Raw genomic sequence first — 72089 nt, forward strand, 5'->3', positions numbered from 1 at the left:
AGCTGCAAAGCAAGCCAACGTTTTGAAACATGTAAGAGCCACAAACTTATTACCACAAGATGCTGACAGGGGGCTAAGGGAGGAGCCGTTGTCAAGTAAAAGCGCAATAACACATTCATAGAAAAGCCTTTATGGAATTCTAAAAATATGAGAGCTATTAGTTTGGACAACTTCTTTCATGCTTACAATCAGATGGTGCTATCAGTATTAACTTATACATTGGGAACTTGGAGTATTACTGAAGCCCTAGAAAATAAGCTAGTTACATGTTAAAAGAGCTAAGGAGAGAATAATGATGGGAATAACACAGACCGAAAAGACCTACATGGAAACAAGACCTAACTAAACGTGAGATAGTAGGTTGGCCAGGGCAGCAGCCACCAGTTGAGATACTACCGCTAGAGTGCTATGGGGTCCTTCTAGCTGGTTATGGTTAATTTTCCCTTTGCCTACACATACACCGAATAGTCTGGCCTATTCTTTACAGATTCTCCTCTGTCCTTATACACCTTACAACACAGAGTACCAAAAAATTCTTCCTCACTCGGGGTTAACTACTGCACTGTAATTGTTCAGTGGATATTTTCCTCTTGGTAAGGGTAGAAGAGAGACTTTAGCTATGGTAAGCAGCTCTTCTAGGACACTAAAATCAAACCATTGTCCTCTGGTCTTGGATAGTGTCACAGCCTCTGTAACATGGTCTTTCACTGTCTTGGGGTAGTTCTCTCTTGCTTGAGGGTACACTAAGGCACACTATTCTATCTCATTTCTCCTCCTCTTGTTTTTTTAAAGTTTTTACAGTTTATATATGAAAGATTTATTTTAATGTTACTGTTTTTAAAGAATTCATATTTAATTGCTAGTTACCTCTCTTGTAGTTTCCTTATTTCCTTTCCTCGCTGGGCTATTTTCCCTGTTGGAGCTTTAGGGGTTATAGTATCCTGCTTTTCCAACTGGGGATTGTAGCTTAACAAGTAATAATAATAATACTCCTACATGAATAATGTAAAATTGAGAGTAATATCTGTATGAAGTCCACACACAGCGCTAATCCCTAAGGTGTTTACCTACAGTTCATCCAGCGAGGTGAAATGACAAAGTTACTGCCTTACTGGGAAAGAAGTTACATAGGAGAAATTTTCTTAATTATATCTTATTAAAACTCAATGCATCCAACCCTTGGTTTAACCATATTTGGACTAGCGGGGAACAATTTCACATTACATATTCCTTTGCTCTACAATTTGCTACCCTTGACAGTGCATTGAGCCACTTCAAAGAACTTCAAAAAGTCTTAGAGAAAGTTTAACTGCCAGACTAACTCCTTAGCATTCTTTATTCTCTTTAGCTAAGACAGTTTTTTAAAGAGCCTCAGTAACTATGGCTCATCCCTTTTTTATTTACTGTATAATATGGCAGTTTCTTTTCAAGCGTCTACTCTGATGCTGGTTTTTCTCTAACCCATCCTTGGGTGATTCTATTGTAGATGACTTTCATTACTCAACCTCTTGGTTTCTTCTTATGTAATTCCATAGTTTCTGGTATCTTTCAAATGAAGTCTATGAGATAAGTGGTTTCACTCCTTGGTCTCCTAAGGATTTTGCACAACTTTTACATAGAATAGTACTAAATATGTTGTACATTCTAAACCTTCCAACCTTTAGTCTCAATTGCTTTTACTTCTTAATAAGTAGGGTTGTGGTGGTCGATGTGTTAACGTCCCTGACTGGTGACCGCCAGACTTGGGTTTGAGTCCCACTCAAACTCGTTAGTCTTTGGTCGCTGAAACCTCACCATTCTTGTGAGCTATGGATGAGGGGTTTGGGGGAGCCTACAGTTCTACCTGCCGAGTCATCAGCAGCCATTGCCTGGCCCTGCTTGGTTCTAGCTCGGGTGGAGAGGGGGCTTTGGCGCTGATCACATGTATATAGGGTCAGTCTCTAGGGCACTGTCCTGTTTGATAGAGCAATGTCACTGTCCCTTGCCTCTGCCATTCATGAGTGGCCGTTAAACCTTTAAACTTGACTCGGTATTAATCGCTCATTTTCTTAAAGCACCAAAAATCTCAGCATATCCTCTGATCATCTGAATTTCTAAATCAAGATGATAATAGTAATAGTCTATGCTACCTCACTCATATCTCTTATTTATTCTCTGCAAAATTTCATGATCTTAATATTTGTAGTGCTGTTCATGACTTAATTTCGCCATATACTCATTTAGTTTCCAATGAAAGAATTCCAATTCTACTGTAGCCGATTGTGCTACATCTCCCTTCCCTCCTGTAATAATAATAATAATAATAATGGTGCTGCTTATAGACCAGTTTCTTCCCTTATGTCCCCTTCTCACTCAACTCCTTCAGATTATTCTATTGGCACAAAGAAAAAAAACATTCATCTTGTGCATGAGCTTATAAAAATTGGTTTGTTTCATTACTATCAGGACTTATTTTCTTATTTCTCAATGAGAATTTTAACAATGAATACTGTTAAAATATGTCTTCAGCATAGAAAAAAAAAAATATTTTAAAGAAAAATAACTCAAAAATGTCAAAACCAATGCCCATAAAAATATTTGAGTAGCACCATCAGATATATGTAGAAATTATTCTTATCTCTGTTTCATATGAGAGAAGGATTTCATAAATGTTACATTATTACTTTTAAGAATATTTCTCAGGAACTTCCTGACTGCATAATTCATCTGCTCTGTTGTCAAGTGTACAAAACAGGTTTCACATTCCCATAAATAATGTACTGAAGTCAAACTCCTGGGTCAAATGTTTTTTATAAGTTTTTCACACATTGAAGAATGTGGCCTTCTTTAACTTCAGGAATTCAGGAATCCTTCAGCCTAATTATTTCCAAAGGTGTGATCTGTCATCAATGACAGGATGAATTCCTCTTCCAATTGTTTGGTGGAAACATGACTGATTTGGACACCTTACCTTTCGTAGTCTGTGAACTGTTAATACATGAAGACGTCAAATTACAAACTTGGTAGGTTCCATGAAGCTGTTTACAAGTCGAATTTTCTTAAATTTTGGCCTAGGCTGGGCCTAACCTCCTATGCCTACTATTTCCAGCTATAAAAGTCGGCAAATACTCCCGTCTCATATGAAATAAATATCAGGTTGTTGCAAATATTGTTTTTTTTTATTGTATTAAATGATATAAAATTGTTTTATTGTATTTCTTTATCTTATTATAGTATACTAAGTTTTGCTAAAATATCTGAAATGTATGATTTCATTTGTTTATGTATCTCCAAATGTTATCGAGTCAAATGTTTGTATGTTGAATGTTTGTAAGCCAAATGTTTGCAAGTTGAATGTTTGCAAGTCAAATGGTTGCAAGTCAAATGGTTGCAAGTCAAATGTTTGCAAATTGAATGTTTACAAGTTGAATGTTTGCAAGTCAAATGTTTGTAAGTTGAATGTTTACAAGTTGAATGTTTGTAAGCCAAATATTTGTAAGTCGAATGTTTGCGAGCCAAATGTTTGTAAGTTGAATGTTTACAAGTTGAATGTTTGCAAGTCAAATGTTTGTAAGTTGAATGTTTACAAGTCGAATGTTTGCAAGTCAAATGTTTGTAAGTTGAATGTTTACAAGTTGAATGTTTGTAAGCCAAATATTTGTAAGTCGAATGTTTGCGAGCCAAATGTTTGTAAGTTGGGACCTACTGTAACCACCGTCTAAACAATAACATAAAAATGATATTTTGATTATAAAATAAATTTTTTAATATACTTACCCGGTGAATATATAATAGCTGACGTCTCGGACGGCTCGACAGAAAAACACAAAAACTCGCGAGCGATCGCCATGAAGGTTGCGGGTGTGCCCACCAGCGCCAACTATCGGCCAGATACCGCATATACATGTAAACAGCTCCAGTTCTTCTCATCCCGCTGGGTCTCTATCGGGGAGGAAGGGGGAGGCCTTTAATTTATATATTCACCGGGTAATATTCAAAAATTTATTTTATAATCAAAATATCATTTTTAAATATTAAACTTAGCCGGTGAATATATAATAGCTGATTCACACCCATGGTGGTGGGTAGAGACCAGTATTAATACAGTTTACGGCGTATATGCTTAGAGTTTTTGACAGTTATATCATAACAAAACCAAAATAAATATAGGTACCTGGTAAGGAAGCTGACTTTGACGATTACTCTGCCTTGTTAGTCTGCTTTCCTCACGAAGCCCAGCCATCCTCTTAGGATGCTGAAAGACTCCCAGGAGCTGAAGTATCAAGGGCGGCAACCCATACAACAGGACCTCATCAAACCCCTAATCTGGGCGCTCTCAAGAAATGACATTTGACCACCCGCCAAATCAACCAGGATGCGAAAGGCTTCTAGTCTTCCGTACAACCCAAAAACAAGATTAAAAACATTTCAAGAGACAGATTAAAAAAGATATTGGAATTAAGGGAATGTAGTGGTAGAACCCTCACCCACTACTGCACTCGCTGCAACGAATGGACCCAGTGTGTAGCAGTCCTCATAAAGAGTCTGGACATCTTTTAAGTAAAATGACGCGAATACCGACTTGCTTCTCCAAAAGGTCGCGTCCATAATACTTCGCAGAGATCTATTTTGCTTAAAGGCCACAGAAGTTGTTATAGCTCTTACTTCGTGTGTCTTAACCTTAAGCAAGCAACGGTCTTTTTCACTCAAGTGAGAATGAGCCTCTCGGATTAAAAATCTGATAAAATATGACAAAGCATTCTTTGACATAGGTAATGATGGCTTCTTAACTGAGCACCATAAGGCCTCAGATCCACCTCGTAAGGACTTAGTACGAGCTAAGTAGAACTTAAGAGCTCTAACTGGACACAGTACTCTTTCAAGTTCGTTGCCTACGATCTCTGACAGGCAAGGTATATCAAACGACTTAGGCCAAGGACGAGAAGGCAGTTCATTTTTGGCCAGGAAACCAAGCTGAAGTGAACATGTGGCTTTATCTGTGGAAAAGCCGATGTTCTTACTGAAGGCATGAATCTCACTGACCCTTTTAGCCGAAGCCAAGCACACTAAGAAAAGTGTCTTGAGGGTGAGATCCTTCAGGGAGGCTGAATGTAATGGCTCAAACCTGTCTGACATCAGGAACCTTAGGACCACGTCTAAGTTCCATCCAGGAGTTGCCATACGACGTTCCTTAGAGGTCTCGAAAGACTTAAGGAGATCTTGGAGATCTTTATTATTGTAAAGATCTAAGCCTCTATGTCGAAAGACCGAAGCCAACATGCTCCTGTAGCCCTTAATAGTGGGTGCTGAGAGGGAGCGAACATTTCTCAGATGTAAGAGAAAATCTGCGATTTAGGCTACAGAGGTACTGGAAGAGGACACAGATGCTGACTTGCAACAGTCGAAAGACTTCCCACTTCGACTGGTATACTTTGATGGTAGAAGCTCTCCTAGCTCTCGCAATCGCTCTGGCTGCCTCCTTCGAAAAGCCTCGAGCTCTTGAGAGTCTTTCGATAGTCTGAAGGCAGTCAGACGAAGCGCGGGGAGGCTTTGATGAAGATCCTTTACGTGGTGCTGTCGTAAGAGATCTACCCTTAGAGGAAGACTCCTTGGAATGTCTACCAGCCATTGAAGTACCTCTGTGAACCACTCTCTCGCGGGCCAGAGGGGAGCAACCAACGTCAACCTTGTCCCTTCGGGAGAGGCGAACTTCTACAGTACCTTGTTGACTATCTTGAATGGTGGGAATGCATACAAGTCCAGGTGAGACCAGTCCAGTAGAAACGCGTCTATGTGGATCGCCTCTGGATCTGGGACTGGCGAGCAATAGATTGGGAGCTTTTTGGTCAACGAGGTGGCAAAGAGGTCTATGGTGGGTTGACCCCAAGTCGCCCAAAGACTCTTGCACACGTCCTTGTGGAAGGTCCATTCCGTGGGGATCACCTGACCTCTCCGACTGAGACAGTCTGCCAAGACGTTCAAGTCCCCCTGGATGAATCTTGTCAACAGGGAGATGCCTCGATTTTTTTACCATATGAGGAGGTCCCTTGCGATCACGTACAGCGTGTGGGAGTGAGTGCCTCCTTGCTTGGAGATGTACGCCAAAGCTGTGGTGTTGTCTGAATTGACCTCTACCACTTTGTTTCGAAGAATGCTCTCGAAATTCATCAAGGCCAAGTGGACTGCTAATAGCTCCTTGCCGTTGATGTGCATGCTCTTCTGAACTGAGGTCCAAAGACCCGAGCATTCCCGACCGTCCAGAGTCGCACCCCAACCCAAATCCGACACGTCTGAGAACAACACGTGGTTTGGGTTCTTGACTGCTAGGGACAGACCCTCTCTCAGACTGATGCTGCTGTCCCACCAGTTCAGGCATGCTTTTACTGGTTCGGAGACCGGGATTGATACAGCCTCTAAAGTCTTGCTCTTGTTCCAGTGAGAGTCTAGATGGAACTGGAGAGGGCGAAGGTGAAGTCTCCCTAGCGAGACAAACTGCTCCAGGGATGACAGAGTCCCTACGAGACTCATCCAACTTCTTACTGAACAACGTTCTCTTTTCAGCATGAGTCGGACTTTGAGCAGGGCTTGTTCTATTCGGGTGGCAGACGGAAAAGCCCGAAAAACTAGACTGCAAATCTCCATCCCCAAATATAGAATCGTCTGGGATGGAATCAGTTAGGACTTTTCTAAGTTGACCAAAAGTCCCAACTCCTTTGCCAGACCCAACGTCCAGCGTAGATCCTGCAGACAGCGATGACTGGACGATGCTCTGAGAAGCCAGTCGTCCAAGTACAGGGAGGCTCGAATTCCCGATAAATGAAGGAATTTTGCCACATTCCTCATGAGCCTCGTAAACACGAGAGGAGCAGGACTGAGGCCGAAGCACAGTGCTCGAAACTGGTACACCACATTCCTGTAAACAAACCTCAGAAACGGTTGGGAATCCGGGTGTATAGGAATGTGGAAGTACGCATCTCGCAGGTCGAGAGAGACCATCCAGTCTCCCTCTCTGACCGCTGCTAAGACAGACTTCGTGGTCTCCATCGTAAATTTTGTTTTCGTAACAAAAACGTTGAGCGCACTGACGTCTAGCACTGGCCTCCAACCTCCTGTATGCTTTGGGACTAGGAAGAGACGGTTGTAAAACCCCAGTGATTGAAGGTCCGAGACTTTCACCACCGCTCCCTTCTCTAGCAACAGAGACACTTCGTGATGTAGAGCTTGTCTCTTTGACTCCTCTCGATACCTGGGAGAGAGGTCTATGGGAACTGTTACTAGAGGAGGTCTGCGTACAAAAGGTATTTTGTACCCCTCCTTGAGCAACAGAACAGACTCTTGGTCTGCACCCCTCTTCTCCCAGGCCTGCCAGAAGTTGTTCAGTCTGGCCCCGTCAGACTCTGCCACGGGAGGACTTGGCTCCTCTCCTCTTACCTCTCTTTCCCTCGGCACGAGAGCTTACCCTGCTGGGAGCTCTGCCACGAAAGGGCGGGATAAACCTAGACGCAGGAGTCTCGATTCTGGGTCTCACAACAAAGGATGAAGAAGGAGCTCCCTTGCGAGACGAAGAAGCCATCAGGTCATGTGTGTCCTTCTGCACAAGCGAAGCAGCAATGTCCTTAATCAGCTGTTGTGGAAACAAGGCAGCCGATAAGGGAGCAAAGAGCAGTTCCGATCTTTGACAGGGAGTAACTCCTGCTGAAAGGAAAGAGCAAAGGGTTTCTCTCTTCTTCAGGACTCCCGACGTAAAGGTGGAGGCGAGCTCATTGGAGCCATCGCGGATGGCTTTGTCCATACAAGACATAATAAGTAAGGATACATCTTGGTCAGCAGACGAGATCTTCCTACTTAATGCTCCTAGAGACCAATCTAGAAAGTTAAAAACTTCAAAGGCCCTGTATACGCCTTTAAGGAGATGGTCAAGGTCCGAGGAGGACCAACAAATTTTCGAGCGTCTCATGGCCAGGCGACGGGGAGAGTCTACGAGGCTTGAGAAGTCACCCTGGGCAGAGGCAGGGACTCCCAAGCCGAGAACTTCTCCCGTGTCATACCAGACGCTCGATCTAGAAGCTAGCTTAAAAGGTGGGAAGGCAAAGGCCGTCTTCCCCAAACTCCTCCTGGTAACCAACCAGTCGCCTAGAAGACGTAAAGCCCTCTTAAAAGAGCGAGAAAGCACTAGCTTAGTAAAGGCAGGCTTGGTAGCAGCTAAGCCTAGCGCAAACTCAGACGGAGGCGAACGAGAAGCAACAGTAATAAAATGATCTGGGAAAAGATCCTTGAAAATCATCATGATTTTCTTAAAATCCATCGAAGGTTGTACAGCCTTAGGTTCTTCTACATCAGATAAAACGTCCGAAGGATTATCATTAGGAGGAGGATCAGCAACGTCCTCATCTGAAGGAACCTCGTCCGACAACTGATGAGTCTCAAGCAAGGGAGAGACCTGCCTTGGTGGCAATGCTTGACAAGCAGAGTCCACACGCAAAGGAGCATCAGTAGCAGTCCAGGACGCTACGTTATGTAACTGCTTAACGGACTGACTAGCAACAACAACAGGAGCGGGAGGACGCTCGACGTCAAGTCGAGACTGCCTTGACTGCCTAGATTGAGCAGTTAAAACAACTCTTAACTGCGGTGCTTGACGCTCAACGTCAAAACAAGTCAACTTAGCTGGTTGGCGAACGTCCTGAACGTCAACACGAGCATGCGGCAGCGGCTGAACGTCCACAAGCGGCTGAAAGTCAACACGGGACTGCATCGAGTGAGGCTCCAAGTCACGTGACTGACGTGACTTTGTAACGTCAACGTCAACAGGACGAGCAAAGGCTCGTTTGGGCGGCTGACGGCCAGGATCTCGATCAGCGTAACGGCGAGGATCATCGTGAACCTGCTCAGCAGTATACTCCTCCCTAAGGGAGGCAAGCTTATTCTGCTTATCCTGCAGGACAACCCATTTAGGATCAACGGGAGTGGGTACGGGTCGAGACGATGGTAACGTCTGTGACTGCAAAACATTGCCTAAACTAAGACTCTCGGAGCCCGTGTTACGCTTCTGTTTAGGCGGCGAGCAGTCTTCCGATGACTGCACAGGGTCAGAGCTGTCCCAATGGCTACAACCAGGACGCTGGACCTGTCCTGAAGGGACTGACTTCCGCTTTAAGGGTCTCGAAACCTTCCTCCACGGTTTCTTACGCGAGAAGCCTTCGGATGACGAGGAGAAAACCGCCTTGCTCGTCTTATGGTAGGGGCGGTCTTGACGAGACACGCCCGAAACCATAGAGGGAACGTCTGTTCGTTGGTTAAAGCCTCTCGTCCCCATAAGTCCTACGACATTACTTCTCCCTGGTGCATGGGAGCTTGCAAGAGGTCTCGGACTAGGCGAACGACAAGCACGAACAGACGAACCCTCGGTCGCAACACTGATAACACTTTGCGCACTAATCACTTTATCCCCACGATCTTCTAATGTGGCACTCTGACACTTTAACACTTTTACATCCGCCATGAGTTGATTACGGTCCGTAGCCAAAGATTCAACTCTCTCGCCCAACGCTTGAATGGCACGCAACATATCCCGCATTGATGGTTCATGAGTGCTAGTAGAAGGTTCAGGCACAACTACTACTGGGGAAGGATTAGGTTCAGGGGCATGGGAGGAGGAAAATTCTAATGATCTAGAGGAACTTCTCCTCACCCTATCTCTCTCTAGCTTACGAGAATACTTATCAAACTCTAGCCAGTCGAATTCCGAAAGTACCACGCACTCATCACACCGATCTCCTAATTGACAGGTCTTACCCCGGCAATTAGAACACACGGTATGTGGGTCGAGAGAGGCCTTTGGAAGACGTTTGTTACAATCCCTAGCATTACATTTACGAAATTTAGGAATTGGAGAAGGGTCAGCCATTTTGAAAAGTCAAAGAAAATCCAAAAACAATCCAAAGTCATCAACAATAAAATCTATCCAAAAAAGAGTTCAAGAGTTTAAATTGAAGATAAAAACACCTGCACTGCGAAAGCTCAAAACCAAAAAGAAGTACTTCACCAAGAATGACGAAAAACTCCAGGTCAACAGCGAGTAATGGAATCAACTTGTCGACAAGACCGACAGAGAAGAACTGGAGCTGTTTACATGTATATGCGGTATCTGGCCGATAGTTGGCGCTGGTGGGCACACCCGCAACCTTCATGGCGATCGCTCGCGAGTTTTTGTGTTTTTCTGTCGAGCCGTCCGAGACGTCAGCTATTATATATTCACCGGCTAAGTTTAATATTTAAAAATATCTAAATACAACGTACTTTAATCATAAGTGTTAGCGTAAAGTAGCTCACCTGGCTCAAAGGACAGGCCTGATGAATTTTCTCTTACTTGGGATCTAAAATTGGAGTAGGAACAAAAACAGTCAATTTTCTAAACTATAATTTCTTAACTACAGTGATGCACAAAGAAGCCTCTGTACTATAAAGTACACACAATGGTTAAATCCTCAAATAAAATTTACCATAATATACCATAAGACATTTATTCAATACCTTACATACTTCTGAATCACAAAATATATTAATCCTAAACACAACATGTTTGATAAAGATTTTAAGTTTAACTGGTGCTTTGCCAAAGGTACAATGGCACAGTGTAATACAGTACAGATATATCTTCAACTTTTATTATTTGAAGTTATCATCCTTCCAAAATGTTATTTCAAGTAGTTACTTTTTGGTAAATATTTCACAATAATTTCTTCCATCTTATTATCAGGGGCAAAGTTTTATATGACAATAAATAGTCACCATCACAATATAATTACTGTACTATGATTACATTTCGATCTAGTTGAACGACACAATGCTGCTTTAAAACATGCACTAAAAAGCTGATTTTCTTTCAATAAAATAAGTTTGTAAAATTTGAGAAACAACTGTACGAATAACACTTTCACCAAAAAACTTTTCACAAGTAATAATTCCTAATCTACATCAATCACAGCTATCGTTTACTTCGAGAGAGGAACCTGTCTTATACCACGTTACTTGACTATACCCAGGCTCACTGGCATTAAACAAAAGCTGCCAGGTGTCTCAGCCCTTCAAAAATTACCCTTAATTTATTTGGTTTTCATTTCAAAAATTTTTTTAGTTGCTTCGCAAACTAGGTTGACAGATAATTGGCAGTTATTTTAGATGTAATGCATAACAAATTACATTTCTGAAGAACACTTTCACATTTTATCAAATGGCCAATAATACTTGTCGGATCATTTACCAATCTGCCTTTCATGAATCTCAATACACTTCACAAATGCTAAGACTTAAATCCACACAAAATAAACAAAACTTTGAATACCTAAGATATATGATATACAAAGAAATGTCAACATTCTTAATACAGTAACATACAATTCAAAGATAGGACTTGAACTAATCAAGAATTCTCTATTCTATAAAATATATAAAGAAAGCCTTAAGTATATAATTCTTCTTAAAATACATGAAACTCTTCTCTTTTAATTAGGGTACTGTATTTAACTTGGGAATGTTAATACGTGGCAAATTTATTTTCTTTTGTCAATGTTGAAATACTGACTAAAAATAATTTGAAAAATCAATAAAATATTAAATCTGTATATGCCTATGACAATCTATTATCTTCTAAATAATTATAGAAATAACAACTCGCAAATATGACAAATTCGTAGATAATTTGTATTTTTCCTAACTATACAAACCTTAGCTATTTAATAGGGGCTACGCCGAAAGTAATAACCCCTATTTAATAGCGTGGTTTGTATGTCAGTTACGGAACAAATACTTATTCTCAATCAGACTACGAAAATAGTCGGGTTCGAACCATACACTACAGCATTTCCTCACGTGTATTTTCACTTAGCTACCTTAACTTATTACTCAATATACTTGGAAAAAAAATGTAAAGGATTAGCTAATAAGGAATCCAAGCATAAGAAATTTCAAATAAATGGCTACAGTATTACACTACTAGTGGCTTTAATAACTGATTGAAGTTCGGTCCCATTCAAGTTTGCTTATATACTTTCTTCTTCCTCCTCAGTGCCTACATTTGTATTTCTTTACTGCTACAGAAAAGAATTAAAGTTTATGGTAATGTTAACTTAGAAATGCAATGCCTTATCACATGAGACAAAATCCACCCGATTATTAATATATAGCTATCTACAATTTCCCTTTTTCCTTTAATATGTGTGGTTATATATACAAGTGAATAAAATAATTACGTAAAATAAAACTGTAAAACAGCATCAGGATATGAAAGCATGCTGATTTCTTACATAGTGAAGAATATCTATATATCTCCCTTTACAGATGTAAGCTATACAGGCTGTTCAACTGATTTCATTATCATGAAACTCCTCACAAACACATCAACAACCAATTAGTTTCAACTCTAATTTCACAACCATTTGGTACTTATCTTTATGCTAGTAACTATCACATAAGCTGTTAATTCACTTAGTAAAGGCCCCAGATACTACATTGGATACCTTTACGATTAAAATGAACAGCACCAAATAATTATCCCACGGTAACTTTATTTCTGGTAATGAAATCGAATCAAACGTGAAAGAGAATAACAAAAATGATTACACATGGCCAAATGAAAAAAAAATCAGGTAATTTATGTGAGAAATGAATCACTGACTACACATGGCTAACAAATGTGATGGTGACGAAAACTGTTCCACAGACGAGAAAGGCTTCACTGGGACTTTTTGGTGGCAACGTCGTATGATGGTGGTGATTCGCTCTGTAAAGAACAATGATTTCCCTATATGATATGAAATGTAATAAAACAAGACCTAACACACACTTTACTACTTATGTATAAACTCATAACTGCTTGCAACAACCTTCCACCCATTCCACATAACCTCATCACATTCCACATTGCTTCCATGTCAACTCTATCATAAGCTTTTCTAGATCCATAAATGCAACATATCACTCCTTACCGTTTTTGCTAAATTTTTGTAGCATATCTGCCTAACTATATAAATCTGATCCATACATCCCACACCTCTTCTAAAGCCTCCCTGCACTTCTAAGATTGCATCCTCTGTTTTATCCTTAATCCTATTAATTAACACTCCACCATACACTTTTACAACAACACAACTAATATCCATAGAATTACACCACTCGTGCACATCTCTCTTATCTTTGCATAGCGGAACAATACACACAACTCCCTTACCTTTGTATAGCGGACCAATACACATACACCCCATCCAATGGCGCAATTGACAACCTAAAAACATACATTAAACATTCTCACCAACCATTCCAGTACAGTCAAACTTTTCTATAACATCTTAGCCCTCACACTATCTATATTAGGTGCGTTTCCTGCTCTCGTTTCATCTAGAGCTCTCTTCACTTCCTCTCTATGATCTCTCTCATTCTCCTCTCCCATCATTGACACCTCAACACCTGCAACTGCAATCATATCTACCTTTCTATTATCCTCAACATTCAGTAACCTTTCAAAATATTCAGCCCACATTCCCCTTTTACTTTTTTCTTTTTTTTTTCAACTCTTCCACCTTCACTCCCTCCCTTTTACATCCCATCATTCTATTTCCCCACTCTTTTGTTACAACTAACTTTGCTTCAACCAAAAAATTATCAGATTCTGTTAGCCATACTCCTAAACATGTGTACACAGATCTTTCAATCTTCCAAATATCCTTATTGTTATCAACATATTATCCATCAATGCCCTTTCTACCACTTCCATTTGCTACTCTTACCCATGTATACTTATTAATAGCCCTCTTCCTGAAAACGCTACTACTTGACACTAGCTCTTGATCAACACTTATCTAACAGTCTCCAAACACACTTATATCCACATGGTATGCCATACTTCCCAATGACACCTTCTACCTCTCCAGAACTAATTCTGGCATTTAAGTCCCCCACCACAACCCCATAATTCCTTCTACTCAGTCCTTCTATCCACCTAGTTAATTCATTCCAGATTTCATTCTGCTCTTCTTACCTTTTCTCACAACCTGGCCCATACACACTAACAAGAGCCCAACATTCCGTACCCAACGTAACACTTACCCACATTAACTTATGTGACAGCTTGTTCCATTCCACAATTTTACCCAGCATCCATTCACTCAGCAATACAGCCACACCATTCTTGCTCTTCCCCTTTCAATCCCAGACAATCCTGGTCACTTCACCCTTCTCTTTTATCCTTGCTTCACGCAAGGCCATTCATCCATTCTTCTATTCCAAAACAAACTTCCAATCTTACATACTGTATTTTACTTTCTATCATACAACATCCACGCACATTCAGACAACTCAAAACTAGAGTGCAGGAGCAGTCACTCTCCCACCCAACATAGTGTATATGTTGTATATCACCATCCTTGCTTTTAATAGTCTTTTCCCAAATAATATTCTTGTAATAGGGCAGACATAAGTTTAGTACATGCATGAGGAGATGGGCCGTATAGCATACAAGTGCCCCACTACAGTTACATGCATGACACTACTCCTTCACCTGAATATAGCTCACTCCCACCCCTGAGGTCTGCACTCAAATATATTTCCTTTTTTAAGAGATTAACGCTACTGACTAATATCTACTGCTACAACAGAAAAATATACCGAGAAAAAACTTACATAAGCTGGAGGAGCAACGTAAGCGAAATTAGGGGCACTTGGATCAAAATAACCGCTCTGAGCTGCTTCTTGGGCTTTGGCATCTGTAAAGAGAAAGCATAAATGGGTTCAATATGACATTGAGAGAGACAAGTAGATTTAAAAATAAATTATTAAAACGAAAATTTTTTGTTACAACTTTTGAAGGCTATTGTCCCTTTCTCAGAGGGAACGTAAGCAGTTTAAATATTATATAATTGACATATGCTGTACTCGTCTATCTTCTCTCCAAGCATCCATTATTGCAGCTTGGGATTTGGATTATCATGTGAATGATGCTGGTCCACCTCAAAGAGCTTGTCTATAATGTACAGTATTAGCTTCCCTAACCAAAAGTCCAGGGTTAGTTTTCAATAAACTTAATCCAAACTATTCTATCCAATCACTTTGTTCATAACCACCATTAGTGGTGAGAGAACAGCTCCTAGTTTTACCCAATCGCAAGTTTTTAGGTGATCCTACAATCCTTGCTTGGGCAATTATCTGTACCAATTGCCACTGGATGTGCCTGAAAAAAGTTTTCGCTTGAGGAAGAGACATTCCATTTCCCCAAGTCTTTTTCCCTGGTTGGACGGAGCAATTTTGTCTCGGAGGTCTTTGCCATTCTAAATTTGCCCATTTTCATGGAGGTTGCTGGGAGGAATTCTAGCAGTTTTATCTTGAGATGAGGTATTATTTAGTGTTAGACCAACATCTCGGCCAAGTCTGCTAAAATTTACCCACCAATCCAAGGGACGAGGAGGGATGGACTACATTGGCATTGACCCTGGTTGCAAGTAAAGTCAACATTCTTATGAACACTTGAGGGATTGAGCATAGACGGGACTCTACGTATATCCTTGGAGGATAATCTTTAATGATAACCAGTGGTCAGTCACTGATGTTGAGTCAAAGGAAGGGGTTGATTTCCCTCGCCTGCTGGAGCATGATCCAGCAAGCTCTAGCTCATATCCTGACTCAAGGAAAAAGGGAGACAGGTTGTACAAGCAACCATTCCAGGTAAACCCTGAGTTTTCCCTTATGATTCCTCGTAGGTTGAGACAGATTCTGAGCTACCTGGTCAGCTAACTACACCATAGGGAAGCCAACATCCAGCAAGGATTGTGTCTATTGATAAATCCCGAATGGTAAGATGGTTCAATTAAGAGGAACCTGAATCATTTGACTTCCAAAAGAAAGATCAATACTAAGCCGAATGAATGAGGGCGCAGAGTGTTTGCCTAACAGGTAAATATTTCATGTCGATTGCCGACGTGTCATATGATTGGTTTCAACCCACTGTCTCTGCACAGGGATACTGAATCTTGTCCACCAACTGCCTTTGCTGGAATGGGAGTTGGTCGTGTATGTCTGCTTACATTATTTTGGGAATTAGTAGAGTATGTCCACTTACAGACTGCTAAATAACAGACTAGTCCAGTTGTCTTTAGCACATAACGCCATTCCAGTGAACCTCCCTAGTTGCTCGCTAAACTAAGTTTCCATGTTGCGCACCCGAGGTAGCCCCTAGCTTTGCTTCCGGGAACACTGTATACGCCAAAATGCAACATCACTGCTCAAAAGGAAATGTTTGTTAACTAGCTATAGTACTGTAAACGTGAAAATGTTCGTAAGCATATAGCTAGCAAAGCAATCATATCTCATTATCAGTAGTAGGAACTTGTACGCTCTTGGGTGGGACAAGTGTAATCTTAAGCGACTAAATGTTCACCATAGTTTGTAAACGTAAGCATGAGCCAATTCCATCCCTAGAAAATAAACGCTTAAAAGAATAACCACCACAACGGGTTATGTCACACGAGACCATTGTGCTTTGAGGACATGCTGGAGTAAGGAGATCGCAAGGGATCTGATACCGATACTGTGTGAGTTATGATGAGTTCTTTAGCCCGTAAACAGGAGAAGTCCAAGGTAATAAGCCAGAAGAATTATGTTTCACGAGACTCATTTTCAAACCATGGTGGGATGCAGCGGTTAAAAAGCATTCTATATGCGGCAATAACTGGGTAGGACTATGTCTAACAAGACTCTTTATGGCCTGGGGGCACAATGGTGGCATGCAGCGGCCATATTTCTACCTTCCTGGTGAGATCTGGCAGCATATGGGCAAGCGCGTGCGCAACCGAAGTAGCTCATATCATCCATTTATCATTCATTATAAGGGTGTTAGCTTGTAGGGTAATTATATACCAAATCAAGTGACAATTGTTAGACATGGAAAGGAGGCAACTGATCCCCAACGTCCAAGATACGGTACTTAGTTAGTAGTAGTAGTAGTAGTTAGGCGAATGTTAGCAAGCACTTTAGCTGCGGGCTCTGACAAGACAGTTACGCAGGTATGGAAGCTTGCACATCGATCCGCATGCTCAGGCAACTTAAAAGTCTGTGCATGATCTCTCCCTTTTGTATAGCTATATAGCGAGCTGAAGTTCACAGAGTTACTGGTTACTCATATTGAGAAGACGTTATAATAAGATATGTTGCATAGAAAGATCTGTGCTGTTCTCACTGTACTTGTGTGCTATACAATATGTCACGAGTGAGGTATTAAGCGCGTAGGATGGAGAGAGCGCTGAACACCCTCTACAGTTGGTAAGTGTTTGGTTAGGTGCATAGGTATGAGCGTGTACTGAATTCCCTCAACTGTATGCTGTGGTGAGAGGGGGATTTAGTGAGTAGCTGTGGTTGGGGGCTGAACTCCCTCAACTGTTTGTTGCGACTTCAAGATGGTTCTAGCATGTAGCTGCGTGCGAGTGTTAAGCTCCCTGTGAGGACGAGTGAGTATGTGAGCTCGTAGATGGCAGTGCTCTCAGCTCCTCATTCCCTAACCTCACTGGGTTAGGGGTTTGTGCTTCGGTGAGGTACAATGTAGGTAATAACAGCAGAGATATGGCCTAGAAGAGGTTTCTCCCTTATAAGATATTACAACATAAGTGGTACAGATTCCGAAGGGTGGGGGCCCGAAGGGTGGGGCCTCATAAAGCTCCAAGAATTTGTTTTGCCCAAAAGCACAAGACTCATCGATGTAAGACGGCAACCACAGGCGATCAGGCAGCTGCTAACGAGACTCGTTTTGCACCCTGAGGGTACACACGGAAGGAAGTCTCTCCCGTGGACAGGAAAGAGGACCAACCCTTATTGCCCCCGTCGGCAATTCTCCCCACAAGAGGGAAGGTTGCTAGACAGTGGCTGGTGGAGGGTAACTTTCCCTTGGAAGAGAAGTTGTCCAGCTCCTGGAGGCAGACCTCCGGCCAGAGGTCTCTACTTCCCGTCAATGAGCTGAAGTCAAGTTGAAGATTGGACTTTGAAAGCTGCCCTCGACGTTGAAAATGCGTTTGATAAAGCATTTTCTGGGTTACCCTTGTTCTCCACCATAGGAGGAATGAGGCCTGTCACTAAGGGCATGAGAAAACTGTTGGTGCATTACCTCCAGATTCTCGGAACGGAAAACTGAAGTTAATCCTTAACTGTAGACTTTCGACGAACCATTCCTTAGCAGAAAATCCGAAAGCCCCAAAGGAAGGCAGGAGTTGTCTCCCCAGGTGGTGGATGACCCCGAACGCTTGGCAACGATGTCCGCACCTACGGGTTGTCCAGGAGTCGCAAGCTCTATTGGTGGATTACCTGTAGAGCGCCCATCCCTTACTCGACCGTCCTCCAAAGGAGAACATGCGACCAGAGTCAGAGAGGAGGGGTCACACTCGAGGAAGATCCCGAAGGAGAAGAATAACTCAAGACTTCCTCTTCACCGCTTACCAATCTCACCACTGGAAGAATGGTCACTCCTGACACTTGATACCAGGAGAGTCCTACAAGCAGAGAGACTAAATGCAGGACGAAGGGAAAGGGAAACCGTCTCGGAAACCGAAAATAGGTGCCGCATTGGCGGCCTTCAAGGCTGAGCATGCCCGTAAGACGGGGATCATAAGAACTCCAGAATTAGATAGGTCATAAGGCCATTTTGTTAACAGTCGAAAGAAAATGGAACAACCTCACTCCTCCAAGCCAAAAGCAAGTGACGATAGCATACAGGTGTGTGTGTGTGTGTGAGCAGAGTAGCCATTACTACCCCATACCCACCCACCGCTAACTAGTGGTAGGTAGTTATACCTCACTATGTCTAGTCTTCAAGCTTTGCCGAAAGTATGTTCCCTATAAAGAGCGAAAGGGTTTGTATTTAATGACGGAACAAATGAGAGATTACTTAACAATCTCCCATGGCTAAACTAGCCTGAAAAAGTCATACCTACATAAAGATGGGTTACATTCTAGTAAGAACAGCAAAGATTTCCTTTTTAAATTGTCCCCTCCAACTAGATAACAATTCAATACATACCAGCAGCAGACATTCCAGTTGCACCAGCAAAGCCATATCCATTTTGGCCACTTATTCCGGGGTAAGGAGGTGGGGCGTTATACATGAATACACCATCGGCTAGAGAGGAAAATGAGAAATTGTGATAAAACCTTTTTGGTCAAGCACTCGACAAAATAAAGAACCTTCGTTACATTTAAAATACTATAAACATGTGCTGAGCAAATAAAGTAAAATCTCTCTTCAATAGTGCCTAGTCAATTTTTTTCAATAACATTTAGTGCTCAACACTAGTGACCTTGAGTATACAGTACACTGTATATGTATATATGCAAGGAGAGGAAGTAAATTGTAAATTGGTACTGCTTGGGTGGCACAGCCCACCCTCCCCCATTATCCATCACAAATGAAGCTTCATATGCTGATTTCCCTTCTGCCGCTACCTCGGCAGTCACCAAGGTAACTCAAGGTAGCAGCAGGGGTTATCGGAACTGCATCACAATTGCTTGCCATTCATTCTTATTTCTAGCAGACAATTTTGCCTCTCTCACAGCTATACTATGAAATAACTTCCAATCTACTTTAAATACAGCAAACGGGAGGCAAAAGAAAAGTCTAGAAAAATTGGAACCTTCCACAAACATCAATAAAATGACGTACTCACCTGGGGGCCTGTCGGGGAATGTATTTGTTGGAGGTACCCAGCCATAATAACCACCATCAGGTGGAGCATAGGCAGGTGGTGGAGCTTGTGACCAACCAGCCGCTGGTGGAGTGTATGGTGGAGGAGCATCTTGATAACTGGGGTTCACGTAGCGAGAAGCTGTGAATTTATTTGTACATTAATATTTTGAATGCACGTAAGTTTTTTTTATAAGTACTATTACTATACAGTAATACCTCAGGATACGTAAGTTTTGGTATACAAAAAACTCGCTTTACAAAAGAGACTAATGATGAGTATTTTGCCTTACATTACAAAAAAAAAAAAAAAACTCATAAAACAAAACAAAATTTGCACTGTTAGCTTAGGTATATTGAATGATTTAAATGTATTTAGTTCTATTTGATCATACCAAAAAATCATGTTACGAAAGTCACTCCAGAATTAATTAAATTTTAATCCTGAGGTATTACTTTAATGTAAACAATACTCATCATCAATATTATTAAAGTATAATTATCAAACATTACTGCAAGTAAACCATCAATAATCTGGTACCTTCTTTAATACAATAATAAGGATAATCAACAGAAATTACATAATTACAATTAAATTTATGACATATCATTAACTATCAAAGACTTCTGGCTTCTTGTTATTGCATATGTATTTTACTTTTGCTTCAGTATTTCCCTATAATGAAACATTAGAAAAGACATAAATACCCCCTCAATATCATTAGTCATTTGCAAATAAAGACGAACTGAATATCTAAAACTTCTTTTGAGTTCATTCAAAATTCTGCCTAAAAATACATTTATAGACATTACGTACAAGTCTCGATGTAATAGTGGCTGATGCTATACTGTATTGTACTGCATAATACTATATCAAGACGAAAATAGCAACAAGCTAACAAATTATATAAAATCGACAAAATAGGAAATATTTCCAAAGGCTAATTCATTTAGAGCTGTTGAAAAATATTATCAACACTATTACACTAAAAAGAACTAGATTGCAAAACAAGATTGGAAGGTAGTACATGTATCTCTATACCGACAATGGAAAAGAAATTGAAGCCTCCCCCACTCTCATTAGTATATATTTTCAGATATTTTTTTCATATTCTTACAGGACTTCACCTCTCCAGTAAAAGTTACTCATCATAAATGCCATTTATTTATTTAGTCTATATTTCTTTTGATTCCGTGCAGTGTAAAATGTTTACAGAAGGTGCTGCCCAACTTACAAGAATTTGACATACAAACATTCAGATACAAACATAAATCCCATTAAAAATAAATATAAAATATTATAACAAAATATATTTAATACAATAACCAAAATGACATTTTGCAATAACCAGACATTAATTTTACATGAAACCTACGGATACGGATAAGGATAGGGAAGTGGGGAGTATGGGGAAAGGATAAGTACCCCTGGATACAATCCAGTTTATAGCCAGAAGGCAGGTACTCGGGATGGGAAGGAATAAGGAAAAAGGGAGAAAGAGAAGTACAGGAGAAGAATAAAAGAGAGGGTCAGACCCTCATGCAATATTAGATAGTAATTAGAATCAGTTTGAGAAAAGAAAAGACAGGCAGGGAAAGCAAAGGTTTTTTTTGGTTCTATGTCTAGCCCTTGCTACAGGAGTCTGTTCGTCTGACACCTACTTTGATGGTTAAAAAAGATATGATGGTTGAAAAATTATGATGTTTTAACATGAAACCTAACTATTTATTGCTTTTGTAGCTGGTAATCAAGTAGGATTTAGATTAGGCTTAAGTTAGGCCAAAATTTAACAAAATACGACTTACAAAAGTTTCTTTGAACCTATTAAGTTTGTAAGTTGAGCACCTTCTGTATATGTTTAAACAGAATTCTAAAGAACACTTACATAGAGAAGCAACCTTTAGCATAGCCTGACCAAATTCAATAGCTCCACCATGCTTGAATGTCAGCTTAAACTTTGCCTCCCCTGTCCATCCCCCTCCATGCTGTGCCGTCACAACTCCCTTGATATAATTTGCCCCGAAGACGGGTTGCTCAAGCTCCACCTGATGTAAAAGAAAATAAAAGTGGAATGAAATAAACCTACGTTCACAAAGCCACATAGAAGACAACTCAATTGTGTAACTTTATGAAATGGTAATCAATTATAGTCACTAAGCAGGTCAAAATCAACGAAACATACGTATGGGAAAGTGTAGATTACTATTGTAGAATGATTTTCAGCCAAGAAGTAATAAAACCAAATAAAATTATAAGATGTATCAATGAATACACAAGCCACAAAGTCTCAACAAAGCACTTTGGAGTTTTTACATTTAAGGGTAGGTAGAATGCATCAATACAAGCAAATTCCTTCAGCACTATACAGAATATAAATGCGACAAGAAACTTAACCCTTTTACCCCAACGCCATTTGGAACTTTCCAACCCTTAACCCCAAGGTGTTTTTTTTTTTTTTTTTCAAGCACATTTTGCAATATATTTTTTTTAAATTGCTCTAACAGCCTTAATTTTCATCAAAGAGAGGTCAGGTTGGTCTCATTATTTTGGAAAATGCCTAAAAATTCTCATTAGGTTATCAAAAATATGCAAAAAAAACCAGTTTTTTGCAAGGACGTACCGGTACGTCCATGGGGGTAAAGGGATGAGTTTTGTGAAACGTACCAGTACGTCCATTGGGGGTAAAAAGGTTAATTTAGCTTTGGTATCAGATACTGTAGTTCATAAAGAACAAATACAGTAAAAATTACAAAATCAATAAAGCTAATGAAATTATAAATGCTTAAAAAATCTTTCAATGATGCAATCAAAATATGAGTAATAAATTATTTCTATATCAAGATTACTTCATCATAAAGAGGACAGAATTTCCTTTTGGTTAAATACTGCACTTAAGTAAAATTCTTAGTATTAACTTAAGCTGGAATAGCAGCAATGTAATATGATTTTCTTTCTTAATTCTGTAATTCCTACACATCTGAAAAAACTAAAGCTCTATCTTGAAATCATTTTCATGTATGTAGTCACCACTTTTACATATGGTTTTGGGTATTGATCCATCCAAAACTGAAAATTCCTTGAAATAATAGCAGTGAGTGCTTGTGTATGGGAGAGCCAATCTACAACAGTAACCTAATGGTTACGTTCATATCTAACTAGCAATTTTTGTTTTAAAAAATTACCTAAATTGGAAAATCAACAGTAATGGTAGAGAAAGGTAAAAAAAATGTTTGTTAGTTAAGAAAATATGACAGACTTTCAAGATTTTCTTACAAAATGGCGAAAAAGGATAAGAAGTCTGGTCAATTTAGTAATTTGTATGCCAACCCTTGAGTGCTTGTGGCAAGACAACGTATTACTATACAGAATGTGATACTGCGTACAAGCAAGAGTTGTGAATTTTAACTTAGCACTCAAAAGTATCATCACCCTTCTGTCTCAGACATGGATAAATAGCTTTTAAACCCGCAGTTGTAGTATTACCAATATAACATGGAAGGATTACATGGGGCATCCTATGCTTAACACATTTCCCGAGAAAAATGCGCTGCAGGATGATACATTACTGTAAACAATGGATTCCCTCATCAGTTGCCACCATTTTGGCTCCCGTTCACCTGTGATACAGGTACAGTGGTATTGGAAGTTAGAACCACTGTGAGTGGGAACTCAACTGAACATCAAGTATTGAAATCAATTTTACTTACAAAATTAATGCAAGTTAATGTGAAGACCATTTGCTGAATACCTAATGCCCTTGGTTTTGAAGGACAGTGGTACTTGGTATAGAAACAGAAGGGTAAACTCATGGAGTTGTAACTAGATCACCCACCCTTCCATAATAACTTGTAACACAGACCTCTTAGTTTCGTTATTGCAATTTGTACAGTTTCATCTCATGAATGATAATGGTACCCTAACTATATCCCATATTTACATATTATAATTTGTAATTCATTTACTGCTAAATATTTAACTAACTAAACTGTTCACTCTATATCTATCAACACCTAATGCTGTATTTACATTTAACCACAAATATATTCATTATAAAACTATCCCTGCTGCCACTAGTGAACCAGGGCCCAACATACAACAAAATCAAACTTGACTCCCTTCAAGTAGTGTTGCAAACAGCGAAGCTCATGTTTAAAACTTTCACCATAGATAAATTCCTTGTAGAATTAATAAAAGTGGCTACTCCCCTACCATCATGAGCTTTTAGTCTTTAATTCTGGTAAATAAGATTTGTTAAACTCATTACAATCATTGATAATGAGATTTTCAAAAAAGAAAGACATAGCATTTATTGAAAAACCTCGTAGGTTGTCAAACACTGCTCAACAAATTTTTTTGACAGGTACTCATTTGTTTAGTCTTCTTTACATGAAATTATAACGCTCTAACTGGGCAAAGGGAATTCTCATCACTTCCATCACTCAGAACCCTTTTAAGAGGAAGAATGAGATAAGAACATGCTAATATTCTCACAATGAAATAATTTTTTGCTGTGAAACATTCCAAAAGTGGGATCAATGACCCTTCCCTTTTGAATTCCACTAACACAGGTAGCTTGCAGAGAAACTATCTTATTTACAATTCTCATAAATGTTAGTCAACTAAGCTATAAATCCTAAAAAGAAAAATAATAAATCTATTCTAAACTAAGAGTGTACAGAAAAATAAGCTACATTATAAATGCTGTAGAATTTTGGACAAAGGACAAGGCAACACAGATGAATATGCAATCAAAATGCTGGTGCCACAATGGATGGGGAACACATTGTTTACAATAACATACCCTATCCATTACATATATCATAGCAAAAAAGGGTAGTACATGCATCTTTACAAAGTTTTATTATAGTTTTCAATTCTTTTTGTCAATGTTATGTGGCTAAACTATCGGCATACATTTTGAATTGCAAATGAACTTCAGGGAAGTTTCATTGATTATAAAATGACAAATTTGAAAGTATTTTGTATTTTTCCTAACTATATAAACCTAGAGCTATTTACTATAGATACGTATTTTGATAAAAGCTGATATCTAGCTATAAAACTTTTTCATCAGCATCTTCTACGCCTATCCACAGAAGGCAGGTATAAAACTTTTTTGGGATGTATAACTGCCTGCAACTGGTTAGCTAGGGGTGGGGGGGTAGACCAGCCTCCCTCCTCACACTTGCACTAGTTGAACGACGCCACTTTTTTATTGCAGGTAGGACTTTCTGGGGGATAGGTGATGGCTGGTCAAGTAGGAGTAAAGAGCTTAAGGTTTGAATTGTTAAAAAAAATACAAATTACTTTCAAATTTAATTTCACTCTTTACTGAAGAGACTCAACCTTAGGAGGGCAGAAGTCCTCAACCAGCTGGCTGGTATCATGATCCAGGGTGTGACTGTGCTTCACACAAGCTTAATAGAGGTACCCTAACACCTTATCAACTCTTAAATATGTGCAAGAGCTAACAGCCTGGGCAATTCCGTGTGGTTTGTGAAAACTAAACATTGTGACTTGACCAGGTAAGGATTCTTGGAGTAATAAAACTCCACTAATTAACCTAGACCTTGCCTGACTCCCCTTTGCAAGGAGGACAGGGATACAAATATATTTCATATACCAGGTTACACAAGGGATACTGAGGTCAGCTGGCAGAGTTACGCAGGTGCCATACCCCAAGGGAGAGGAAGATGGAGAACGAAAAAACCAGTCATACGATCATTCATCCCAAACTAACTCCTGCAACATGAAGTTTTTATGATAAAACAAAGTTTTATGAATACTTACCTGGCAGTTATATATATATAGCTGAGTCTCTGACTGCGGCAGAATTTAATCGAAAATCGTGGCAACCGCCTTGTGGTGGTTGTGTGGTTAGATGGTTAACAACCCTTACAGGGTGGTACTTGGAATCATTCCCATTTTCTGTTCCTCAGATTATCTTTGCCTGACCTGTCTTCTGAGGGGAGGTGGGTGGGCTTTAAAATATATATATATATAACTGCCAGGTAAGTATTCATAAAACTTTGTTTTATCATAAAAACTCCATTTTTATGAATAGAACTTACCTGGCAGTTATATATAAATAGCTGATTCACACATTTGGAGGAGGGAAACAGACAGAAAAAACATAGTTGGGGAAACAACAAAAGAGTTGTAGGAGAACAAACACCTTGATTCCTTACCTGCTTAGGTAGCTGACTTCAAAGGTAACTGCCTCTAGAGTCGCTTTCCCTTAGGAGTGTTCAGCCAGGAGTAGACCTGCTACGCTGCAAACAACTCAATCGAGTCTGTCAAAGGAGTAGGACCAACAACTTGACTAGACTTCAGAAAACTACCTTCCCATATAAAAAAACTGCAACCTTACTAAAGCTAACCCTCTAACCTTGCAGAAATAGATATAAACTATCTATCTGGACTGAGGGAACCGTACCACAGGACGAGGACCTCAGACAACCATAAAAAAAAAAAAACACAAACCCATATACAAGTACATAAACTAAGGTTGAGTGGGGGTAGTAACTTCTTTGCCTAATACAGAAGCCGCAGCTACGTATGGGCCCAAGGTATAACACTTGTCATAGTCCACTCTTACCCCTCTGAGGTAATGAGAAGCGAAGACAGAGTTGCTCCTCCAGAACGTTGCGTCCATGATCTGCTTAACCGACATATTTTTCCGGTATGCCAGCGAAGCAGCAATGGCCCTTACTTCGTGAGCCCGTACTTTTAACAGGGCGAAGTTTTCTTCCTCACAAAAGAGGTGGGCTTCCCTAATAGTTTCCCTCAGGAAAAAGGACAAAGCGTTCTTTGACAGGGGTATTTGAGGATCCTTCACTGAACACCATAAGGAGTTGGAAGCACCCCTCACGCTCTTAGTGTGGGCCAAATAAGCCTTGAGAGCCCTAACCGGGCAGAGGAGGCTTTCCTGTTCCTGACCTACTAGATTCGTGAGGTTAGGGACTTCAAAAGTCCTAGGCCAGGGTTTCGAAGGGTTCTTATTCTTGGCGAGAAAGTCGAACCTCAAGGAACAAACCGCTCCATTTAGGGTGAAGCCTACACGCTTCTCGATTGCCTGGACCTCGCTGATCCTCCTGGCAGTCGCTAGAGACAAAAGGAAGAGGGTTTTCTTAGTCACATCTCGCAGAGAAGCTTACGAGATAGGCTCAAACTTCCTGGAGCACAAAAACTTAAGCACCACATCCAGGTTCCAAGAAGGGGGCCTTAAGTGCACCTGCTTCGTTGTCTCAAAAGACCTAATGAGGTCCTGCAAGTCCTTATTCTGAGATAACTCTAAGCCTCTATGCCTAAAGATGGTTGAGAGCATGCTCCTGTATCCTTTAATGGTAGATACAGCCAGCTTAGCATCCTGCCTGAGGTACAAAAGAAAATCTGCAATCTGGCTCAGAGAGGTAGAGGACGAGGAAACCTTGCGCCTCCTGCACCAAGCTCTAAAGGTCTCCCACTTCGACTGGTAGACTCTTTGTGAAGAGATCCTCCTTGCCCTGGCAATAGCTTTCGCCGCTGGTGCCGAAAAGCCTCGAGATCTAACGAGCTTCTCAACAGTCTGAAGGCAGTCAGATTGAGAGCAAGGGGGTTTTGGTGAAATCTCTCGAAGTGGGGTTGTCTGAGAAGATCTGGACTTGCCGGGAGTCTTCTTGGAAAGTCCATCAGTAACCCTACCACTTCAGTGAACCATTCCCTCGCAGGCTAGAATGGAGCCACTAGGGTCATTCGTCCCGAATCGAGGAGAGCGAACTTCCTGACAACCAGATTGATGATCTTGAATGGGGGAAAGGCATACATGTCCAGCCCCGTCCAATCCATCAAGAAGGCGTCCACTGCAACAGCTTCCTCGTCTGGGACTAGGGAGCAGTAGTTGGGGATCCTCTTGTTTAGACTGGAGGCGAAAAGGTCTATTACTGGTCTGCCCCACAACTTCCAGAGGCTCCGGCAGACATGCGGGTTGAGAGTCCACTCTGTAGGAAGGACCTGTCCCCTCCTGCTGAGCATGTCTGCCCTGATGTTTCTCTGCCCTTGAACAAACCTTGTCAACAGCTGGGTCTCGTTCTCGTTCGCCCAGAGGAGAAGCTCTCTCGCAGTTGAGAACAGGGAGAGGGAGTGAGTTCCCCCTTGCTTCCTTATGTACGCGAGAGCTGTGGTGTTGTCGGAATTGATCTCCACAGTCTTTCCCGAGACCGAGGTTTTGAAGGCCTTGAGGCCTAACAAAATGGCCATCAATTCCTTCCTGTTGATATGCCAACTGACCTGACTCCCTTCCCAAATACCTGAGACCTCTTTGTTCTCTAGTGTTGCTCCCCAGCCTGACTCGGACGCGTCTGAGAATAACACTAGGTCGGGGTTCTTCTTGAACAAGGAGATCCCTTTTCCCAACAGAGCTGGGTCCAGCCACCACATTAAAAGATCCTTGATCTCTGTCGGAATGGGAAAAGAAAAAGTGTCCTCCTGGATCTTTCTGTTCCAAACCTTTGCGAGGAAGTGTTGCAGAGGCCTTAGGTGCAGTCTCCCCAAAGGGACAAACTGCTCCGGGGAGGACAGAGTTTCCAGCAGACTCATCCACTCCTTCGCTGAGCATTCCTGCTTCCTCAAAAAGTCTTTGACTTTGTCCAGGCACCTGGTCTGCCTCTCCTGGAAGGGAGAAGCCTGAAAAAGAACTGAATTCAGAACTATCCCCAAATAGAGAATAGTCTGATTCGGCTCGGTCTGAGACTTCCCCCAGTTGACGATGAGTCCCAGGTCCTGAGAGATCGTATAAGTTTTCATTAGGTCCTCCAGACATTTCTCTTTCGACTGTGACCAGATCAGCCAGTCGTCTAGATAGAAGGAGACCCTTATCCCCTCCTGGTGTAACCAGCCTGCCACATTCGCCATAAGTCTGGTGAAGACTTGGGGAGCTGTGCTGAGACTGAAGCAAAGAGCCCTGAACTGGAAGCACTTGTCCTGGAACACAAACCTCAGATATCTCCTCGAAGACGGATGAATGGGGACGTGAAAATAAGCGTCCTGCAGGTCGAGAGAAACCATCCAGTCTCTCAGACGAACTGCAGCCAGCACTGACTGAGTCGTCTCCATGGAGAACTTTGTTTTCTCCACGAAGGCATTCAGAGAGCTGACATCTAGGACTGGTCTCCATCCACCCGAGTTCTTGGGAACCAGAAACAGGCGATTGTAAAAGCCTGGTGAGGCGAGGTCTTGAACAGGCTCTATTGCTCCTTTGACCAACATCTGGTCGACTAGCTCCAGAAGAGCCTCTCGTTTCCCCGCGTCGGTGTACTGAGCCACTAAGGCCAGGGGAGAGTCTGAGAGAGGTGGTTTCTTTATAAAGGGGATCTTGTAACCTTCCTTGACGACTGAGAGGGACCAGGTGTTCGCCCCTCTCCTTTCCCAAGACTGCCAAAAACGAGACAGTCTTGGCCCTACTGGTGTCTGGAGGACTTCCATCTCATTTTTTGGACCGGGGCCTAAATGCACCCCTGCTGGTCCTTGGCCCTGACTCTTGTCTTCTCCCCCTAAAATCCGCTCTCGAGGAGATCCTGCCCCAAAAAGGCTGTTGAAACTTCTTCTCCTCCTTCAGAGGAGCAGGAGCAACAGGTAAGGTCTTTCTAGCCGACCGAGACAAAAGGTCCTGAGTAGCCTTCTGAGCCAGAGAAAGGGAGATATCTCTGACCAGAGCTTCAGGAAAAAGATGACGAGAAAAAGGGGCGTAAAGCAGCTCCGACTTCTGGGCAACAGTCCCAGATCTAGAGGTGAAGGAGCACAAAAGGGCCCTCTTCTTTAAGACCCCTGCTGAGGAAAGGGAAGCCAATTCATTAGCTCCATCCCTTAGAGCTTTGTCCATGCAGGGCATGATACTCGTCAGGTCCTTCGTGTCCTCCAGGAGTTCAGACTTCCTGGCCAGAGTCCCGAGAGACCAGTCCAGGAAGCTGAAAACCTCGAAAACCATGAAAATTCCCTTGACGAGGTGATCAAGCTCCGACATGGACCACATCACCTTGGCAGAGTTTAAAGCATGCCTTCTTGCAGAGTCCACAAGAGCCGAGAAGTCACCTTGGGAGGAGGAAGGCACTCCTAACCCCAAAGGTTCCCCTGTCTCATACCACATACCGGCCTTGGAAGCGAGCCGGGACGGTGGAAAAGAAAAGGTGGTCTTGACAGCTTGTCTCCGTTCCTTCATCCAATCATCCACTTTAGCGAGAGCTTTCCTGGCCGAAATTGAAAGTTTCATTTTGATGAAGGCCGAAGACTTAGTAGCTTTCTTCCTGGTAAATTGAGACTGAGGAGAACGAGGGGCCGAAGGTTGAAATTCCTCCCCATAAAGTTCCAAAAAAGAGTGAGAAAGAACCTTGTAATCGCTAGAAGTGTCGGCAGGTTTTTCTTCCTCTTCCGAAATATCTTCGAGGTCCTGCTCAACGATAACATCCCGAAGAGTTGGGCTGCCACCAGTCTGGCAGCGAGAGCTGTTTGAATCCTGGCGCTGAGCGCCGCTAACATCCAGTCGGCAAGAGGCGGTATCGTCACGATGACGAGCAGCGGTATCGTCACAATGACGAAAGGCAGTATCGTCACGATGACAAGAAACGGAAGCGTCCTGAAGATGCAGGCTGCCGTCGCCTTGAAAATGCAGACTGCATTCATCCTGTTTCCTCAGAAACGAGGCAGTAACGTCCAGGCGTTTCGAAAGGGAAACGGAATCGTCACGGCGCCGAGAACGAGAGGCAGTATCGTCCTGGCGGCGGGAGGGGGAGGAAGGAAATTCCTGGCAGCATGCCGATGAGGAGGGTGTACGTTGTCGTACGGCCGACGAAGTGCGCAGAGGTTTCTTGGGAGAGATACTAAAATCTCTCTTAGAAGAAGATCTCTTAACAGGCAAAGAGACGTCCTTACGTCTGACGGACTGAGAAGGGTGGCTGAAAGCTTTAACTAACGATGAAAGTTGTTCCTGCATAACAACCATGAAAGCTTTAGCAACCTCCGCTGGCTCTCGCGGTGCCGAAGACGGCAGTTGTCGTACGGGTTGACTGGGAGTGCTGGCAGAAGCAGCAGGGAGTCTAGCAGGATTAACTGGGCTAAGGACTCTCTGTTTCGCCCTTTTAACAGGAACATCGAAATCGTCTTCCGAAGGATCAGGGTCTCTGCTACTCGAACCGGGAGAGGGAGAACGAGACTGCATGTCCCGGTTCCACCCTCTCTTCATTGGTCTTGATTCGTAACGACAATTACGTCTGTGAGAACGATCAGGCGAAGACACAAACGTATCCGACACGCCTTTCCTACGGCGGTCAAGAGCAGCCTGGGAGATCGCAACAGGACTGTCTGAGGCGACGACTGACCGAGGATAAGCACCTCTCACCCCCTTTCGACGTACCTTCTCCCTTGGTCCTGGGAGCTTGGTAGAGGTCTAGACCTAGGGGTATGACAGATTCGATCAGTCGCCACCTCCACTGCACTTTCACAAGCACTAATTTCACCAACACCCTTACCTTTAAAGGCCTCCAACTGTGCTTTAATGGCCTCCAATTCAGCAGCTAATTTAGCATACCCAGGGTCATCCGTAGGCACAGGTCCTGTAGAAGGGGCAGGAGTCACTACATTTGGGGAAGGAATACCTTCCAAAGGGGTTACAAGCAAAGGGTCAATAGATAAATCCAAGCTAGGCTCACTAGCAGACTTTGACTTTGATTTAGCTCTTCTAACTCTATCAATCTCGAGTTTGCAGACATAGCGCTGCATAGCTAACCAATTATTATCACTTAAAACCTCGCATTCCTTGCACTTATTATCTAAGGCACATTCAAACCCCCTGCAACCCATACAGATAGTGTGAGGGTCAACCGAAAGTTTCAGCAATCTCACCTTGCAAATATCATTCGCACAAACACGATAATGAATTTTCTCACTCATGATAATAAAGGAAAAAAGAAGTCCAAAAAGGCGATGAAGGGAAAGCGATCCGAAAAACTCTGAAAGGCGGACCAACGATGTTGTCGATCCGGACGGCAGAGATAATCCGAGGAACAGAAAATGGGAATGATTCCAAGTACCACCCTGTAAGGGTTGTTAACCATCTAACCACACAACCACCACAAGGCGGTTGCCGCGATTTTCGATTAAATTCTGCCGCAGTCAGAGACTCAGCTATATATATATAAAACTGCCAGGTAAGTTCTATTCATAAAAATCTTCCCTCGACAGACTAGCAGAGGCTTGAGACCTAGGAGCTATACCCTGTTCCTCTAAACTTAGCACCGAATCAGGAACACCCTTCTACGAATATGGTCATAGGGTTTTGAGGTCCAGTTCTACAGAAGGGGTTTTCGAGTCTCTCCTCTCGGTGCTGAACTGAGAAAGCTGTAAGGAGATAAGATTCCTTCCTTGTATCCTAGCAGTAGTGCTACTTGGTCTACGGACTGAGGGTGGACTGCTCCTCCCAGACGATTCTGATGACTCCATAGGAATACGAGAAGTACCTGCTGGGGTATGATAGGCGGTGTTAGGGCCAGTCCAGAAACCGACTGCTGCACTGCCTTGACTAGGACTAAAATCCAGGAGGGTCCTTTGTAAAAGTAGGAGCGCCCGCTGAAGTACTGCGGGATTGAGTGTACTAGCGATCCCTTCCGATCTTACACAAGACATGGCAAGCAAGTCCTGATGTTTTATCAAGTTCGCTAGCAAGTATTGACTGCTCTAACTGGCCTTGATTTTAGTGCTGCCTTTGACCGTGTTAATCATGAGGCCCTTGTTTTCAAACTCAAACAGTTGGGAGTGGGTGGGTTGTTTCTTAGCATTATTATGTATTTTTTAAGTAATAGATCTCAAAGAGGAGTTGTTGATGGGCACCATAGTGAGTATAGGAATATGATAGCCGGTGTTCCACAGGGTAGTTTTCTTGGCCCATTACTTTTTATACTATATACACATGACATGTGGTTTGGCCTAGAAATCAAGCTTGTTGTATATGCAGATGATGCTACTATCTTTGTATCAATTACATCCCCTGAATGTAGATCTGGGGTTGGTGAATCCCTTAATAGAGATTTAGCTAAAATAAGTGCATGGTGCAAATTGTGGAGTATGAAGTTGAATCCTAACAAAACTCAAAGTATGATTTTAAGTAGGTCAAGGACGGTGGCTCCTCAACATCCGGATCTCAGCATTGATGATGTTTCTTTAAATTTGTATGACTTAAAATTTTAGGTGTGATTCTCGACAGCAAATTTACTCGAGAAACCCATTAGGTTTGTGTCTTCTTCAATTGCACAACAAATTGGCTTACTGAGAAAGCCTTTTAAGATTTCCAATGATCAATCTATTCTGAAGAAGTGTTTCAATTCTTTCATTCTACCTTGTTTTGAGTATTGTTCTCCTGTCTGGTCTTCAGCTGCTGATTCTCATCTTAATTTGTTGGACAGAAACTTACGGTCTATTAAATTTCTTATTCCTGATCTAGATATTAATCTTTGGCACCGTCGTTCAATTTGTTCATTATGCATGTTGCACAAGATTTTTCATAACTCTGACCATCCTTTACATTCAGATCTCCCTGGACAATTCTATCCTGTTCGTAATACTAGGTAGTCAGTTAATTCTAATAGCCAGGCCTTCTCCATCATGAGGCTCAATACTACACAGTATTCTAGAAGTTTTATTCCAGCTGTTACCAAGTTGGAGAATGATCAGTAGAACTTCAAAAGTTCAAAGTTGGAGCAAATGTTTTTATGTTGACCAGGCTGACATGAGTCTTTTTATAGTTTATATATGACATATCTGTTTTTGACATTAATAGTTTATATAGGACATATCTGTTTTTACTTTGTTACTGTTTTAGAATGATTTATTGTTAACTTGTTCTTGTCATTTATTTATTTCCTTATTTCCTTTCCTCACTGGGCTATTTTTCCCTATTGGAGCCCTTAGGTTTATAGCATCTTGCTTTTCCAACTAGGGTTGTAACTTGGCTAGTAATAATAATAATGGCAAGCACACTATAGAGTAATTGCAAACAAGCATGCCATCATAAACTACCCAAGCAGTCGAAGGTACAATATGGCTGTCCCTTTCGCTGCTGAAGCAAAGTGTGATGTGGAGCGTACTTGCACTACCTGTGGGTGATTTGGTGCTGCTGAAGCATAGTGCACTGGGAAGGATGAGCGTGATGGAAATTTGTTAAGAGTTTGCGAGCACGTCGACTCGTCAGCAAGAGGAGCTCGACCACCCACTTTGCTAGTGCTTAGTAGAAGGGCGAACAACACTGCGCAAGACACTCCCACGAGTGTCTTGCGCAGTGTTGCTCACCTTTCCACTAAGGGTGTGCACGGCCAAGTGCCGAAGCAACATAGAGCAAAGCACAATCACTTGCCAACGCTTTAGCAGGAGGATGGTGAGAAACCTTGCACATAACCGCAATAAGAGGCAAACACTCGTATGGTGACGACAGGTACAGCAGGTTATTTCTCATGAGAGGGACAAGCCCGAGGCGCAGGTCCTGATGGTCTTGGCCTCACAAAAGGCAGCACGTCGGCAGTGAAGGGCAGGGACTCTGAATAACCTTCATACACCATTGTCATCTTGCTCTTAAAAGCAATGCTCTGAAGAGCTGGAACGAGGCACAAAGCTGCGGAGGCTAAATTCCAGCTATACTGACAACATATGCATGGTAAAGAGCGAATGGTTTGTTATTCACGTAAGAACAAACAAAACTTCAAGCTAAAACCTGTTACAGTATCAAGGTTATCAAGAAGCTCAATGAACTTTTTCAAAATACTTAAAGCAACATGATATTTCATGCTATTGTAATCTTATACTGTACAGTATCCAAAAACCACACACACACACTTTAAAAAAAAAAGGCACAACTCTACATGCTGTACTGTAAAGTAATATATTCTACATAGTAATTTTGAAACATTCAATATGTCCCATGCAACTAGAACAAACAGTACTGGCTATTACTTATGAACTATTTTGTGTAGCCTACAAGCAGCTGGTTATTCAAAGGGTTAATCATTTCAGTTTTCGAACTACTCTCCTCAACATGCATCACAAGATAAGTACAATGGTGTAAGTCATACTTCACGTGTCCCTTAATCTAGGAAACAAATTACTGTTCATACACACTGCCTTCAATGCAAAAAAGGGAGATGCAAAGGACTGCAGAGGATCTTTGCCGTCCTTGTTGTTGAAAATCACTCTGTGAGTTGTGAGGTACAGACGACCAGTTTTATTCCCCCTCATCTCTGGAGGAAGAGCACCCCCAAATTCCATTGTGACATGATCACAGAAGAGAATAATTCTGAAATGAAAAGAAATGGTAATCAACACATGATAAAAAATAATAAATAATTAGTATGCTTAACACAGCACTACTAGAATAGTAAATCATTATCATCACTATTACTTGCTAAGCTACAACCCTAATTGACAAAACAGGATGCTATAAGCCCAGGGGCCCCAACAGGGAAAATACCCCAGTGAGGAAAGAAAACAAGGAAAAATAAAATATTTTAAGAATAGTAACTACATTAAAATAGATATTTCCTATATAAACTATGAAAACCTAACAAAACAACAGGAAGAAAGATAAGATGGAATAGTGTGCCCGAGTGTACCCTCAAGCAAGAGAACTACTAAAATTCCCCTATTACGAACAATAATAAATCAGAACTTTGAAAGTGCTCTGGCACTCTCTTCATAAAATAACTGGTTTGTTCATATAACACACAAAAACATCACAAAGTTTAAAGGTACTGAACTCCTTACAGTATATCGCACAGTATATGTATGGAGGGCTATTTACTCTTGGCAATGAATACAAAACTTCTCGACTACAAGGAGACCTGGCTGAGATATTAATCATAACTTGTTGGAGGGTAGTTTTTACCTAACTTCCACTATTTTGCAGGTAGGTAAAGAGGATATTAAGAAATAAAAGAAAAGTTGCACAAAACACTAACTCATTTCAAATGACTGGAGGAGGAAAGCTGCATTAAGCGGGGTTTACACGGGCGAGCAGCTCGTCGAGCCTGGCTCGACAACCGTGTTTGAATTGATGTTCGAGCGTGTAAACGGGGTATTTGGTTGTCGAGCGGCTCGATGAAAGTCAGGCTCAACTTGACTTTTGTGGGCGGAGCTACATTGTTTGACGAACGGTGTGAACGTGTGAACAGGTGTCGAGCTCGAGCATCAAACCTCGGTTGTTATTCAAACCTGCTAGAGGAAACATCATCAAAGAAATGAATAATGGCTGCCATTAATGAAAGTAAGAATGAGAAGGAAGTCGTACTTGATTTCATACATGCATATCGAGCTTATCCAGCTTTATGGAAAGTTAAATCAAAAGACTATTTCAATAAAGTAGCCAGAAACAAGGGAATGGCGAACACTCGGTCTTTCATGTGGAGTTATGGCCTTCCTCATAGTTGTATTTTCATAAGTAATGAAAGGGCTGACACGATTCAGTAGATCAATGTACGTGTCTTCATCCATACGCAAATAATTGCGCCAGTCATCTGGCTCTAATTTTAAAGCAACAAGCAAGTTGGTATATGAAAATTTCTCTCTTTTGATCTTTTTTTTTTCCTTCTTATTGCCACTGCTAAAGCAATGGCTATCAAATCGTCCTGGTCGAGAGGCATGTTGACGTTGTTTTAGCACGAGGCACACTGAGGCTCGATGTACTGTCTGAAAGCTCTTCCAGCCGTTCTACAAGTAGGTTCGACAACCGGGCTCGGTGAGCTGCTCGGCCGTGTAAACCCCGCTTTAGTTTAGACAGAATATACAGGAGCAGCACCAAACGACTAGTTTAAAAACTTTCAATTACGTATTGAAGGCAATATGCAGAAGTAAATATAATAAAAAATAAAAGCCTGAGGAGTAACAGACAATCGCCTCCAGGAATCTGTCTCTTGTATGTGAGAGCTCCTCTATGCAATCTCAAGCTGAAATGCACACGTACCCTTTGGGCAGAACACTACCTAATCTTAGAGCATACTCGCCACCTCGAGCAAACTTTCCTCTTGGTGCACGATCTTCAGGGTGGAATCCCAAGTCCTCAAGACAAATTAGTAGATTAACTGTGAAATTTTCGAATGAGGCAGGAGAGGAGCTAGAGGATGTTAGGGAGGATATGCAGATGTGCAGGGACGTTTACTCGCTCAATATCCATGATTCCCAAAGTCCTGGTCCGTCCTAACACCCTATTCCTTCTTCGGTAATGGTCGGACTGCAAAAAAAGTTGTTCCTTGAAAAGAAGCAAATACCACCCGAAGATTCCGACTTAAGTAACAGAGTAACGGCACCGTTGCAAAGGCCATGCCACATCCCTCAAGCTGAAGCTGAACCTGGAGTAATGTAAGTACAGCTATACTTTGAGAAAGTACCGCTAGAACGTTATTGGATCCTTTGATTGGCCAGACAGTGTTACATTGGATTCCTCTCTCTGGTTATAGATCATCATTTCTTTACTGACACATACATCAAATAGTCTGGCCTGTTCTTTACACATTCTCCTCTGTTCTCATACACCTGACAACACTGGATTACCAAACAATTCTTCTTCACTCAAGGGGTTAACTACTGCATTGAATTGTTCAGTCTCTATTTTCCTCTTGGCAAGTGTAGAAAAAACTGTGGTAAGCAGCTCTACTATGAGAAGGACACTTCAAAATCCAACCACTGTTCTCTAGTCTTGGGTAGTGCCATAGCCTCTGAACTGTGGTCATCCACTGTCTTGGGGTTGAGTTCTTTTGCTTGAAGGTACACTTGGGAATGCTTCTATCTTGCTTCTATTCATTTTTTTCATTTTATTTTTTTATTTCTTATAGTTTGTATGAAAGATCTCATCTAATAACATTACTGTTTTTAATATATTTTCTCATCGCTCATTACTTCTTTTGTAGATTACTTGTTTCCTTAACTCATTGGGCTATTTTCCTTGTTGGAGCCCTTGGGCTTATAGCATCCCTCTTTTCCTCGGTACAAGTGTAAACTTTCTTTACTTATGAAATATTTTTCCCATACAAAATATAATTGTGTTACCTTGCTAGGAGTGAAACGGGTTCAAATCAAACACGGTAAGCTAAGAATTGGCAGTCTATGGGGGTCAAGGGGTCATTAGCCACCCTTACCCACACCCGTTAGGTAAGGATACGGCTTTTATGTTAGGTTAGGTGGTGTTCTTGTATAGCGGTTTTGTAGAACAACTGACACAGGTTTTCAAATATGATTGTCACGACTTATTAACTACCGGTATGTGTAGTTGTGTAGTGGTTTTGTAGTATGGCGACCATGACTTACTAATGACTAGAAAATGGGAAGGAAATTCCCATTTTCTAGTCCTTTGGGAGGACCTGTCCATCATTATACAAAGACTCCAGAATCTTTTTTTTATCAAAATGTGTAACTTTGTTAAAAGTAATTTCAGACAGGAGTATAGGTAAATTTTTCTAAGAAAACCATATGATTTTTGGCATAAAATAAAAAGAAAATGCTATAATTATGGGTATTTTGAACATTTCTGATGGTTTAAACTGGCGACAAATGACCGTTTTTGAGCCCCCTAAAAACCATTATTTCACACAAAAACACCTATTATTTGGAGAACATGAGAAAAAGGGTATGTTTAACCCCCCCCCCCACCAAAAATGGCGTTTTGAACATTTATGATGGTTTAAACTGGCGGCAAATTACGTTTTTTGAGCTAATGGACTCCAAACTCCAGCCCCCCAAAAAACCACTATTTCACACAAACACCCCTACTACAGTATATGGAAAACACAAGAAAATGTGCATGTTTACGCCCTCCCCTCCCCCCACCCCAGGAAATGGCGTATTCATAGATGTTCGCCGCTATAGGAATCGATTCTCCAACCACCCTACAAAACACTTAAGTTCACATACTAGGATAGGGTTGCAATCGTCAGAAAATAGAGTAAAAATTGTCACCAATCGAATTTTTTAAGAGAAGTTTTACAGAATGAAATAATTAATTCACTAAATTTGTAAATGCTTGTCCCAACAATCTACACACTAGGACTACTCGGCGCATGAATGTCGAAAGCGTGCGGGAAAAATGGACAATAACTAACCCAAACTTCCCCCCATAACCTGACCTACAAGCCATGTCTTTACCTTCCTAATGACCTAACAGGGGGGCTAACGCCCCTTGCGACCCCCAACACTGTCGCTATCATACAAACACCACACACCCACCTAACCTACTAGTTACCTAGCCGGGGGCAAGGCCACGGACCCCCTTCATAGGTCTCTCTCTCCTACACAAAAAAAAGCGATAGGCAGCCCTCTAAATTATAACTTAACCACATCGTAATTATAAAAAAGTGTAAATGTTTATAAGATAGGCAGCACTCTAAATTATATCTTAACCACATTGTAATAATAAAAAAGTTACTCAGGATTACCTTAATATTCGTAGTCGCTAAAGTCCTCAATGCATCAAGCTGATCTATATGAGTAATAAACTTAACCACACCGATCAAAGAAAAACTATAGGGAACACGTCTGTCCATTACGGCGGTTAGCGATGGAAAGGCCGACCTCATGGTTCAGGTCAATCTTGGGTCACAAAGGGGGGGGGGGGGGATTTTTAAATCATGCGGCCAACAAAAGTAGGACTACAAGCACACAAAAACAAAAGGTTAGTTCAGGTGGATTGTTTGACACTGGCTTAATCTACCGAAACATCTTAATTAGATGTTGGCTAACCTAACCTTTGGTTGTATATATAACAAATTAGAGTTTGGCATAATTTCAGGATGTGTCCCAATGAACTTTAATCTTAACAAGGGGTTAAGAATGTAGACTGCTGGGATTAGTGAAAACATAATTCCAAACATCAATAAAAGTACAGGTTCCGCCACCAGCTGATAGGCGAACGGGTCGCCGCCCAACGGGTGTTATTATAGTCAGGCAGGAAGCAATGATTGGGGGAAATTTTATGACCGAGTAACTTGGCCATGGCTTCAGCAAAAGACTAATTATAACGACCTTTCCTCTACCTAACAATTCATGATAATTATTACAGCAGTATCAAATGCCACTGTAAAGGATGTGTCCCAGCCAACTACAAACTTAACAGAGGGGTAAGAATGTTTATTGATGGGACTGCATTAAATTGTAAAAATTAACGATTCTTGGCATGGGACGGCATGGGCTCTATCTATCAGGAAAGTTTGGAAACTAAGCAGGAACTACCCGTGCCATGGTGTGGATCAAAACAGGACTTTGAAAATTTTCAGAGGTGGGCGAAACATTTTTATTTTGACCAACCGCTTCAGATTAAATAGTGAAACCTAATGAGCTAATAATGAGTATATGGGATTTAGAATATGTGTAGCTCGTAGGGTTACCAGGCCTGTTGCTCACAAAGAAAACGAAGATATAGAAAACGAAGATCTACTTTTTTCGTGTTTGTCATCGCCCATACAGTATTTCATTGTATCTACAGGTGTTGGTAAATGAACCGACGCAAATATACACTTACCAATCTTCACTCCGCCGTGGCTTGTTATGCTCGCAATTAAACATTATTTTATTGATCCTCTGTTCTGACAAGCTGTACACGTTGAGCCACGCGAATTACCCGAGTTACCCAAGTAGGAGAATATTTTGGAGGACAAAATATCGGTGACCCAACCTAACTACACACTACCCCCAAAAGTAACCTGTCTATCTAGGATTTATTCAATTATGCAAGATCCAATATCACAACCGCTATAGAATAATTCATCAATAACCACTCAGGTTAATATGACCTCACAACCTTGCTACGGGTTATGAAAAAGACATGTTTAGTAGACCGTTTAGGCCACGCCCCTTCCATTCATATCGACCCTATATCTATCCTGCACACCAAAAAACAAAACCAAAACTCCTGAAGGAGACCATACCGAATAGGAAACCCTTATCTTTGACAATTAACTACGCCTACGACAACCCTATCCAGCAGAACAAACACAGTCTGGCATGTTCTATCTTCCAGCCAGTACACATTTAAGATGAAGAGCAAATGGAAATGTTCCATACCTTTCTCCAGAATAAATCAAGACTCCTTTTCCCGCGTGGGCGCCGTTGAGTGCCATTGCTTTCGCTGGAAGTTGTGGCAATTATGATCCGGAATGAAATCTCTTACGACGTCAATCCACTTATGACAGTCACTTTCTGCGTGAACCTCTGACAGTATTGCCAATGTGTTGTCTATTCAGAAACAATTTATTTTTATTATTCTTTTGCTCTTGATTCTATGGAGTATATTATTATTATTATTATTATTATTATTATTATTATTATTATTATTATTATTATTATTATTATTATTACAAGCTAAGTTACAACCTAGATGGGAAACCGGGATGCTATAAATTCAAGGGTTCCAACACAGAAAAATAGCCCAGTGAGGGAAGGAAACAAGTAAATAAAAAAGACTACAAGAGTTGTTTTCTTTAAATGTAGATTCTATACATCCTACTATCATCTACTGGGAAGTTTAAGTAAATTGCAACGTTATTTGTCTATTTTTGCATAGCAATTCTTTACAGTGAAAAACAGTGATTCGTAAGTTATGCCTAACTCATACTTTTCACTAATATAATTTGTGGAATATGTTTTCAGTATTACGTTAGACATAAATGTGTTTTAGAGAATGTTCTAAGAAATACGATGCAACAAGGAAAAATTGTATCTCCAGCTGGCAACAGTGTCATCTAATCCAATGACGTCATGAGGAATGATGATAATATTATGGTATTAGAAAAATTTCGCTGTATAAACAGTAAATACTTAAGTCACGTATAAATGATAAAATTCAAACCAACAATCCATTTATTTTTAATCGAAAGACAAAGAATTATAGACATTTTTCATTATTACTAATAAAAATCGGATGGCGATGTCAATATTTAGAATAATGTTTACATGATATACCCAAATTTCACATGCTGGACCAGAATAGAATGATAAAAACATGGAGATATAAATCAATGTCTCTGTGATTTAGAAGCTAATAGACATTTCTCGAAAGCTAAACGTGAAGTTCAAACTTCGTGTTCGGAGTGTTATATGAAGGCTGGTGGTCAGGTGCATAACACAACTCAGGCTATGAAACACATTACTAATTTTCCTATCAATTTCAAGTAAATGATACTTAAAATAAAAATCAAGTCGTATTATCATGAAACTAAACTGTGCACATTCTTTACACGCGATAAGCTCTTTATCCATTACCGATAATATACGAACACGGCTAGTCAGCTGACTTTGATGTCATCTTGCTAAATGAGCACAGTTGCATCACTTTACCCGATCGAAATTTCTGCACTTAGCCTACACCATTTTGAAGTGATTTCATTTTCATTTATATTCATCTGTAATATACAAATAACAGTCGTAAGTCAGTAGTTGACTCATGTTGCATAAGATTATTCGTAATTCTTACAATCCTTTACATTCAGATCTTCCTACATTGATCATTCAGTAATTAGTAATAAAATAATATCACGACTGCATAAGTTTCCTTTGGAAATGTTATAATTGCCACTTTTCCACATGTAGTAGGTTGGTCAAGGCACCAGCCACCCATTGAGATACTACCGCGAGAGAGAGTTATTGGATCCTTTGATTGGCCAGAAAGCACTACACTAATGCATACGATTCCTGTCATTATAGGTAATTTTTACTTGTATACATGTACACTAAATAGTCTGGCCTATTCTTTCCACACCCTCCTCTGTCCATATACACTTGACAACTCTGAGATTACCAAACAATTCTTCACTCAAGATGTTAACTACTGCATTGTAATTGTCCAGTGGGTACGTTCCTCTTGCTAAGGGTAGAATAGACTCTTTAACTATGATAAGTATATCTTCTATAAGATGGTAACTCCAAAATCAAAGTATTGTTCTCTAGTCTTGGGTAGTGCCATAGCTTCTGTACCATAGTCTTCCACTGTCTTGAGTTAGAGTTCTCTTGCTTGTGGGTACATTCGGGCACACTATTTCATCTAATTTCTCTTCCTCTTGTTTTGTTAAGTTTTTATAGTTTGTATTGGAGATATTTATTTTAATGTTACTCTTTTTAAAATATTTTATATTCCTTTTTTCCTTTCCTCATTTGGCTATTTTCCCTGTTTGAGCCCATGGGCTTATAGCATCCTGCAGGGAACCAATTGCATTTATAAGTACGACAATGCATATGAAATAAGAATTTAAAACGTCCAAACTGACTACAATAGGTTGCCAAAACTGATGATAGCAAGGTGTTATCCTATCTTATTTCAAGATAGAGTGGGACAAAAGTGGAGATTGAGAATTTCATTATTAATTCATTTATGGTACAGGTAAAATAAGTTTAATTACAACAATAAGAATAAACTCAGAAACTTCGATCCTATCTGTAAGGCGATAGAGTGCCCGCAAATCTATTTTGCGGAGTGAGTAATTAGGAACTTGGAACCAGGTTCTATATCTAAAATATGGTAGGCTAAATGTAAAGGCTCAACTGGATAGCATGTCTGTAGATATAAACACTGGCAGCACACCAGATTCATCCATCTAGTAGACCTAAGAATTTTTTTATTTTTCAGTTCATAACATACAAAAAGTCCATAAGATAATTAGATTCTGATATTGACCTATAGGAAATTAAATTAAGAAATATAGAATAATGTATGGACAAAGTTCTTATGGAAAAGCCCAACATCTAACGGGAATCAAACACCAAGTCATCATTAAAACACATTTTAACTTTGTAATACTGTAATGTATCACTATTTTCAGAATAAGCTTCTCTTTAAAGAAATATAATACAAATGAATGATATGTAGGTTACTCTTGAATTTTACACATTCCTCTTATATTCAGGTTAGGTGCAGGGTCAATACAAAATATGAAATATAAGTGAGAAAATAATAGCTTAGTGTTCTTCAGGAATAACTTAAGGGCAAAGATGGGCGAGCGTGTTTTGATCATGTACAAGAAAAATACTACTAAAATCTTTACCACCCAACTGGTTTTTATCTTCAATTTCAATCCTTAGTTGACCCATCAAACAAGCTGTTGTCCTATTTGTCAGAACTAGTTCATGATATTTAAATAACCTCTATATTACTGGCACTAGTTTATTTTGAATAGACACACTTTAGGGGGACTTTATGGTTACCATGGACCAGAATCAAACACTCTTGTACTTATAATTTCCTTTATTCACTACTGTATCTACACAGGCATACAATCACAGTTTACCTTAAACATTACTTCAAACTGACCTAAATACTATTTTATAGATGAGCCAGACAAGATTCACGTTGACTTCGATTCTGCAGCTAAATTTAATGGTCTCAATGATATTCTATTAACTGGCCCAGACTTGACCAATAACCTCCTTGGTATCCTTTTTACGCTTCCACAAGGAGGACCACCGTAATTTTCTAAGGTCCTTTTGGAACAGTGATAGTAACCATGACTTGGACTTCATAGAGAATAAGAGAACAGTGAACGTTTTTGGAAACATTGCGTCCCTGGCAATAGCTAACTGGACTATGGTACATACCTTGTCCACTGAGCATGAAGACCAGAGTGTCCAAGATTTTGTCAAGCGTAGTTTTAACTTAGACAATGGTCTAGTGTCGACACCCGTTAGCACGGCAACGGAACTGATTAACAGAACCAAATTAGCACTCCTTGAAGAATTCCCATCCAATGATCTTGCTGATGGACTTATAAAATTGATCCCAAGGGTTTCATTCCACCCATCATAATTCAATGTAAAAACTTCTCAGAAGTGGCTTCTCTTACTCACGACTGGGATGAACCCTTGTCTAAAGCCTACTATGCCAAGTGACATCTTGGAAACAATCCTTGGGTGAACTTATAAAAGTAAGTCTTCCCTCGTAAATATGTACGCACTTCATTATCGCGACCCGAAAGTGTCGAGTTACTCATATTTTCAGATGCTTCAAAGGAAGCCATAGGTGTTGTCTCTTATCTCAAGAGTTCTTGATATTAATTATGTGATCGAAATTTGATTCTTGCTCCACCATACCCTGTCTAGAATTGTGTGCTGCACTTTTTCTACTATTGCTCGAATGGCCTCTTGAAGCCACAAAAGAAGAGTCGAACAGATAGACCTGCTAGGAGAAGTAGGGCTAGGCTTTTTCGACTTCAAGGAAGACCTCGAAGGCGAGGGATCCCTTTCAGGCTTATTCTTCTTCCTCCTACTGAACTTAACCCACTTTGAACTGCCTTCTGGTATGTTTACACCTCGATGCCATATTCCAGCTTCTACTGTTTTCTATCTCCTATAGTAAAGAGCAATGGTTTGTATTATCATATAGGAACAATGTCCAATTGTGGAACACTTGTTCCCTTCTACTAGTCATAAACACATACAGGAGCTGTTACATCTCTGATAGCCTGCAAATTTCTCTTTTGTGAAACTACCAAAAAGCCCTGTAAACATGAGAATATTTAAGCAACACTTACTAATTTGTTACCCAAAAACAGCATTTCTTTAGTAAAACAGCTAGCAAATCCTGCATTTAAAGAACTTCATTTATTAGCAGTAATAATGGGTTCAAGGTAGGAAACTAATCCAGAACAAGGTTAAGTAACGCAGTCTTATACAGTCATGAAGATTTTAATGACAGCCGCATTTGAGATCAAAAGTTTATCGACTCTATACACAACAAAAGGTGACAACCCGAGTGTTAGTAGTTATATTAGATCAAGAAGAAAAGATCCATCACCACTCAAGTAACTTTATTGGGTATTTTTCGGCAATGTTAAGCAAGAATTTTAAAGTAGATACCTCACCACCTTCTGGATCATCTATATTCATTTCATCCTGATCTTCCTGTTCATAAGGATGCAACGAGACACTACTTGCTAGCTTTCTTGTTTGTTTACATTTCAACATGAGTAGTAGCACATTTGTAAACAGACTCGTCTCGGCAGTAGAGTTACTAGCACTCCTATTTCACCCGAGTTAACCCATGATGTGCTAGTGGCCGAGTTTGCAAGCAAACAAAGCACACTGCCATTGGAAACATGATAAACCCAACTATAGCTGAAAGTTGCTCAGAAACATTCAAGTACTAAGGGAACCATACAAGGTTGCTTAAGAGTGGTCCATTAGCAAGTAAAGAGATATCAGAATCCAGACTACTAACTCCGTCTTCTGCCTTAAAATCTAGTTTTCTAAAATAGTGACAAGGATTGTGGGGATTGTGAGAGTTAACCAGCAGAAGGATCAAAAGTAAATGAAGATTTTGAGCTCTGAGGGGATCTCAAATCTGTAAAGCACTGTGCCCGATCAGAACCCTTACTGAATAGAACACGTAACTAAAATATGTTCACTCAATGAACACCCGAAAAGTGAGTGTGTTTTGATTTAAAAAAAAAAAAAAAAAGGAACATTATTATGTAGGAGGAAATCCAGAAGATACATGTTTGAGACAGATTTCTAAAGGAATATTAAGACAGGAAAATTGCTTGAGAACTCGGAGTAAATCATACAAGAAATAAACTATTTCTTCTAGAAAGAGATTATATAGTAATTACCACTTTTGACAGAAGAGTCAGCGGCCTTTCAAGAATTTACAAAAGAAATTAAGGAACTTAGGAGCTGCAACTTATCACTATCAACCCTTTATCTATTACATGTTTTATTAGAATTCGGTTCTAGCATAAAAATATATCATCTCCACTACAATCACAAAGTATTGTCTTCCCTGGATTTCCCCCTGAACTATTGGTAAGCTTACATTTATGTTTGGAATTCTTTCCTCAGTTGGTAAGCATTGATACATACTTTTCCATGAGAGAAGCAGAGAGGCATTCAACTCCTCACAAAGCTTATTTGAATCACAACACTGTCCCCAACAGGAGACACACAGGAAATATGGATCATGATCGCTCAGAAACAGACCCAGAGGAAGACATATGTAAAGCACTAAATTTAAATATGGATAAGTGGTAGTCTGTTGAACTGGTGTCACATAGAAAACGAAAGGACAAAGAGGGACTGGTGGCCCACAGATTTGCTTCTTTCCCTTCACCAGATTGTCTCATTACTATACTAGAAGCATGAGGCTATTAGAAGGAAAGAAAATGGGAAATTTGTTTTCAATTTCAGAAGTAAATGTCAATAATTCTGGGTTCCCCGAGAGAAGCAATATGAACATTAGGAAGGTTCACTGGAATTATTATTGCTTGCATATGAAGCAATTAAATTATATAACTCTTTATGAAGACATTGGAACCAACACTGGCAGATTTTTAGAAAATTTAGTATGTTGCTCCCAAGAACTGCATTGTATGTAAGATTTTGACAATTTGGCATAGCTATGCAATGAGATTATTAAATTAAAACAAGCAAGATAGACAGTTAGGCAGATATGCGAGAAATATTTAGCAAAAGGTAAGGTGTATGTTGCGTTTATGGATCTGGAGAAAGCATATGATAGAGTTGATAGGGAAGCAATGTGGAATGTGATGAGGTTATATGGAGTTGGTGGAAGGTTGTTGCAAGCAGTGAAAAGTTTCTACAAAGGTAGTAAAGCATGTGTTAGAATAGGAAATGAAGTGAGTGATTGGTTTCCGGTGAGAGTGGGGCTGAGACAGGGATGTGTGATGTCGCCGTGGTTGTTTAACTTGTATGTTGATGGAGTGGTGAGAGAGGTGAATGCTCGAGTGCTTGGACGAGGATTAAAACTGGTAGACGAGAATGATCATGAATGGGAGGTAAATCAGTTGTTGTTTGCGGATGATACTGTACTGGTAGCAGACACAGAAGAGAAGCTTGACCGACTAGTGACAGAATTTGGAAGGGTGTGTGAGAGAAGGAAGTTGAGAGTTAATGTGGGTAAGAGTAAGGTTATGAGATGTACGAGAAGGGAAGGTGGTGCAAAGTTGAATGTCATGTTGAATGGAGAGTTACTTGAGGAGGTGGATCAGTTTAAGTACTTGGGGTCTGTTGTTGCAGCAAATGGTGGAGTGGAAGCAGATGTACGTCAGAGAGTCAATGAAGGTTGCAAAGTGTTGGGGGCAGTTAAGATAGTAGTAAAAAATAGAGGGTTGGGCATGAATGTAAAGAGAGTTCTGTATGAGAAAGTGATTGTACCAACTGTGATGTATGGATCGGAGTTGTAGGGAATGAAAGTGATGGAGAGACAGAAATTGAATGTGTTTGAGATGAAGTGTCTGAGGAGTATGGCTGGTGTATCTTGAGTAGATAGGGTTAGGAACAAAGTGGTGAGGGTGAGAACGGGTGTAAGAAATGAGTTAGCGGCTAGAGTGGATATGAATGTGTTGAGGTGGTTTGGCCATGTTGAGGGAATGGAAAATGGCTGTCTGCTAAAGAAGGTGATGAATGCAAGAGTTGATGGGAGAAGTACAAGAGGAAGGCCAAGGTTTGGGTGGATGGATGGTGTGAAGAAAGCTCTGGGTGATAGGAGGATAGATGTGAGAGAGGCAAGAGAGCGTGCTAGAAATAGGAATGAATGGCGAGCGATTGTGACGCAGTTCCGGTAGGCCCTGCTGCTTCCTCCGGTGCCTTAGATGACCGCGGAGGTAGCAGCAGTAGGGGACTCAGCAGTATGAAGCTTCATCTGTGGTGGAAAAGTGGGAGGTTGGGCTGTGGCACCCTAGCAGTACCAGCTGAACTCGGCTGAGTCCCTGGTTAGGCTGGAGGAACGTAGAGTAGAGGTCCCTTTTTTGTTTTGTTTCTTGTTGATGTCGGCTACCCCCCAGAATTGGGGGAAGTGCCTTTGGTATATGTATGTATATGTAAGATAGACCTATTTCATAAAGCATCAGACAGATTTTTTACTGAAATCTTTCCAAAACACACTATTCACATTTCATGAATAATTTTTATTGAGGTTCAAAATAATTATAGTGAAATTTAGGATACAAATATAATTTTGGGAAACAAAAAACAAGTTGTACTGCCAATTTAAATAAAAATCAATGTCAACCATAGATATATTTTACATTAATTTTTCAATCAAACTGTAGAATATATGTACAAATGAATAATTTCTCAAGGAAAATTATTCCAGGGTTCTATTGAAAATTCCTATTTTTATTATGGAATAGTCACACTGAAAAACGCAATACATTATTGTGCTTATAAAACACCACATTTTGCATATGTAAGGTACCATATGTTGACAGTAATGTTAACATCTCATCATCATACACAAGGAAAGCTTATATTACCTACATCAAAATGAAATGGTTCCACTTGGTTGTATGCTGAGAATGAACACTAAAACCAAACATGTACGATAAAATGCCAGTTTATTTTAATCGAGTAAAAAACAAACATGTCCATTAAATAATACAAAATCTCATCCCAATACCCCAGTTCTGAAATGCCCATGATGATTTACTGTAGTTGTTCTAACTTATCAAGTGGGCAATTAATCTACAATACTGTAGATTTGTGGTCCTGGGCTAAATTAATATTTTTGTGGCTAATAATGGAATATTAGGCAATACGCAACATTGTGCCTATATATGATAAAAAAAAATATTGTACAGTATTAGAAATTTTCTGTAACCATTTACAAAGACTAAAATTTAGAAAAATGACCTTTTGAAAAAAAAAAACAAAAAAAAAAAACTAATGTTGGGTTAAAATGAGAGCTGCCAAATCACTATTCACACACGTGTTTTGTACCACACGGGTAAGGCTCAAAATATTTTGTAACTATTGTGCTATCATAGAGCATGGCTCAGAAGTGTCTGTAATCACAGAACTACTGTATAATCGTGAAGATATCCTAAATGAACAGTGATTTCTTTAAGTGAATACAAATGTTTGGATTGTTGTGTTGTGATTTTGTCTTGGGAAAATAATACTTGAATTTTAAACAAATATTTTGGCAGTGTGAAATGTTGAAAAGTGCCTGAATTTTCCAAAGATGATTATAACCCAAATATTCTTAATAAGTTTAAACATTATCAATGTTAATTTATGCAATTAGATTATTCTTAAAACCATTTTCTTTTTCAAGTTTGCTGATATTTGTTTCATATTTTTCAGAGAAACAATTTGAATCAATAATAAATTGGTAGAAAAAAATTGGGGTAGAAGTTTAAAATGACTGAATAATAACCAATTATCATTTTTACGTAGATTCAAGAGTTGGTTACCATACTTTCTCTCACGATGGAGTTGGACAAATGCCTACAAATCATACCACTGGGGTTGACTGTACAATTTTCTTAAGCTGTTGTGGACAAATTATTCTAAATTGTGCAATCTAAGAAAAGGTACAGTGACCTGTCTAGACTAATTACTTTGGAGGCAAGGATGACTCATGATTTTGGATGATTACTCGCCCAATTTTTAAAATTGACTAACTATTGGCTCACACTAACTATCGAACAAATGGCATTCTATAAAAAAATATACCTTGAGTATATTTTCTCTATAAATATGGATTACCATCAATGACTGAAATAATACCTAATAAAATACTGTCATGCAATATGCTACACCTCATTTAAATATACTATAACAGGTTCTTTAAAGAAAATCTATCAAAGTTGTGCAAAATAAACAGAACAGTCAAGAATACAGGTTGACAAAGACATTATACCTGCCGTGACTTATTCAATATGGCACCTAAACAAAACTTCATAGACATCCAAAAAAACACAACACAGCGTTCACTGACAAAATTACTTCCACTTGTTAAGTGCTTTGCACCAAGCAGTATTAAAACAAGATTCACAAAATCTTATGCTGTATATAACTGTTTCAGTATGGGACTGGTTATTTTTTTTTTTTATGAGAAAAGACCAATTCTGAGATTTTAATAATTTTGAATTAAAGATATATTCTGTGCTGATTTTGTATAGGGAGATTTTTTTTTCCGCAAAATCAGCACCCCACAATGACAAATGATATATAAAAAAAAAAATAATTCACCAATCTCATCTGAAATTACAAGGTGAAATATTTATTCCAAGAATAACTTTTCAACTACAAATTGACTTCATATACAGAACGCATCAACCTACTTCAAATTGGTACTCGGTAAAGTTCTGATACTCTCAATACTTATAACACACAGTTCCATCTGATTAAAACATAAAACTCTATAAGAATATATCAACTCATCAAAATATCCTAACTCATTGTATGACTAAAGATTTACTGTCAATAATGTATAAAAAAAATTCTGTAATTACAAATAAGAATAAATATTTATAAAATAAACAGAGATTCATTACAAGATCTAACAACAAAATGGACAGGTTACTCTGAGAAAGGAACAGATTAATTAGCTAGCTGACTTCCTACATGCGGTAATCTTTGCCGAACAACCTTCATCCACTTTTCTTATAAGTACATTTTCAAAAGAGGGCACTGTCTGTGATGGAATGCTAGGCAGAGAAGTCTCACAACTCGTCCTCAAAGCGGTCGAGATTATGCAAGTGATCGCCGTAGTCGGTGGCCTCCGACCCAACGAAGACATCGTGGTGATCCAAGACTTCTAGGAATGATAGCAACTGGTCTGCATCATCATCAGCAGCAGCAAAAAGATGATCCACCTCATCCTCTGCAATATCCCTGAAAGGTTTTGATGAATTTATAATGTTATTAACATTCTTTTGGTAGCAGACAATTACATTAAACAAAAATTATGCTATTCACAAAATTCATTTGGACATCAAATAATCTCCAGTTAGTTCTTTATGTATATGTTGCATATGATTTTTCATAATACAAATCATCTTTTGCATTCAGATTCATCCATCCTGTACATAGTACTAGGTATGCAGTTAACTCTAACAGTCATGCCTTCTCCATCATAAGGCTCAATACTACACAGTATTCTAGAAGTTTTATTCCAGCTGTGACCAAGTTGTGGAATAATTTTCCTAATCAAGCATTTAAATTGCTGGAAATTCAGAAGCTCAAACTCACGGAAAATGTTTTTATGTTGAACAGAATGACAAGTCTCTCTTCATAGTTTATAAATGATAGATCTATTTTAACGTTGTTGCTGATCTCAAGATACTTTATAACCTTTTATTCATTACTTCTCATATATAGTTTATTTCCTTTCCTCACTAAGCTATTTTCCCTGTTGGAGCTCTTGGGCTTGTAGCATCCTGCTCTTCCTACTAGAGTTATAGTTTACCTAGTAATAATAATGATAATGATAATAATACTAATAATAATAAAAATAAGTGTTCCTAATTTGTTCTCTAGGAGGGTCCTTAATCACCCAATAACCAAAATTGCTGTTATTCCTTGTTACAAGTTTGGTCACTGAGGTACACAAGGAAATAGATGCAAAAGTCATAAAATCCTTGATAGAGAAGGTATATGATATTGGAAGCACAGCTACTTCCCAGATTTTCTATAAAAATCTTTCTTTGGAAAAAGTTTCAGCAACAGCTCAATGTCATCTGGACAAAGTAATTTCAGGTTCAATTAATTCGCTACTCGCATGTATACGAATATAGGGTTGTATTTAAAATTCAATTTAGAATCATTCACAATTATCAACTGGATCAACAGTAACATTTCGAGGAAATCTAACGTACAGTATTTTTAATAACTGAGTAAATAATTTGGAGGCCTGTATTTCAAAACGTTGTTTAAACAGTTTATCAAAGCATTCTGGGCAAGTAACCTACACCAGATTAGTAAACTTTAACCTCGTTGAAATACTTGTACCTAAATTCATATCCCTTTCTCTCCTTCACATGTGCCCTACCTCCAACACTGTGTGGGAGTCAGTGAGAACATCAGGGGAAACTCATGAAAATAAACATCTTATATCATAAAAATGTTATTTTCATTAGTAAAATAAATTTTTGAATATACTTACCCGATAATCATGTAGCTGTCAACTCCGTTGCCCGACAGAATTCTACGGAAGGGATACGCCAGCGATCGCTATACAAGAGGGGGGTGTACTCACAAGCGCCACCAGTGGCCAGGTACTGCAGTACTTCTTGTTGACACCACTTCAATTTTTCCTCGGTCCACTGGTTCTATGGGGAGGAAGGGTGGGTCAATTAAATCATGATTATCGGGTAAGTATATTCAAAAATTTATTTTACTAATGAAAATAACATTTTTCAATATTAAACTTACCCGATAATCATGTAGCTGATTCACACCCAGGGAGGTGGGTGAAAACCAGTGTACATGTATATCAAGAAGCTAAGTATCCCGTATTTCATATTATCAGTTATTCAAAATAACAATGAAATTACAAGTACCTGGTAAGGAAGTCGACTTGAGCCATTACTCTGCCTTAAATAAGTTCGTCTTCCTTACTGAGCGCAGCGTTCCTCTTAGGAGGCTGAACAACTCTAAGGTGCTGAAGTATCAAGGGCTGCAACCCATACTAAAGGACCTCATCACAACCTTTAACCTCGGCGCTTCTCAAGAAAGAATTGACCACCCGCCAAATCAACAAGGATGTGGAAGGCTTCTTAGCCGACCGTACAACCCATAAAAAGTATTCAAGAGAAAGGTTAAAAGGTTATGGGATTATGGGAATGTAGTGGCTGAGCCCTCGCCTACTACTGCATTCGTTGCTACGAATGGTCCCAGGGTGTAGCAGTACTCGTAAAGAGACTGGACATCTTTGAGATAGAATGATGCGAACACTGACTTGCTTCTCCAATAGGTTGCATCCATAACACTCTGCAGAGAATGGCTCTGTTTGAAGGCCACTGAAGTAGCCACAGCTCCCACTTCATGTGTCCTTACCTTCAGCAAAGCAAGGTCTTCTTCCTTCAGATGAGAATGTGCTTCCCTAATCAGAAGCCTGAATAGTAAGAAACTGAGTTCTTAGAACTTGGAAAAGAAGGTTTCTTGATAGCACACCATAAGGCTTCTGATTGTCCTCGTAAAGGTTAAGACCTTTTTAGATAGTACCTAAGAGCTCTAACTGGGCAAAGTACTCTCTCCAGTTCATTCCCCACCAAGTTGGACAGGCTTGGGATCTCGAACGACTTAGGCCAAGGACGTGAAGGAAGCTCGTTTAGCAAAAACCGAGCTGCAAGGAACATGTAGCCGTTTCAGATGTGAAAACAATGATCCTGCTGAAGGCGTGGATCTCACTTACTCTTTTAGCTGTTGTCAAGCACACGAGGAAAAGAGTTTTTAATGTGAGGTCCTAAAAAGAGGCTGATTGGAGAGGTTCAAATCTTGATGACATAAGGAACCTTAGGACCACGTCTAGATTCCAGCCTGGAGTGGACAACCGACGTTCCTGTGAGGTCTCAAAAGACCTAGGGAGGTCCTGTAGATCTTTGTTGGTGGAAAGATCCAAGCCTCTGTGGCGGAAAACCGCTGCCAACATACTTCTGTAACCCTTGATCGTAGGAGCTGAAAGGGATCTTACTTTCCTTAGATATAACAGGAAGTCAGCAATCTGGGTTACAGTGGTACTGGTTGAGGAAACTGCATTGGTCTTGTACCAGCTACGGAAGACTTCCCCTTGAGACATAGATTCTGAGAGTGGATGTTCTCCTTGCTTTGGCAATCGCTCTGGCTGCCTCCTTCGAAAAGCCCCTAGCTCTTGAGAGTCTTTCGAAAGTCTGAAGGCAGTCAGACGAAGAGCGTGGAGGTTTGGGTGTACCTTCTTTACGTGAGGTAGACGTAGAAGGTTCACTCCTAGAGGAAGAGTCCTGGGAATGTCGACCAGCCATTGCAGTACCTCTAAGAACCATTCTCTCGCGGGCCAGAGCGGAGCCAACCAACGTCAGCCGTGTCCCTTTGCGAGAGGAGAACTTCTGAAGTACCCTGTTGACAATCTTGAACGGCGGGAATGCATACAGGTCGAGATGGAACCAATCCAGCAGAAAAGCATCCACGTGAACTGCTGCTGGGTCTGGAATCGGAGAACAATACAACAGGAGTCTCTAGGTTATCGAGGTAGCGAACAGATCTATGGTTGGCTGACCCCACAGGGCCCAAAGTCTGCTGCAAACATTCTTGTGAAGGGTCCACTCTGTGGGGATGACCTGACCCTTCCGGCTGAGGTGATCTGCCATGACATTCATACCGCCCTGAATGAACCTCGTTACCAGCGTGAGCTTTCGATCTTTAGACCAGATGAGGAGGTCCCTTGCGATCTAGAACAACTTCACGAAAGAGTCCCTCCCTGCTTGAAGATGTAAGCCAGGGCTGTGGTGTTGTCAGAGTCCACCTCCACCACTTTGTTAAGCTGGAGGGACTTGAAGTTTATCAAGGCCAGAAGAACCGCCAACAACTCCTTGCAATTGATGTGAAGTGTCCTTTGCTCCTGATTCCATGTTCCCGAGCATTCCTGTCCGTCCAAAGTCGCACCCCAGCCCGTGTCTGATGCGTCCGAGAGGAGACGGCGGTCGGGTTTCTGAACAGCCAAAGGTAGACTTCCTTGAGAAGAAAGCTGTTCTTACACCACGCGAGAGAAGACCTCCTCTCTTCGGAAACAGGAACTGAGACCGTCTCTAGCGTCATGTCCTTTATCCAGTGAGCAGCTAGATGATACTGAAGGGGGGGAGGTGGAGTCTCCCTAACACGATGAACAGGGCCAGCGATGAAAGTGTCCCTGTTAGACTCATCCACTACCTGACTGAGCATCGGTTCCTTCTCTAATTAATTCCAAAAGCTAGCTAAGCTAATAATAAAACTTCCTGAATAGCGAAAGCTGAAATCTTAGAGCAATACTTCACCAAAAACCGTGAACAAGACTCCAAAATTATAAGCGTATCCATGAACGTCTTGCCGGAAGCACGACAGAGGAAAAATTGAAGTGGTGTCAACAAGAAGTACTGCAGTACCTGGCCACAGGTGGCGCTTGTGAGTACACCCCCCTCTTGTATAGCGATCGCTGGCGTATCCCTTCCGTAGAATTCTGTCGGGCAACGGAGTTGACAGCTACATGATTATCGGGTAAGTTTAATATTGAAAATTTCCTATTTCTGTATTCATCCATTGTTCATATACAAGCACACCCTCTTCCCCACTGAACCATAGTATCAAGAGGAAGGATTACAACTGAAGACTATGTTAGCTGAAGCAACAAACTGAGTTTTTTACTCTTACTGTTAGAGAGTTCCCTTCCTTTGTTAAGATCATTTATTTATTGAAACACGGAAAATAGGAATATTTAAAAATTGTATGGGCAAGTGTCAATTAAGCCGGACTTCTGGAAAAGCAGCCATATAAACATCAGAAGAAATTTCATTAATAAAAATTCTTTTATTCAAATCAAGATTTAATTGAGAGTAAAATTTAAAAACAAAAATTAAATGGAAAATATCTAGGTAAAAAAACCTTTTTGCTGCATAACAATTTATGTAAATCTAATGGATGTAAATACTTTGCAAGATTCTGATAATGGCATACATGAAACATCATTGAAGCATCCTAGACAACAGAGTTACAATTCATAAAGCAGGCCCAAAAGGTTTGAACAAATTATTACAAGACTAAAACTTTCAAGAGAAGTAAATCCCCTTAAACAAAACTCAAATGGAGAAATAAGGACTATTTTCCCCCTTTGTTGTTTATGGCACTCTGCTCTTTAGACTATTCAAGAACTGAGGTGATCTGACATGCACAGGAAAGATGACCATACAAGAAATGATAGAGGGAACTGTTCATACATCTGGCAGTGGAAATAGAGCTGCTTCAAATGGAAGGTAAAGCGGTGTTTACACGATCAAACAGTTCGTCGAACCCGGTTGTCCAATCTGTTTGTCAAACGGTTCAAAGAGGTGGAGTCAACTACAAATGCATTAGGTTTGTGGACATTGAAGCCACGCCCACAAAAGTCAGACGAGAACAGATTTTCCTCGAACCTATCGATGAATTTGTTTGGCAACCAAATACCCGTTCACACGTTCGAACACCACTTCAAACACTTGTCTGTTGAACCACGTTCGATGAACCGTTCGACCGTGTATACCCGCCTTAATACAAAAAATTACATGCGGGATAAAGGATTAAGAGAGCAAGCTACGCAGGATAGAACCAGGAGAGGACTGATAAGAACCAGGGTCTGAAGATAAAAAGGAGGTAATTTTTCAAGGGAAGGTTTGAACTTCCTCCCTTCACAAGGAATAATTTCCCCTCTACTTTTTTCATGGATATGTTTCAACTTTTGCCTATTTCCTGGGATGTTTCCAAAACAATACTATTTCAAAGGAACTTTCAAATATTAAGTATTTCCAGTTAAGGTTTCCATCAGATCCATTTTACATGGGGGTTTTTAACAATAACTTTTTTCCTGAGAAGGTCTCACAATCTCTTTCTAAAAGTAATTTGCATAGCTACTTTTATCCAGTGAAGGTGTTAATCTCAGTGTTGCCATTTTCAATAGATGTTTTAAAATCTGTGAGATGTCTGTAAAATGATATTTTGATTATAAAATAAATTTTTGAATATACTTACCCGGTGAATATATAATAGCTGACGTCTCCGACGGCTCGACAGAATTCAAAAACTCGCGAGCGATCGCCATGAAGGTAGCGGGTGTGCCCACCAGCGCCGACTATCGGCCAGATACCGCATATACATGTAAACAGCTCCAGTTCTTCTCATCCCGCTGGGTCTCTATCGGGGAGGAAGGGGGGGCCTTTAATTTATATATTCACCGGGTAAGTATATTCAAAATTTTATTTTATAATCAAAATATCATTTTTAAATATTAAACTTAGCCGGTGAATATATAATAGCTGATTCACACCCATGGTGGTGGGTAGAGACCAGTATTAATACAGTTTACGGCGTATATGCTTAGAGTTTTTGACAGTTATATCATAACCAAACCCAAATAAATATAGGTACCTGGTAAGGAAGCTGACTCTAGCGATTACTCTGCCTTGTTAGTCCGCTTTCCTCACGAAGCCCAGCCATCCTCTTAGGATGCTGAAAGACTCCCAGGAGCTGAAGTATCTAGGGCGACAACCCATACAACAGGACCTCATCAAAACTCTTAATCTGGGCGCTCTCAAGAAATGACATTTGACCACCCGCCAAATCAAAAAGGATGCGAAAGGCTTCTTAGCCTTCCGTACAACCCAATTAAAAACACATTTCAAGAGAAGATTAAAAGGATATTGGAATTAAGGGAATGTAGTGGTAGAACCCTTACCCACTACTGCACTCGCTGTAACGAATGGACCCAGTGTGTAGCAGTCCTCATAAAGAGTCTGTACATCTTTTAAGTAAAATGACGCGAATACCGACTTGCTTCTCCAAAAGGTCGCGTCCATAATACTTTGCAGAGATCTGTTTTGCTTAAAGGCCACAGAAGTTGTTATAGCTCTTACTTCATGCGTCTTAACGTTAAGCAACCAACGCTCTTTTTCACTCAAGTGAGAATGAGCCTCTCGGATTAAAAATCTAATAAAATATGACAAAGCATTCTTTGACATAGGCAATGAAGGCTTCTTAACTGAGCACCACAAAGGATTTAGTCCGAGCTAAATAAAACTTCAGAGCTCTAACTGGACACAGCACTCTTTCAAGCTCGTTGCCTACGATCTCTGACAGGCAAGGTATATCAAATGACTTGGGCCAAGGACGAGAAGGCAGTTCATTTTTGGCCAAGAAAACCAAGCTGAAGTGAACATGTGGCTTTATCTGTAGAAAAGCCGATGTTCCTACTGAAGGCATGGATCTCACTGACCCTTTTAGCCGAAGCCAAGCACACTAAGAAAAGCGTCTTGAGGGTGAGATCCTTCAGGGAGGCTGAATGTAATGGCTCAAACCTGTCGGACATTAGGAACCTTAGGACCACGTCTAAGTTCCACCCAGGAGTTGCCATACGACGCTCCTTAGAGGTTTCGAAGGACTTAAGGAGATCTTGATTATTGGACAGATCTAGGCCTCTATGTCTGAACACAGACGCCAACATGCTCCTGTAGCCCTTAATAGTGGACGCTGAGAGGGAGCGAACATTTCTCAGATGTAGGAGAAAGTCTGCAATTTGGGCTACAGAGGTACTGGAAGAGGAAATGGATGATGACTTGCACCAGTCTCTAAAGACTTCCCACTTCGACTGATAGACCTTGATGGTAGATGCTCTCCTAGCTCTCGCAATCGTTCTGGCTGCCTCCTTCGAAAATCCTCTAGCTCTTGAGAGTCTTTCGATAGTCTGAAGGCAGTCAGACGAAGCGCGGGGAGGCTTTGATGAAGACTCCCTACGTGGCTGCCGTAAGAGATCCATCCTTAAAGGTAGACTCCTTGGAACGTCTACCAGCCATTGAAGTACCTCTGTTACTCACTCTCTCGCGGGCCAGAGTGGAGCAACCAATGTCAACCTGGTCCCTTCGTGAGAGGTGAACTTCTGCAGCACCTTGTCTAGGATCTTGAAAGGTGGAAAGGCATAAACGTCCAGGTGAGACCAGTCCAGCAGGAAAGCGTCTATGTGAGCTGCCTCTGGATCTGGAACTGGAAAGCAGTAAGTCGAGAGCCTCTTTGTCAGAGAGAGTAGCAAAAAGATCTATGGTGGGTAGACCCCATGTCATCCATAGCTTCTCGCACACAGTCTTATGCAACGTCCACTCCATGGAGAAGACTTGTCCTCTTCTGCTGAGGCCGTCCGCCAAGACATTCATTTCTGCACATCTCGCCAAAGGAGAGATGTTACTGCCTTAAAAGGAGTTCCTTCTGATCCGTGGATCAAAGAACCGAGCCTTCCAGACTGTCCAGTGGAGCTCCCTAACCCAAATCCGCTGCATCTGAAAACAACACATGGTTTGGGTTCTTGATCGCAAGAGAAAGACCTTCTCGAAGTCTGATGTTGCTGTCCCACCAAGTCAGACATGTCTAGACTGAGTTGGAGATTGGGAAAGAGATACTCACTAAGCCCTTCTCCTTGTTCCAATGTTTAGGTGAAATAGGAAAGGGCATAGGTTGAGTCTCCCCAGAGAGTGAACTACTCCAGCGATGAAAGAGTTCCCACGAGGCTAGTTCAAACTCTTACAGAGCAACTGTTTTTCTCTTGCAAGTGAAGGACTTTTAACAGAGCTTGTTCCATTCTTGCGGGAGACGAAAAGGGTCGAAAAATCAGACACTATCTCCATTCCCAAAAAAAGAATAGTCTGGGATGGGAAACTGTAAGTTACGACTTCTCTACGTTCACTATGAGACCTAGCTCCTTGGTTAGGTCTAATGTCCATTAGAGGCTCTCCAGACAGCGATATAATGACGAACGCCCTGATTAGCCAGTCGTCAAAATAAAGGGAGGCTCTGATTCCTCAAAAAATGTAGAAAGCTTGCTACATTTTGCAATGGCCTTGTAAAAACAAGAGGAGCAGGAATGAGGTCGGAGTACAGTGCTCGACAGTGGTACATTACTTTCCCGTCCACAAACCTCAGATGTAGTTGAAAGTTTGGATGAATCGGGATGTGGAAGTATGCATCCTGACGGTCGAGAGAGACCATCCAGTCGCCTTCCATTAATGCTGTCAAGACAGCTAGGTAGACTTCATCGTGAAGTTTGTCTTGACAATGAACACATTGAGCGCACTTGCATCTTACGTACTCCTGCAGTGAACGTGGCTGCCAGATCATTGGAGCCATCCCTGATAGTCTTGTTCCTGCAGAGAACGTGGCCGTCAGATCATTGGAGCCATCCCTGATAGCCTTGTTTATGCATAACATAATTGTACAGCAAAACTTCAAACGCTCGAAAAACTCCTAACAGGAGATGGTCTAGCTCTGAAGCCGACCATAAAATCTTGGAGCGTCTCATGGCCAGGTGCCAGGGAGAGTCTATGAAGCTTGAGAAGTCTATCTGGGCAGAGGCAGGAACTCCCAAGCCGAGAACTTCTCCCGTGTCATACCAGACGCTCGCTCTATAAGCCAGTTTAAAAGGAGGGAAAGCAAAGGCTGTCTCCCCCAAACTCCTCCTGGTGATCAACCAGTCGCCTAGCAAACGTAAAGCTCTCTTAGAAGAGCGAGAGAGCACTAGCTTAGAAAACAACGGCTTCGAAGTAGCTAGGCCTAGTGTAAACTCTGACGTTTAGGCGAACGAGGAGCAGCAGTTACAAAATGATCCGGACAAAGATCCTTAAAAATCAGCATGATTTATTTAAAGTCCATAGAGGGCTGAGCAGCTTTAGGCTTCTCTCCGTCTGACAGAGTCCCCAAGGGAATATTAGTAGGAGGGGGATCAGCAACTTCCTCATCTGAAGGAACCTCGTCCGACAATTGCCGAGTCTCAAGCAAGGGAGAGACCTGCCGTGGTGGCAATGCTTGACAAGCAGAGTCCACACGCAAAGGAGCATCAGTAGCAGTCAAGGACGCTACGTCATGTAACTGCTTAAAGGACTGACCAGCAACAACAACAGGTGCGGGAGGACGCTCGACGTCAAGTCGAGACTGCCTTGACTGCCTAGATAGAGCAGTTAAAACAACTCTTGACTGCGGTGCTTGACGTTCAACGTCAAAACAAGGCAACTGTAGCTGGTTGGCGAGCGTCCTGAACGTCAACACGAGACTGCGGCAGCGGCTGAACGTCAACACGAGGCTGCGGCAGCGGCTGAAAGTCAACACGGGACTGCAGCGAGTAAGGATGCAAGTCACGTGACTGACGTGACAAACTACCGACATCACGTTTCATAACGTCAAACGGACGAGTAAATGCTCATTTGGGCGGCTGACGCCCAGAGTCTCGTTTAGTGTAACAGCGACTCTAAAGCGAAGGTTTATCGTGAACCTGCTCAACGTCATACTTCTCCATAAGGGAGGCAAGCTTAGTCTGCATGTCCTGCAGGACAACCCATTTAGGATCAACAGGAGTCGGGACGGGCCGAGACGACGGTAACGTCTGTGTTGGCAAAACATTGCCTTTACCGCGACCCTCGGACCCCGTGTAACGCTTGTGTTTAATAGGCGAATCGTCTTCCGACGACTGCAAAGGGTCAGAGCTGTCCCCATGGCTACAGCCAGGACGCTGGACCTGTCCTGAATGGACTGACTTCCGCTTTAAGGGTCTAGAAACTTTGCTCCAAGATTTCTTTTGCGAGAAGCCTTCTGATGACGAGGAGAAAAACAGCCTCGCTCGTCTTATGGTAGGGGCGATCTTGCTAGACACGCCCGATACCATAGAGGGAACGTTTGTTCGTTGGTTAAAGCTTCTCGTCCCCATAAGTCCTACGACATTACTTCTCCCTGGAGCATGGGAGCCTGAAAGAGGTATCGGACTAGGTGAACGACAAGCACGAACAGACGTGAAATTATTGACAAATTCGATTTCAGTGAAGTAAGTGCAAAAACAGAAAATCGTAGTGATAAAGTGATAATTGCGCAGTGTTTTTTAGTGTTGCAACACTAAAAAACACTTTGCGCAATTATCACTTTATCACTACGATTTTCTGTTTTTGCACTTACTTCACTGAAATCGAATTTTTCAATAATTTCACATTAGGCATGAATAAAACTGATTTCTACCTGAAGCACGCAATTCTCCCCTACATCAAAAGGTTATAATTGCGAAATAAGTCGTATAATGTAAGCACATTAATACAAGCAAAAATCAGTAAACATATATATCGAATAAAACGGAAATATATAAAGATAAAAGGATCAGTGACTGGGGAGGAGACTAAACACTAGTTCATTAAAAACTACGTTTTCAATCTCTCACCGTACAGTGCCTTGGGACGAGAATAAAAACTAAAAACGTTTTATCCTTTCTCCCCGTACAGAGACTTGGGACGAGAGTAAAAAACTGACTCGAGAACAACGTTACTCGCTTGGGACGAGAATAAAGATCGGAACGTTCTCTCTTCCTCTCTCTCTCTCTCTCTTGATTTCACACAGAAGAGAAAAAACCCACTCACCCTTTGTCAATAAACAGGTTATTTGACCAAAGGAAAAAACTGAAAGGACTAAGAAATTGAAAATTAACAAGTTCCTTTAAATTAGTATTTAAAACATTTCAGTTTGAAAGAAGAATGAACAAAACGTCAAAATCGATTTACTCTTTTTGCAAAGTGAAACCGTGGTTCTCTCTTTCTCTATCGTAACGATAGAGCGCAAACTGCGTAGCATAAATAAACCAAACGTTAGTTCATCTTTGAAACAGCACGAAGACTATTCAAAGAAAATCTTTCATAAAATATCTAATAAAAAATATTCATTTAATAACTCTTACAGAGCAAATGATTTAAACTTAACGAAAATAAAAGTTGAATGGGCTCAACATTGTTTAACTTCGGTTTCCAATTTAGGACCGCCTACTCTCGGACTAGGGGAGGAATAGGTAAGGCCGCATGTAAACAAAACATTAAAATTTATCTTGATGTTTAGTGTAAATGGAAAGCTAATCGAAGAGGCCTAATAAAGGCGGGTGAGATATAAAATATATAGAGGAAAATCTATAATTAACAACAACAATTTATAACGTGGTAAGATAATTGCTAAAAGCCTAAAACACTTCCGTACACTAAGGGAAGGGACGGCCATTTTTACTCTATGGAAAAAAACCAGAGATAAAAGAGCAAGGGCAAAACATTTTTACTCTCCTTTCAAAAGCATTTCTTTTGAGGATAGTATTGAATAATCCAACACGGCGAAATCAACAAAACCAAAACCAAGTACTTCACAAATTCGGTAGAAAACTCGAGGTCATAATAGCGAGTGGAATCGACTTGTCGATGAAACCGACAGAGAAGAACTGGAGCTGTTTACATGTATATGCGGTATCTGGCCGATAGTCGGCGCTGGTGGGCACACCCGCTACCTTCATGGCGATCGCTCGCGAGTTTTTGAATTCTGTCGAGCCGTCAGCTATTATATATTCACCGGCTAAGTTTAATATTTAAAAATGGCTGATATTAAAATGCAACACCAAATAAAACTAAGTGAGGTTAAGACAAAGAAAGAGAAGTGGAAAATGGGAGTGTGTCTGATAAGGGAGGTCTTGATTGCTATTTTATCAACATTTTACGCGTTAAAACAGCTATATAGCATTCAATTTATCTACAAAAAGCAGGCCTTAAAGCATTAGTAAAAGTACCTAATTAGAACACAGAACTTGGATTTGCCAATTACATTACGTCCATAGACTAAATCGAGGATAAAATATTGAAGTAACTAAGAGTAATTACACCAAAGGCAAAGCATTATAATGAACAACAACTATCAAGAATCTAATAGATGCTAACCAACCTCTGAATTAACACTACTGTACATGCAAGAATACTGAAAGCAAGTTAGAGCCGTATACTATCTCATGCTTAAAAACAAAACAATGCCTACTCATTTGATGGGACAACCCACGACAGGATCTCATTCCGGTCTAGAACTCCATTTCTATCTACATCATGATCATTGTCAAACTTGTCTTTCTCTGTCAACAGCCACTCACGATCCTGCTCCTTTCCTGTCAATGACTCACATTATTACTACATTACACAGCACAATACTTCTTTGAAACCCAAAATAAATGTAATGCATCATGGTGAGGAAAACAAGCTATCTTAGAAAAAAATTCAAAAGACCTCATCCCACATTAAATTGTAAGACCTTCAGAAAACAATCCAAAAGTTCTAGCACCTTAAGTTGCATTGCTAAATCCAATACAATACACATGAATCAGCTCCATATGCATTGCAAGTAGAGGTTTCTTAAAATCAATAACTGAATACATAGTTTCCCGGAAATAGAAAGCACGAGTAAAGTATCAAATCACGACCTTTATTATATAAAAAGCCACTATTCCGGGATTTCCCATTTTCCTATAAGAAGCTTCTTATTATGATATTTGAAAGACCCTGCAATGCCTCACTAAAATTTAACATAAGGCTACACAGAAGGTCCGTAACTTACAAGAAGCTGTTTTTAACCCTTTTAACCCCAATGGACGTAGTGGTACATTTCACAAAACTCATCCCTTTACTCCCATGGCCGTAAGGCACGTCCTTGCCAAAAACGGCTAATTACATTTTTTGGCATATTTTTGATAACTTTTTGAGAAACTTCAGGCATTTTACAAAAGAATGAGACCACCCTGACCTCTCTATGATGAAAATTAAGGCTGTTAGAGCAGTTTAAAAAAAATATATAGCAAAATGTGCTTGAAAAAGAAAATGCCTGGAGGTTAAGGGTTGGAAAGTTCCAAATAGCTTGGGGGGAAAAGGGTTAAGTTGAATTGTTTAAAAGCATAATTTTGCTTAAATTTGAACTCAAAGCCTATGATTTCCAGCTACAAAATTCAACAAATAGTGGGGTTTTCATATGAGATAGATATCAGGTTATTATTTCTTTATACTATCTTTGTTACTTTCAGTAGGATTTGTGTTTTATCTCTGAATATCTGTACGTCAAATTTTGTAAGTTGAAGACCACCTGTATAGTTTGCAATTTCATGAAGCATCATTAACCCTTTTACCCCCCAAGCTATTTAGAACTTTCCAACCCTTAAACCCCAGGCGTTTTCTTTTTCAAGCACATTTTGCAATATATATATTTTTTAAACTGCTCTAACAGCCTTAATTTTTATCATAGAGAGGTCAGGTTGGTCTCATTCTTTTGGAAAATGCCTGAAGTTTCTCATAAAGTTATCAAAAATATACAAAAAAAATGTATATAGCCGTTTTTTGCAAGGACGTACCGGTACATCCATGCGGGTAAATGGATGAGTTTTGTGAAACGTGCCAGTGCGTCCATTGGGGGTAAAAGGGTCAAATGGCTATTCCCTGTTATTTATAAACTAAACAGAATAACCAATCTAATGTTCATCCTCTCACTCGTGTTTTTAAATAGAAAGAGCATCCTTAAGATGTGAAATCACATAATAATGGCATGGTTATGATTTAGACCACAAGGCTGCAATGGTCCTGAATCATATAAGGGAACATTCCAAAGAGATCTGAAAATAAAACAGTTATTGTAAAAAAAAAAAAAAAAAAAAAAAAAAAAAAATGTATCAATAAACAAATTAATATGAGAACCTTGCATTATAAGGAATAAATATTTGCTTCAATTAAAAATATTACTGCTACACCTACAGCAGATACAGTAACCTACAAGAGAATAAGATTTAAACAAGCGAACAATTTTTCAAAACAAATCATACAAAATTAAGGAACATAAAATTCTTACACATTAGTGGGAGATAGCAGTCTCTGAGCCTCTATAATGTGAAGAGCTCCATCACCATCAAGATCATGCTTGTCAAACTCCAATTTCTCAGATTCTTCTTCACTTTTGTCTAATATATCACTTTCGTCTGTAAAATAACTAAGCATCATGCATTACAACGCAAAAAAATTAAACAAAAAAAACAAGAGAAAGTTTGCAAAAATTATCCAGTTACTGTCAGAAGACAGTGTCAATTCCCTTCACAAAACTTGCAGCTGCAGAACATAGCCTGTACTCTGTGAAGAAAATTTTTTAATAAAATTCTTGAAAGAGAAACACAAGCATGAATATAAGAACAATTCTTACAACTGAAATCACAATTATCCTAACCTCCATAATTATCACTTAGAATGTATCCACATTTATATGGATCACATCTAAAGGAACATTAACCTATTAAGTAGTCTTTAAAATGGAATAATCACCTGTGAAAAAAAAAGTAAATTTATTATTTCAATACTTAGCCCAATTTCATTAGCTAGATGTTTTTGTTTGATGTCAGCTACCCCACAAAATTGGGGGAAGTGCCTTGGTATTTAGAATAGATATTTTTGCAGTGCAAGCTTTTAAACAAATTAAAAGGTTGGATAAAAATGCCAAGTCTCGTAGGGGCTATCAGCTTTAGGCTGCCACTTTGGATCAGAATGTTTTTAGTCAGAGAGTTGGATGAACCAAGTAGATGTTCGAGTGAAATGACCCCAAAACTGCTAGTCTGAAAAAATTTAATTTGTAAGACAACCTCCTTACAATGAATGTACTGTATAAAAAAAATCATGAATGTTAAATGAAACCATCTGTACATAATAAAATTCTTTTAAAAGTCAATGGATTAATGTATTATTCTTCACAACCAAAAACTGGCCAGGTTTTTTCCTCCTAGTTATTTCCTATTTTTGAATACCTGATATGGAGGTTATCAAGCCAAATTATATATTATCAAATGAGTAACAGATCAAGGCACCACCTAAACCTTCGCATTGGGTCTTATAAATACCTTGAAACTGGGGGCACAAGCTGGCCTTTCTCCACAGGCATCAACGGGATCCTAGGGGACAAAGTCACATGAGGAACTGGGGGAGAAGTATCTTTAGTTACAAGCTCCCTCAAGAAGGTCATGGAGTGCCTACTGGAATGGCATAATGAAGGCCTAGACTTCCTTAGGTCAAACTCATCATCAGCTATCTGCAAGGAGATAGGTGAAGAGCTTCCAGCTTCCGAAGAGATGCAACGAACACAGGGGTAACCACACAAACCACCAAAATCTGAAAAGCCGGCCGATGCAGATCCGAGGGCTCCTTGCTCCTAATGCATATTCCCCAGGGACCAAACCAGGGGCGTGTACACAGGGGCAGTAGCATCTTACACACTTGGCGTTGCCAAGACAGACACCGGCAATGACTTAGCTCGATTCTTTCCCTTCAGGGCGTACATCTGGCACTGCACAGGCAAGACCAGCACTCTGCGATTGGAGACAATTGCAAGCAATCATGCCTCCTATCGGAAGCATATAAGGAACATGGAACTACAGCCAGTTGGCTCATAAAAACCAGTTGCAAAGTCTCAACCTCCCACTACCCAATTACAAATCTCTTGCTTATCCACTTCTATTCGGCAATTACAGCAAGCAATATCATTCACTCCTTGCAAAATTCAGCAAGTTCAATCAGGAGCTGGCTGTACATCCATAACAGAAAGAGGCTGAAACAATGGGGAAGCTTCCAGATAGGTGAGGGAGGTGGGGCTTCTCGCCTCCACCCTCCACCAGTTGTTTAACCACTCATTAGACAATTCTAATGACTCCAACTCGTACTAAAACAATCTCCTTATCAAAGGACAATGGTTTGTATGTTGTGTAGGAACAAATCTCTTGATATTTCTATATACATTTTGCTAAACCTGACCACTAAAATTAAAAACGGCCTACAAGCATCAATTAGCCCTTTGAGAATTGTCGGATATTCTGCTCTTCAGCACCACTGGATGTATTTTACATTGTTATCACCAGTTTTATGTTTCTTTTATTATTTACACTTAAGCAAATTTTACAAATTACATAAAATTACACAGCAACGGAAAGGACATTTATTCAGGTAAACAATAAAAGCTGTAAAGTCTTATCTCTATTAGGTTTAGTGATAAGATGAGTTAAGGATAATATCTCATTAAAGGGCCTGGGACTTGAGCACCACGTATTTTTGGTGAGGGATTGGTGAAAGGGTTAAAAAAAAGTTTTAAAAAATAAAATTGTAAAGTAGGACTCACTATTCATGTAAAAATACCAGTCTAAACATACACTCATACACAGGAGTTAGAGAACAGTGAAAATATTTGCTTTGGCAACTTGGAGTTAACAACCTGATCACTGTATGATGCAATATGATCAAGCATAGCGACTCGTCCAGGGAATTCATACGGAAATTAATATGAAAAGTGTGTGCAAAGAACTCCTTCATAAAGGGAAAAGCTGTAATAAAAACCTATACAATTACAAATAAGATGATAGATTCGGCTATCACTTAACCCTTTTACCCCCAATGGACGTACTGGTACATTTCACAAAACTCATCCCTTTACCCCCATGGACGTACTGGTACGTCCTTGCAAAAAACTGCTATTTACAATTTTTTTTTGCATATTTTTGATAACTTCATGAGAAACTTCAGGCATTTTCCAAAAGAATGAGACCAACCTGACCTCTCTATGACAAAAATTAAGGCTGTTAGAGCAATTTAAAAAATATATATTGCAAAATGTGCTTGAAAAATAAAATGCCTGCGGGTTGAGGGTTGGAAAGTTCCAAATAGCCTGGGGGTAAAAGGGTTAACAGGTTCCAAGAAGCTGTTTGTAAGTAGAATTTTGTTACATTTTGTCCTAGGGTAGGCCTAACCTGACTATCATGCCTACAATTTCCAGGTACAAAAGTCAACAAATAGTCCTGTTTCATATGAAATAAATCTCAGGTTATTGCAAAATCTTGTTTTGCTTACTGTATTAAATAATATATTTCACTGCAGTATTTCTTCAATTTATTACAGCAAAGGAACATTTGGTACAATATCTGAGACTTATGATTTCCGTGGATTTCTGTTTGTTAGTTGACGACGTTTTGTACGTAGATGGAAGCACTAATACCTCAGTTAATGGTGAAACAGTGCCTGGCAACTTATACCTACTACTTATAGTCCATTTCTTTTAGTTTAGCGAGGCATATTTGCACCGACTCGCAGCGGTGCCCTTTTAGCTCGGAAAAGTTTCCTGATCGCTGATTAGTTGGACAAGATAATTCTAACCAATCAGCGATCAGTTAACTTTTCCAAGCTAAAAGGGCACCCCTGCGAGTCGGTCCAAATATGCCACACTAAAAAGAAATGGACTATAGTTATCAAGAGCCTTGCAGAGACAACAGCAAACCATACTAAAGCCTGATTATTTTCACACCTGGCATACTTAACTACAACACTAGGAGTATCTTCTCTAGTGACTTGTAAATTGAGCCTCCAAGTCCTAGTAAATTAATTAAGGCAAAAGCAAAGTTTTCATGCGACTCAATTCTGTACTTACGAATTTAATAATGTTCCAAATGCCTAAATATCTAGAAAAGCATTAGATCATACCAACACCAATGCCACAACAATTATCAATGGTACTGTAATTTTTCTTAATTATAACAAATCTGTCGCCTATTCTAAAAATGTATTTTAAACTGAAGCCACTAGCAATGCAACTAAGGAGCTTTCTCTATTACCTTATTCCCTTCTGCACTTATCATAACCTTTAGCCATTTAATGTTCATTGACTGAGTGCATCTTCAACCAAATACCAGTGGTTCATTTTGCTTGAGTTACAGTAAATATCACAGACAAAACAATATAGGTTCTGATAAGAATACTATTTAATAAGGCTTTAAAACTAATTCTCAAAGATATTCAAAGGAAACATGCCATTCCAATAAAAAAAAATCTGAAGTGGCTGCCTAAAAGACACAGAAGAAAGTATATGAATTTTAATGTTGAAATAAATTAGAAGAAATTATAAAAAAAAAAACTTAATCTAAAGAAACAATATCATGTCACATTTATTTCATTACAAATCTTAATATGAAAATCCAGCTACTGAAACACTCGTCTTACTCAAGATACTGTAATGTAATAGTACAAACCTTTTTCTCCAATGTATTCTTGAAAGTCAATCAATCCATCTTTATTTGTATCTTTATCTTCTAAAGTTTGTCGAAGAATAACAGGAAGCATGTCAGGATGCTCTTCAGGATGAGTGAATGCTAAGAATTCCTTCTCATCTAATCTTCCATCAATATTCTTGTCTGCAGCGTTAAACAACTCACGGTCTTCCCGTAAAAGCTGAAAATGTATCAAAAATAAATTATAAAAAATACTCAACATCCAGTTTAAAAATTTAAAAATGTAGTATGCTAAGAAAATCACTAAATTTCTAGATAATAAAAAATACTCACCATCCAATAAAAAAAAAATCTTTAAAATGTAATACTTAAGTATACTACAAAAATCAAAAAGTCTCAGAGTAATTTGTATTTTTCCAACTACTGTATACTAATCTGAGTCCTTTATGCAGAGATATGTTTTCACCCAGAGCTGGAATGACTGTGAAAATTGTTAACAAGGTAGTTAACCCATCGAGATACTACCGCTAGGGAGTTATGGGGTCTTTTGACTGGACAGACAGTACAACATTGGATCCTTCTCTGTGGTTACAGTTCATTTTCTCTTTGCTCACACACACACCGAACAGTCTGGCCTATTCTTTACAGATTCTCCACTGTCGTTATACACCTGACAACACTGAGACTACCAAACAATTTTTCTTCACCCAAAGGGTCATTGCACTATAATTGTTCAGTGGCTTATTTCATTTTGGTAAGGGTAGAATAGACTCTTTAGTTGTGGTAAACAGCTCTTCTAGGAGAATGACACTCCAAAATCAAACCATTGTTCTGTAGTCTTGGGTAGTGCCATAACTTCAGTACAATGGCCTTCCACTGTCTTGGGTTAGAGTTCTCTTGCTTGAGGGTACACTACGGCACACTTCTATTTTATTCCTCTTGTTTTGTTAAAGTGTTTATAATTTATGTAGGAGATATTTATTTTAATGTTGTTACTCTTCTTAAATTTATTTATTTTTCTTTGTTTCCTTTCCTCACTGGCCTGTTTCCCTGTTGGAGCCCTTGGGCTTATAGCATCCAGCTTTTCCAACTAGGGTTGTAGCTTAGCAAGTAGTAATAATAATAATGACAGATGTGAGAGAGGCCAAGGAGCCCTACCCCTTACCTGTCAAAGTTTTTTGGCTCTGGACTGAGAGGTGTAGTTGAGGAGGGAAGTTCACCAAAAAAGGACTCAGGTTTGTATGGCTATGAAATATACAAATTACTTTGTGATTTGTTCCTTAACAGATGCAAACTATTGTCCTTTATGTAGCCAGAATTGCTGATTGGTGGGTCAGCAGTTCCCCTAGAACCAAACTAGTATGTTCTTTTTCTTCCCTAGAAATGTCACTCTACCTTTTCCAGTATGGGAGCAAAGGAGATCTGGTCAAAGAAGGGATCCCTTTCTCACCCGAGGGGATCATAGTCCAGAATAACAGACCTGGCATATGATGACCGAAGGGTTGGTGTACATTCCATCGCTCTCGTCTAGGGAGGACGGGGGAGAACTTCTCTAAGATCTAAAGAGTGGAGCTCAGAAGTGTAGTTCACCCGCATGGCAGTCAGATCCAGCGAGTAACCCTTCAAATGCTTCGTCCTAAAGATAGGGACAGCAAGAATTGAGGAGAAGAACCAGTTATTCCACCTCCACCCCACACTTATATCTAATCATTATTAAATCAAGAAGCTTCTTACCGTCCCGTACGGGATTTGGGCTAGCTACGACCCTACTTGAGCAACCACCACAAGACCAAGGCATCCAGGGTCTTGCACTCTTGAAGGATAAAGGCCATGAAGATGGTCTGGAGTATACACACCCGAGAACACTAAGATTCCTCTTGAAAATAAGGGTGGGGTCTGGCCCCTGACTTTGTGAGGTCAGGTCCTAGCTGGAACTTCAGACTCTCAGGAGTCTAGGCGCATGCATTACGGATAGCAATGGTACCTTCACGACAAAGACAAATATTACATCTAAAACAATTTGTATTTCCCTATAACAAGTGAATTCTGAATGAGAGAGAGAGAGAGAGAGAGAGAGAGAGAGAGAGAGAGAGAGAGAG

The 72089-nt window shown here is 40.2% G+C and overlaps 2 protein-coding genes across 4 annotated transcripts in view; both read right to left on the minus strand.

Moving 5' to 3' along the window:
• Positions 1 to 10382: 10382 nt before the first annotated feature.
• Wbp2 (WW domain binding protein 2) lies at positions 10383 to 40910 on the minus strand. The gene is made up of 7 exons (XM_068382860.1): positions 40752 to 40910; positions 34827 to 35001; positions 21577 to 21736; positions 19674 to 19832; positions 19031 to 19129; positions 14656 to 14738; positions 10383 to 12760 (listed from the first exon to the last, which is right to left on the minus strand). Exons 1-7 carry the CDS (start codon positions 40805 to 40807, stop codon positions 12713 to 12715), a joined length of 780 nt encoding a protein of 259 aa, XP_068238961.1. The 5' UTR covers positions 40808 to 40910; the 3' UTR covers positions 10383 to 12712.
• Positions 40911 to 48694: 7784 nt separating this feature from the next.
• Positions 48695 to 72089, minus strand: part of LOC137649921 (reticulocalbin-2) — a 43770-nt gene continuing 20375 nt past the window's right edge. The window contains exons 5-8 of one of the 3 annotated variants that reach the window (XR_011045878.1): positions 70012 to 70210; positions 65814 to 65940; positions 63969 to 64092; positions 51169 to 51308 (exon numbers count right to left, since the gene is read on the minus strand). Coding sequence is in view for 2 of the 3 variants with exons in the window: in XM_068382862.1 (XP_068238963.1) it covers positions 51137 to 51308; positions 65814 to 65940; positions 70012 to 70210 (498 nt within the window). In the remaining variant the exon portion in view is untranslated. Of the gene's footprint in view, positions 51309 to 63968; positions 64093 to 65813; positions 65941 to 70011; positions 70211 to 72089 lie in introns of all 3 variants that reach the window. The other 2 variants (XM_068382862.1, XM_068382863.1) reach the window with 2 other exon arrangements.

The sequence above is a fragment of the Palaemon carinicauda genome, chromosome 11, assembly GCF_036898095.1.
Source record: "Palaemon carinicauda isolate YSFRI2023 chromosome 11, ASM3689809v2, whole genome shotgun sequence".
Taxonomy (NCBI): domain Eukaryota; kingdom Metazoa; phylum Arthropoda; class Malacostraca; order Decapoda; family Palaemonidae; genus Palaemon; species Palaemon carinicauda.

Coding starts and splice junctions, on each gene's coding strand:
- Wbp2 (XM_068382860.1), bottom strand. CDS start 40,807: ATGGCACTCAACGGCGCCCACGCGGGAAAAGGAGTCTTGATTTATTCT. Junction 19,130..19,673: donor ATTCCCCGACAGGCCCCCAG/GTGAGTACGTCA, acceptor TTTCCTCTCTAG/CCGATGGTGTATTCATGTAT. Junction 14,739..19,030: donor AACTGGAATGTCTGCTGCTG/GTATGTATTGAA, acceptor TTCTCTTTACAG/ATGCCAAAGCCCAAGAAGCA.